Here is a 72,089-nt window from a genome sequence, read left to right as displayed (position 1 = left end):
ACCATTTGTTTTCATGCACTCTTTTGCGAATATCACATAAATTATAGTTTTGTTGTATATCTAGTGATATCTTGTTTCTTTAGAGTAGCACGTCACTTTTTAATGCATATGTTGGGGTGCTGCAATGCCTAAAACATAGTATTAAAAAGGTGGATCTTTTTCGGACTCTCGTATATGTGAACTACCACTTGTTTTTCTTCTTTTCTTTTCCATGCATGTGCCTTGCATCATTCATATCGGAGCCTTGATTCACCCCTTTTTAGGTAAAATGATGGGAACAAATCAAACCGGAAAAAGATTCTATCAAGTCAAGATTAAGGGCCTAGATGTCACCAACCTTAAGGAGTTGGGGCGGTTGATGGGACCCCTCCAAATGCAAGCCTTCCGCAAGGCGTACGGAAAGATTTTAGATTTGACCATAGTGGAGGTATTCACGGAAGCCGTTGTATCCCTCACCCAATACTATGACCAGCCATTGAGATGTTTCACGTTTGGGGACTTCCAATTAGTACCGACTATTGAAGAATTTTAGGAGATTCTAGGATGTCCTCTTGGGGGAAGAAAACCGTATCTTTTCTCCGGGTTTCTTCCCTCCTTGAGCAAGATTGCAGTTGTGGTCAGGGATTCGGCAAGAGAGTTGGATCGTGTAAAGCAAACTCGAAATGGCATAGTGGGCCTACCACGGAAGTACTTGGAAAGCAAGGAAAGAGATATGGCGAATCAAGAGGAGTGGGTCCCATTTGTGGACGTATTAGCATTACTAATCTTTGGTGTTGTCCTCTTTCCAAACGTGGACGGTTTGGTGGACCTAGTCGCGATTGATGCTTTCCTTGCATATCACCATAGCAAAGAGAGCCCGGTGGTAGCTATCTTGGCAGACTTATTTGATACATTTGACCGAAGGTGCGAGAAGAGTAGCGCGCGAATCATCTGCTGCTAACCCACTCTTTGTGTATGGTTGGTTTCACACCTATTCCAACAACACATAAGACACCCATGTCCGCTCCAAAGCCATCGCTTGTGTGTCAAAAAGAGAAGAGTAGATTGGGACCAACACTTGGCTGGGATAGGAGGCAAAACAATCAACTGGTTTCCTCGATGGAAGGAAGGAAAGGAGGGAGTTCTCTTCTCATGTGGGGACTACCCAAACATCCCGTTGATAGGGACGGTTGTATTAACTAAATCCCGCACTTTCTATAAGACAGTTAGGGTAACCTATGAGGGGGGCACCAGCGGAAGAGAGCCTCTCTCCTTTCCTTGTGAGAGATTTCGGCGCACAAAGTTTCAAGATTGTACAAAGAGTCCACAAGGCGTTGGAAAGCCCGTTAAGAAAAGATAAAGAACTTAGGGGCATCCGTAATGGCATCATCGGTGGTTATCATGAATGGCTAAAAGTTCGTACACAAGGGTTAGATTGGCTCTCCAAGTTGAAAATTATCAACGAGGAGAACTTCGACGCTCCGGAAGAGGATGAAGAAGTCTGAGCTCTAAAAACAGAACTAGGAAAGGCAAGACTTGCCAAAGAAAAATTCAAGTTAGTCACTACAAACATTCGGAAAGAGTGTGCCGAGTTACGAGAAGAAAATGCAGCTACCGCAAGAGCCCTTGAACGAGAAACAAAGAGGGCTCGCAAGGAAGAGCATGGCCGGAACAAATTCTGTGGAGCTTTGTAGGGCAACAACAATGAGCTCAAGCTTCGAAGGGAAGAGAGAGACCAATCACAAGTACATAGCATGGTCTTAAAAGAGGAGTTAGCTGCTTGCTCAAGATCCAAGAGGAGTTTGGCCCAGCACTTAGAAGCCACGGAGCAAAGCATGCTAGCTATAATAAGGCAGTACAAAGAAGAGCTAAACCAATCTTTGGCTCATGAGCAAAAGCTTGTAGAGGACTTCGCTCAAGCATACACCGAGAAGGAGGCAAGAGGGAGGGTGATTGATGCATTGCATCAAGAAGCGACCATGTGGATGGATTGGTTCGCCTTGACCTTAAATGGAAGTCAAGACCTCCCATGACTACTAGCCAAAGCAAGGGCCATGGCCGAAGTGTGTTCAGCCCTAGAGGAAATTCATGGGCTAATCAATTATTGTCAACACATGATAGATTTAATGGCCCATATAATTAAAAACCGCTAGGGTCTGTTGTAACACTTTTGTGAAATCTTGGCTAGATGAAAGCTTTTGTTCCATTTTTATAAAAAGAGAAGTTCTGAAACTCATCACGTTGTCTAAAAAGGGTCTTGAGGTGGATCTAAGTGCTCTGGTCATTCATTAGCATACACATTCATGATCTGGTGGCATGCTCACCACTGTTTGTTTCTATAGGAAACTCACCATACTAAAAAAGCACAAAGGCACCCCTATAACACCCGATCCAAAAGTAAGATGGGTAACGAAGAGGGAGTGCAAGAACAGATGAAGGCCGACATGTCGGCTTTAAAAGATCATATGGCTTCTATAATGGAAGCCATGCTAAAAATTCAAAAATCAATAGAAGACAATGCTACTACAGCTGCTACCAACACAACTAAGGAAGCAGAGCCGGTACTACAGCCCGAGATGAACTCGGGCCGGGACAGAAGCGCGACGGGCTTCAATCGGAGGTATAGTCCTCAAGCTTACCCTTATGGCTTGCCTCCAGACTTCACTCCCCGTACCGCTCCAGACAACTTGAGCCAAGCCCCTACCTTCGAGGGGCAACTCCCTCCTCATGTCGACTACCCTGTGGAGGAAGATGACGAAGGGTATGCCTTTTTAGGCCCTCTGCTTCCTCCAAGGGAACCGGCCCCCCATGAGTTTCCCCAGCCAAACATAATCCTCCATGCCCCGTCTCAATCTGCACCCATTAGGGAACCCGATCCCCTTTCAAAAGGCAAGGGAAAGATCGATCTTCTTGAAGAAAGGTTGAGAGCGGTGGAAGGCCTCGGCAACTATCCTTTCTCGGATACAGCCGATCTATGTTTGGTACCCGACATCATCATTCCTCCCAAGTTTAAGGTACCAGATTTCGAAAAATACAAAGGGACGACGTGTCCAAAGAATCATCTTCAGATGTATTGCCGAAGGATGGGGGCATACTCCATGGATGAAAAGTTGTTAATGCACTTCTTTCAAGACAGCTTAGCCAGAGCAACAGTGGCATGGTACACAAATTTGGAAGCCTCTCAAGTCCGGTCGTGGAAAGACTTGGCAACTGCCTTCATTAGACAGTACCAATACAACACAGATATGGCTCCCGATCGGAACCAACTTCAGAGCATCAGCAAACGAGAACATGAATCCATCAAGGAATATGCTCAAAGGTGGAGAGACCTAGCAGCCCAAATCATCCCACCCATGACTGAAAGGGAAATGATCACGATCATGGTAGATACGCTGCCTACGTTTTACTACAAGAAGCTGATAGGATATATGTCGGCCAACTTTGCAGACCTTGTCTTCACCGGAGAAAGAATCGAGTCGGGGCTAAGGAAAGGCAAGTTTGAATATGCCTCCAACGCTAGCCCCAACAACGATAGAAAAGCCCCAGTGGTGGGCACACAGAAAAAGGAAGGGGATACCCACGCGGTCACCACCGCCCCAACGTGGATGAAAACGCCCCAAAATGCTCAAAGCTCATACCAACACAACCACCCGAACTTCTCAATCCAAGCCGGAAGTTCCCTTCCAGCTCAAGTAAAAGGGTCTGCCACGATGAAAAAGGTGCCTGCACAACATGCGACTCCAGCCACACCCCGGTCGGCCAATAATGCGGCTCCTGGCACGAGCTATGACAATCTGCGACGCCCCCCGGCCCAGAGAGAGCAGTTCTCTCCTCTTCCCATGGCGTATTCTGAGATATGGCCCTCATTGTTGGAAAACCATTTGGTTGTGGCCATACCCGGAAAGGTCTTCCAGCCACCATACCCCAAGTGCTACAACTCAAATGCCTTGTGCGCATACCATAGTGGAGCCCCTGGGCACAACATTGATTCTTGCTTGCCATTCAAGTATAAGGTGCAACACCTAATAAATGCCAGCTGGCTATCGTTTCAAGAAGAGGGCCCCAACGTTAAGACCAATCCGCTAGCCAGTCATGGAGGAGCTAGCGTGAACGCCATCGAAGAGGATAGGCCATCAAGGTCAAAGGGATTAGAAGGTGTGGCCGCATCCAAAAGATTCATCTACCAGTCGCTGCAAGCAGCATGCATGGTCTCTCATGGCGGAGGCAAAAGCGACAAATGTCTGTTTTATCTCGGGGAATTACACGACATGGAAACATGCCCCACGGTGGAAGAGCTACTTCAACAGCTCATGGACTGGGGGCAGCTCGAAGTGTCCAAGAGAGGTAGAGAAGAGCCACAGATTTGCACGCAATCGGCAGAAAGGAAAGCTCCCCCAACCCCCAAACCCCTAGTGATACGTTTCACTAGGAATACGACCAGCCCCAGGTCCGAATATCCCCCGGCAGTGTCCAAGCTGACACCCTTTTCCTATCAAAGCAATAAGGTCGTCCCATGGAGGTATACCCCTCCCATTATTGGAAAAGGGGCTGCAACCGAGGTTGACTCCTTGTCAACCAAGGTGACCAACATTACCGGCCTTAATGGCATAACCCGCAGTGGCCGGGTGTTTCTTCCCCCTCACCCAACAGAACTGCCCTCCAAGGGGAAAGCACCCATGACCCAAGAGTCTGTAGGTGCGGCCACCCCCTCAAAAGAAGTAGATCCCCCGATAGTAAAGGGGGCTGAAAAGAAGGAAGATCTCCAAGGAAGGGCGGTGACCTTGGAGGAGGCTCACGAGTTCCTTTGTCTCATCCAACAAAGTGAGTTTAAAGTGGTTGAGCAATTGAATAAAACTCCAGCAAGGATCTCCTTGCTCGAACTGCTCATGAGCTCCGAGCCTCATCGTGCACTATTAGTCAAGGTCCTCAACGAAGCCCATGTAGCACATGACATCTCCGTCGAGGGCTTTGAAGGCATTATTAATCACATAACTTCCAATAACTACCTCGCGTTCGTGGAGGAGGAGATTCCAGTTGAGGGGAGAGGGCACAACAAAGCTCTACATGTGTTTGTCAGATGCATGGACCATGTCGCCGCTAAGGTACTCATCGATAATGGTTCAAGTTTAAATGTGATGCCAAATACCACCTTGGAAAAGCTTCCTTTTAATGCATCACATCTAAAACCGAGTTCGATGGTAGTACGAGCTTTCGACGGTAGTAGGTGGAAGGTGATGGGGGAAATTGACATCCCCATTCAAATAGGCCCCCACACTTGCAATGTGGCTTTCTAAGTGATGGACATAAATCCCACCTATAGTTGCCTTTTGGGGAGGCCATGGATCCACGTGCTAGGGGTGGTCCCCTCGACGCTTCACCAAAAACTGAAATTCGCAGTTGGTGGACTCTTGGTGATAGTGTCAGGCGAAGAAGATATGTTGGTAAGCTGCCCCTCCTCGACACCATATGTAGAGGCAGCAGAGGAATCATTGGAAACAGCTTTCCAATCTTTCGAGGTGGTAAGTTGTGCCTCCATAGAAACAAGCCCATTGCTACCTCGTTTCTCTAATGCAGCCTTGATGGTGGCGCGGGTAATGCTCAGACACGGTTATGAGCCCGAAATGGGATTGGGCAAGAACGGCCATGGGAATGCCGATGTGGTTGACATTAGGGGCAACCCGCACAAATATGGGTTGGGGTATAAGCCCGAGAAATCTGGAAGAAGGAATGCACCGTCAAGACTCCGGGCAGATAGAGCATGGCACGGTCGTGTTGACCAGTGCTTCATAAGTGCCGGGATAATGTTCGAGGAGGAGGTGGCGACAATAGGAGGTGAAGCTCCACAAAATCCGTCGAGTTTCGTGCGACCGTGCCATCCCAATTTCCAACTGGGGAATTGGAACGTGATGAGCCAGTCGGAAGTCTATACCGCTGATTCAATGTAATTTTAGGCTATAGATTCTTTCCTCTTTTGTTTTGTTGAAACCTATCTTATTAATACAAAGAGATCTTGTTTCATCTGTTCTTGCGATTCCACCTTTTCTCATATCATTTTGCATGTTTTTTTTTTGTCTTGAATGGTATAGATGTGAGGATCGATCCTTTGAGGATTCTAACAACGAGGGCTTGATAATCGATTTTGACCGAGAAGTAAGTCAAGCAATAAACTAAGAGGAAGAGGATATCCTTTCACCGGAGTTGGAGAAGTTGATCGCTCAGGAAGAACGCGAAATGAAGCCTCACCAAGAGGAAACCGAACTGATAGACTTAGAGGCCGGAGAGGGAAAAAAAGAAGTGAAGGTAGGAACCGGTATGACCGCACCTATCCGCCAAGATTTGATAACTCTTCTTGAAGAATATCAAGACATCTTCGCGTGATCGTACCAAGACATGCCAGGTCTAGACCTCGACATTGTGCAGCATAGGTTGCCATTGAACCCTGGGTGTTCCCCAGTTAAGCAAAAATTACGAAGGATGAGACCCGAAATGTCTTTGAAAATTAAAGAAGAAGTGAGAAAGCAGTTCGATGCGGGTTTCTTGGCTGTGGCTTGATACCCTGAGTGGGTAGCCAACATTGTCCCCGTCCCAAAAAAGGATGGCAAGGTGCGAATGTGTGTAGACTATCGGGATTTAAACTGAGTCAGTCCTAAAGACATTTTCCCCTTACCGCACATTGATATACTAGTAGATAATATATCTAAGTTCACCCTCTTCTCATTCATGGATGGTTTCTCAGGTTATAACCAGATAAAAATGGCACCCGAAGACGTGGAGAAGACCACTTTCGTCACCCTATGGGGAACATTCTACTACAAAGTGATGTCCTTCGGGCTAAAAAATGTTGGGGCAACCTATCAACGTGCCATGGTAGCCTTATTCCATGACATGATGCATAAAGAGATAGAAGTCTACGTAGATGACATGATTGCCAAATCTCGGACCGAGGACGAACACCTCATCAATCTGCATAAGCTATTTGGAAGATTACGGAAGTACCAACTGAAACTAAACCCCGCTAAGTGCACCTTCGGGGTAAAGTCACGCAAGCTGTTGGGTTTTATCGTGAGCCAAAAAGGGATAGAAATAGATCCCGAGAAAGTGAAGGCCATTCTTGAAATTCCAGAGCCACGCACGGAGAAGCAGGTTCAAGGTTTCCTAGGCAGGTTGAATTACATCGCGAGATTTATCTCGCAACTCACCCCTACCTGTGAGCCCATCTTCAAACTCTTGCGTAAAAACCAGGCGGTCCTGTGGAATAACGACTGCCAAGAGGCCTTCGAAAAAATCAAACAGAGCCTCGTGAATCCCTCGCTGCTCATGCCGCCTGTAACAGGAAGACCTCTTTTCCTGTACATGACTGTGTTAGACGAGTCTATGGGGTGCGTGTTGGGTCAGCACGATGACTCTGGGAAGAAGGAACAAGCCATTTACTATTTAAGCAAGAAGTTTACCGCTGTGAGATGAATTACTCAATGTTGGAAAGGACGTGTTGCGCCTTGGTATGGGTGTCACATCGTCTTAGGCAGTACATGCTCAGTCATACCACTTGGCTTATTTCCAAGATGGATCCCGTGAAATACATCTTTGAGAAACCAGCCCTCATGGGACGAATCGCTAGGTGGCAGGTACTACTATCCGAATTCGATATTGTGTATGTCACCCAAAAGGCGATAAAAGGAAGTGTCTTGGCTGATTATTTGGCCCAACAACCCTTCCAAGATTATCGGCCAATGCACCCTGAGTTCTCGGATGAAGACATCATGGCCCTATTCGAAGAGAAGCGGACACACGAGGACATAGACAAATGGATTGTTTGTTTCGATGGGGCATCTAATGCTTTAGGCCATGGAGTAGGGGCAGTCCTTGTATCCCTAGATGATCAATGTATCCCTTTCACGGCCAGGTTGGGTTTCGATTGTACCAACAATATGGTAGAATATGAAGCGTGCGCCCTTGGGATTCAAGCTGCCATTGATTTTGACGTGAAGCTACTCAAAGTGTAGGGAGACTCGGCGTTGGTAATACGTCAGTTGAAAGGGGAATGGGATACTAGGGATCAAAAATTGATACTCTATCAAACTTATATCTTGAAGTTAGCCGAATTCTTTGACGACATTTCTTTCCACCACATACCTCGGGAAGAGAATCAAATGGTCGATGCATTGGCCACCTTGGCATCCATGTTTCAACTTGCCCCACATAGGGATCTACCATACATTGAATTCAGATGTCGGGGCAAGCCGGCACATTGTTGTGCGATAGAGGAAGAGCAAGATGGGAAACTGATGAGAATCCTGAAACTGGCCAAATACAGGCTAAAGGCCCAAGTGGAGAAGGACGAAGGCCCAAGTGGACAAGGATAAAGCCCCCGAGTGGAGAAGGATGAAGGCCTAGAGGCAGAGACACTATCAAGACTATTAATTATTGCTGAAGGCCCAAACTAATTTAAAGGTCCAAGTTAAATATGTTTTTAGTTATAATTTTTATTTATTTTAATTTTGGCCCAAACTGTTTAGAAGGCCCATGTCTATTTTTATCTTTTTGTTCAGAAAAACTATAAGTATTGGTTTTTGTTTTCAATAAAAGAAAAATTTTGGCATTTGATAAAATTTGGTGAGAGTTTCTCTCTGAGTTCCTTGTTGAACCAATCTCAGACTTATCAAGGTAATCCTTGTGGCGTCTACCCTGACTTATCTTCCTTCTAGAAGTGGCGTCATCCAAATCTTCGTAGCCTGTATCAAATGATCTGCTCCTACTCAGGTTCACATCAGAACCGTGGTATTTCGACATCAAACAGTATGTCGAGAACAAAGAATATCCACCAGGGATTTCCGACAATGACAAGAGAATGTTAAGGAGATTGGCTACTGGTTTCTTTGTGAGTGACATCTGTAACACCCTGGAAATTTCTACCCGGAATTTTTGGAAACGATGTATTTTGAATGATTATATATATAAGTATTATTCAGTGTCTATGCCTATATGTTCTTGGTAGAAGTAGGAATAGTGGGGGGGGGGGGGGGGCAAGATACGCGGGTTGGACTAATTAAGGAAGAGAAATCAATAACTGGGAGGTTATGGGTTAATTCCTAATTAATTAGTTAAAAATCATCGTTTTGCGTGCGACTTAAAATTTAACGAAACCAACCTCTAAACCACGCTCGGGGTTTTATTCTGAGCGTTTTGATATATATATTGAGTACTTTCAAAAACTGGCCCCGACGGACGCAGAGAAACGCGAGAAACTGGAACCAGAGAAATGGCACGCAACCCGAGGCAGGATTTTAGCGTTTCTAAGGTCAGATTTTCCTCACTTTTGTGACTGAGTATGGGTCACAGTCAAAAAGAGAAAGTGGGCCCTTTTGCTCCAATCAAATAGGGACATGTGGCAGAGCTTGAGTAAAATAATAAGAAAAAAAAAAAAAGGGGAAAAAGCCTTTTAAACACCAAAAAGCAACTCTCTCTCTCTTCACTCAGCAGAAAACATTGCAGAAGCCTTCTCTCTCCCTCTCCCTCACGTTGCCTTTCTTCTCCCTCATTCTCCATTGAAGCTCCACACAAAGCTTCAACCTTTGGCCATCATTTCTGCTCCAAATCGCGAAAGGAGGGCATTTTCTGGGTCGTGAAGTGCGTGGCTACGAGTGGGACTTCGAAAATTCAGGTTTGGGTGGACTTCTTTCCCTCTTGATTTTCGTGGGTATGGGGTTTTGGGAGATATGAGGGGTAGTTTTGTTAGTTTTCTGCTGTGTGATGATTAATTGTGAAGACATTTGCTGAAAACTTGTTGAAATTACCATGTTTGGATGAGTTAGACATACTCATTCTATTTTAGGGTTTTTGTGATGATGTTTGTGATGTTTATATGCTGAAATTGCTGATGGAAAACTGTTAGAGATGAAGGGTAGAACTAACCTAGGGTTAGAAAGTGAGAATGTGATGTTATGAGTGGAAAAAGAGTGAGACTTTGAGAGTTGGAAGGCTAAGTCTGAATTCTGTGGTAAATGGAGGTTAGAGTGAGTTAATACTAGCTTGAAATGTCATTTAGAACATGTGAGAAAGGTTAGGCTGAGCTAGAGAGAAAAACAAATGACCAAAGTGAACAAAGAGCCATTGCTAGGGCAAATTTGGGTGTTGAAGAGTCAAATTTTGATTTGGTGGAATTTTAGGCGTAAATTCAGTTTGAGCAAGTTTAGATTGATGTTATGGACTTGTGTGAGGTGAGAGTTTGCTTCAAATTTACCTCATTCTAAATTTCACTTTTCAAACCTAGAAAACCCATTGAATTGAGGGGTTTTGGACACCTAGATTTTGTGTTGCTGTGGTTTGAAGCTTGACCTTGGTTTAGACATGATTGATACATGATTTGGGACTTGTAGGATTTGATTTGGGCAAGATTGGATGAGGGGAAGTGTGGTTTTCGAAATCTGCATTTTGTGCAGATTTTTGCTGTGAAATTGTGCAGCAGGATTTTACACAAGTGCAGAAAAATACTAGGCATTTGCTGGTTGTGGAAAGAGCAGTGCAGAATGAGTTCTGGATGTTTGCTAGTAGATCCCAACGGTCAAAATGTAGGCTTATGTACTATAGACTTCCAGTAAAATTTTGGAGTCGATCCAACGGTTAACGAATTGGATCGAAGGAATTGTTACTGGGGTCTTTAAATGAGAAAAGCTGTGATTTTGGTTGATGTGTTGAGCAGAGTTTTCTGCCTTTGTTCTGTTTTGCTTGGCTGTGATAGCTTGTGCTGTTGAATGTTGTTTTGCTTGGATGTTGTGGAAGCTTGAGAGGATTGATGGGGACCCGGTGTTGAGAGAAACGAGGATATGGGCTACGTGGGAGTACGTGAGCTCAGTTGGAGGTGGGCAACAGGGGATGGTGGGTTTATGCGCGCATTGTGGATGAGGAAAGCTTGTTGTGCACCATCGCCCGACCGCCACCTAGTACCACATGTGATGGGTACCCCATAATCCTACAAGCTTGAGATGAGGAAGTGTTGAAGGGTGAAACTTCCTGCTTTTATTGTTGACCACAGAGTGGTACCTGGAGATATGTCGCGGGGGTCAGGAGACCTTGGGGACGTCAGGTGGGGTGCTATTACCCAAAACCAAGCTTGACCAATCCCGACCCAACCCGGGCATAGTCGGTCAGTGAGAACCTGTGATGTACCTAAGCAGGCGAGCTCCTGGCAGTCAACAGATAAAAGGAAAACAAGACCACAAAGCAAGGAGGCTTGTGGTGGCTGGCCAGCTGTGAATTTTGTGTAATATGTGGATTGTGGCCTCTGGTAATCGATTACCAAGGGTGGGTAATCGATTACAAGGCTTAAAATTGAGGACAGGAGGCTAAGATGGTCTCTGGTAATCGATTACCAAGGGGTGTAATCGATTACCAGGCTTGAAAACGAAGTCAGGAAACTTAGGGAGTCTCTGGTAATCGATTACCAGCCTGTGTAATCGATTACACAGAGGAATGGGTCACTGGTAATCGATTACCAGGCATGTGTAATCGATTACACAGTGTATTATTGCATATTTCATGTTCTGAGGTTGTGTAATTCAAGTTTAGCCTCTGGTAATCGATTACCAAGGTTGTGTAATCGATTACCAGGGATGGAAAGCCTCAAGATACTTCTTTTAACGTCATGTAGTGGTTATGAGATGCATTGTGTGCAGCGTAGTTAGATTCTTGTGAAAGAGTCTACCCCTTTCTCTTCTTTCTTGTAGATCGTGATGGCGGCGCAGCTAATCTGTGATCGAGTAGAGATGGAGTGCCTAGAGGGAGCTTGGGAGACCCTCGAAGGCAACACGAGGTGCCGATTTCGGGGCACCATTCGATTCACGGCTACTTCTTTGGTGCATCCAGATGAACCTGCACGGACGCTTCAGCGCACTGTGGAGTGGATACTACCCACGCCTACACCATATCGTCTAGTGGAGCCCGTTCAAGTGATCGAGGTAACGTCATCCGAGGAAGACCCTGAGGAGGACCTGGAGGAACTACCTCCTAAGCCTGCTGTGGATGCCCTTGACTTTCTAGAGGGTGATGAGGATCCACTTCTTGAGGTGGATTCTCCCGAGGAAGTCATGTCGGCATCTGAGGCAGACTCTACGGAGGATAGTGGCCCGAGGGAGATGGCGATCAGCGGAGGCTCTTCATCCTAGTGGACAGCTTTTTGGATTAGTTTTGTATACTTTTTGAGGGTGGGTGTATCTAGGACTGACTGTTAGGTTTACTCTTTTGTTTTTGTATGGGTAGACCTGATGTATAGGAATTTGATGATTGTATACATGTGGCTGAAGCCACCACTATGGACACCTTTGCTCTGGATGACACTATATATTTTGTAAAACTCCCATATTTTGGACAGCTTTAAATGATGATTGCATTTATGATCGATTTTGTTATTTGAAAAGAAAGCATTAGCAACTTTATTTGTAAAAGAATTTACCGACTGTACTTTATCCTTTTATTTTCACGTGACGACCTAAAGTAATGGCTGGTATATTCTTCTTTTTGAAACAGCAAAATAATTTAGAGAATTATGAGCGGTAAGAAAGAAATGACTCCGAGTAGAGTTGTGAACTGGCCATTCAGGACTTTATAGTGAGGATTTTCCTTCTAAACCTAGTTATGGTGAAAAGAGAAAGAAATGAAAAAGAAAACGAAGAAAAAAAAATTATCATGGTTTTTGTTATTTAAATTATTACTATTAAACCAATCATTAATTTAGGGACGCCACAACATCATCCTGTACAAATGAAACCATGACATGACCCTCCTGCGATGCGTGGATGCCAAAGAGGCGAACCACATGATCGAGGAAGTCCATGAGTCGTTTGGGACGCACACCAATGGGCATGCTATGGCCAGGAAAATCCTTAGAGCAGGTTATTACTGGCTCACCATGGAAAGCGATTGCTGCACCCATGTAAGGAAATGCCATAAATGTCAAGCGCTCGCGGACAATGTCAATGTTCCGCCACATCCTCTGAATGTCATGTCCGCCCCTAGGCCTTTTTCCATGTAGGGGATAGATGTCATAGGGGCCATCGAACCCAAGGCTTCGAACGGTCATCGCTTCATCCTCGTGGCGATAGATTATTTCACCAAATGGGTCAAAGCGTCCTCCTACACCAATGTCACGAGGAGCGTGGTGGTCAGATTCGTAAAGAGAGAGCTGATTTGTCGGTACGGACTCCCTAAGAAGATCGTTACTGACAATGGCACCAATCTGAATAACAAGATGATGCAGGAAATGTGCGAGGATTTCAAAATCCAACATCATAACTCCACCCCTTATCGACCGAAGATGAACGGGGCTGTGGAGGCTGCAAACAAAAATATTAAGGAAATTATTCATAAGATGACAGTGTCGTACAAAGATTGGCATGAAATGTTGCCTTTTGCCCTGCATGGGTACCGAACCTCGGTACGAACTTCTACTGGGGCAACACCGTACTCTTTGGTTTATAGGATGGAAGCAGTACTCCCGTTTGAGGTAGAGGTCCCTGATGTGCCATCATTTTCTTCTATTTTCTAAACCCTTTTTGCACCATTTTAATTATTGATTGGTCTTAATTGTCAATTAATTAGGCAGTTTTATTATTTGGGCCCATTCAGCTAATTTGATGTTTTTAATCTAATTTCAGGAATTAATGAAGCATTGGGCTTGAATCTAGAATTGGGCTTGGACTTGAAGAGGGCAGACTAATTTATTCTATAAAATTAGATCTTATCTTATCTAGATATTATTTAGATTTGATCTCATCTAGATATTATTTCATCTAGATCTTATCTTATCTTATCTTATCTAGATTTGATTTGATTTTACTTATGGGCTTGGATTTAAAACATATTTGTAAGCTTTGGGGCTGAAAAAAACTATATAACAGCACCAAGGTTCTAGTTTAGGAGACTCCCTCTCTCCCTCGCGGGAGACTCTTTCTCTCTCCTCTCTCTCTTCTATTTTTCGTTTTTAGTTTTAGTCTCTCTTCTCTTTCTCTTTTATTTTCGTTTTTTTTACAATTCCAGTTCAGACTTTTAGTTTTATCATTAAAATTTCATTCTCTATTTGATTAATGGAAGGCTAAGTCCGCAGCGTTGTTTTCCCTTGAGGATCAAGCATAGTTCTCTTTGAGGTTCTATTATTACTGTTAAATTCTGTTTAGTCGGCGCCAAATTTGATCGAGGTCGTACCCGAATCAAATAAACATGAAAATGCAGTAACTAGGAAGTGATCCTAGGTCGTTTCCCAACGAGCAGTGACAAGCCAAATGTTCATAATATACTTGCAGTAACAGTAACAGTAACGATGGGGGGGGGTTGTTTGCTTTTGTAAATTAAACAGCGAATATATGTGAATTAGAAAATATCAGAATTAAAACACGTTGCTTCCCCTTGATTCACAAGCAAGTCTCTTATCCTAGGTTACGAGAGTTTATCCTTTATCAGTTTAACCACTTAATCCAACCCTAAATTAAATTACTAAGCGAAATTCAACATAAGGCATTCATTATGTGATTAAGCATCACATACACCAATTACTCATAAATGATCATTAAGCATGAACGTAAATTAAGCGCAGAGACAATTAATCAAGCACTAAGCATGCATGAATTAAAAGCAACAAATTCAAAGTAATTAGTGAAGAGGAAAAACTAAACAGAATTTAACAGTAATAATAGAACCTCAAAGAGAACTGTGCTTGATCCTCAAGGGAAAACAACGCTGCGGACTTAGCCTTCCATTAATCAAATAGAGAATGAAATTTTATTGATAAAACTAAAAGTCTGAACTGGAATTGTAAAAAAAACGAAAATAAAAGAGAAAGAGAAGAGAGACTAAAACTAAAAACGAAAAATAGAAGAGAGAGAGGAGAGAGAGAGAGTCTCCCGCGAGGGAGAGAGGGAGTCTCCTAAACTAGAACCTTGGTGCTGTTCTATAGTTTTTTTCAGCCCCAAAGCTTACAAATATGTTTTAAATCCAAGCCCATAAGTAAAATCAAATCAAATCTAGATAAGATAAGATAAGATAAGATCTAGATGAAATAATATCTAGATGAGATCAAATCTAAATAATATCTAGATAAGATAAGATCTAATTTTATAGAATAAATTAGTCTGCCCTCTTCAAGTCCAAGCCCAATTCTAGATTCAAGCCCAATGCTTCATTAATTCCTGAAATTAGATTAAAAACATCAAATTAGCTTAATGGGCCCAAATAATAAAACTGCCTAATTAATTGACAATTAAGACCAATCAATAATTAAAATGGTGCAAAAAGGGTTTAGAAAATAGAAGAAAATGATGGCACATCAGTCCCTTCCCAGAGGATACTAGCGGAATCGGGCCTAGAAGAATCATAGTGGGCTCAAATACACTACGACCAACTCAACATTATTGAAGGTAAGCGTTTGACGGCCATCAGCCATGGGCGCCTGTATCAACAAAGGAACAGGGCCGATGGGTTCGATGAGAAAGCCATTGCCCAGCTGTTGTGCACACCAGGGCAGGATTTCGCCCGGACCACTGCAGGGAGGCGGGTGTGGATCATGCGCACCAGCATTTCCACTTTGACCCAGGCATGGATGACACTGCTACTCAGCAATGTCTTACCTAGCGACCACAACTCCGACCTCCCTTTGCCTAAGTGCCAATTGGTGTACGCCATCCTGACACGGATGAGCGTCCACGTGGCCCAGGTGATTGCTGATGCCATTTATTTATTTGCTGGAATGGCGCCTACTAGGAACCTGTTGGACCCAGAGAAGTCCAATAGGGCCTTGGGGTTTCCGGCTCTGGTCACAGGCCTCTGCCAATCCTTCGGATTTCAGGTCACCCCCAGCAAAGTAATCTGACCACCGATCACCCGAGCCTTCATTGAGAAGTACTGAACGCCTAGGCAGGCACAGGGTGGCGCACCTCAAGGCGTGGGCACACCACCACCACCTCGGCAGGCTGATCCGACTGAGCCACTGGGCGTGGAGCGGTATCTATAGCATTTGGTTCGCCAACAGGTGGCCAACCATCACAGACAGGCGTAGATACACGAGTGTCTCTACCAGTTCATCCACAGTCAGCAGGGGCAGGGTTCCACCCCTTTTGTATGCCCTACCCCGGAGCAGTTTGTGGCTGAGGTCACATGGCCTAGAGACTGGCCCGATGCCCAGGTCGGGGAGGAGCATGTCCCGCATGGACGAGGATATGATTGACCTGTTCGATTTCTTGGGAGGGAGCGAAACCACATGATAGTGGGATCCCCAGATTCGTATTCTTTTCATGTTTCATCATTTATCATTTGTATGTTATCTTGTTTCTATGACTTGAGGGACTAACGTTTGTTTTTTTTTGTTTTTTTCGATTGTCATTTGTTTTGTGCATACATTTTGTTTGGATTGTTGCGTTAGTGCTTATTTCGTTATTGTCGATGATATTTGTTGAAATTCAGGAACCGTGTAGAGTTTTTGTTTAGGAACGTCATCCTAAAATAAACCGAACAAACGTCATAATAACTCCAAGAATAGAGAAAGAGAGAGACGTTGTGAACAAAATGTCATATCTATATATAAAGAAAAGAAAAGAAATTTTTGTATATAAACAATGTGTGAAAAGAAATTCTTGTATATGAGCAACGAGTGTGTATAAAGGAAATTTTTATATAAACAACGAGTGTATATTGAAAAGGGGAAAAAAATCTTTGAAAAGGAATAGAGATTTTATATAGACCATGTCGGTATAGAGAGAAAGAGTTTTTCAATGCGTGTGTATATAGAGAAAAAAGTTTTTTTTCGTGTATAGGAATGTAGGTGTACAGAGAAAAAAAACAGTTTTTCTCATAGATAGCGATGGATGTATAGTTTTTTGCAAACATGCATAAGAAAAAAATGAAACAAAAAAAAAGAGAAAGAAAGACCTCGAAGGTTGACATGTTATGGTCATAGGAAGCACAAATAATTCGTAGAGAGCAAACATATCTTTTGGAAACAAGAAATTGACGCTAAGAGTTTATTTTCCAAAATAACCGAGATAAGAATGGATGGATTCTTTGAACCAATGAAAGAACATAATTTGGAAACGTTGGGTCTACTTGCGTAAATCCCAAGCCTATCACAATGCCATAAGCTGGATGCTTGAGTACCCACCTAGTTGTATACATGACTAATTTTGTGCATTGTTTCCAAATCATCATTGTCATGCACACCTCGTGGAAATAATATGGGAGTTTAACCCGAAACCGACACCCTGACACATGAATTTGTTTTGCCCCCAAATATCAAAATCTGGCACGCACGATGAAAAGACCATGTTGAGACACAACCTTAAGCTACCTTGAACCTTGGCCCATGAAGAGAATCCTCATCCTTTCCCCCGAAGAAGAGGACAGCAGAATCTCCCCAAGGGAGAGCGAATAACGAATGCTAAAACCCGAATTCCCAATCAAAGATCGGAAAAAAAAAGAGAAAGAAATGAAAAGAAAGAAAAGGAAGAAATGAAAAGAAAGAAAAGAAAAGGAAAAGAAAGGTTCCCGATCAAAGATCGGAAGAAAGTAAAAAGGAAAAGATCGGAGGAAAACAGAATAATTCCCGATCAATAAAGGAAACCAAGAAAGAGAACAGAAGGTCTTCGGACCAGATAAATTTTTGGCGAGGTAAATGACCGCCGACAAAGGGAAAACCCATTTCGAAGTGTTTCTTCCTTTGTGATTGCCATTCACGGTCGCTCCCAACTGGCGATGTCCTGCCCCACATAAACAAAGAGGAAAAGACCGAAACACCCAGTTTCCTCCCCAAAAACACTACCCTCGAGAAAATCCTATTGATCCGTGATCGCGCATGTAATCTTTTGGCTCGATAGGAAATCATGTGCAAAATAAAGTCATGGTGCAGCTATGGTTTGGAATTAGGGTAAAACACTTACCTGTGTGAGTTTTTATACACGATAAGTGATTTTATTCCCAGTTTCAGTTTGACCCGACGTTTCCCTTGAATGTTCATTTAAAAGCTAAACGTTGACATCCTACCCTTCATTTCGGTTACAAGGAAAACTATTTTGGCATAAGTATATTGTTTCTCTAAAATATGGTGCTCTCGTGAATGATTTATTTTTTTCCTTGCTAAAGCATGTTCGCCTTTTAGGTGAAAGAACCCGGTGGACCATTCGGTCCTAAATTCGGATCTTATTCAGAGCCCCATGAATTGATTACCTAGCGCTGTTCATGCATCCTCCACCATCAAGTCCGGAGCCCCATGAATTGATTGCCTAGCGCTGTTCATGCATCCTCCACCATCTTATTTAGAGCCCCATGAATTGATTACCTAGCGCTGTTCATGCATCCTCCACCATCAAGTCTGGAGCCCCATGAATTGATTGCCTAGCGTTGTTCATGCATCCTCCACCATCAAGTCCGGAGCCCCACAAATTGATTGCCTAGCGTTGTCCGTGCATCCTCCGTTATCAAGTACAGAGCCCACGGTGAGGGGAAAATACAGTTTTTGTTGTTTTCCCAATCGGTTCCTCCACCAAAAAATGTATATATGTGTATATTATGTTATCTTTTGTTTGTTTTGTGTTGTGCAGAGAAAAAAGGAGAGACAGGAGTCAATTATTTCAAATCGTTTTGGTTGGAACTATTATAACTAAGATCAATTAAATCCCCATGATGGGCAAAGGAAGGCCTTCAGGAATCATCATAGATAATTACGGAAGAGACTAAGACGAACGAAATCATTGTCTTATATTTACTTTCCTCCTATCTCCGATAAAAGGTAAGTAAAGAGGGGCAACTGTCATACCCTAATTTCATCCGGGGACCATCTGTTTGGTGGGATGCGACCTTCGCATGACCGCTTTGAGGAACTTGGCATCCATCGTTAGGCAATCCGCGAAGTTCCGCGACATGTCGGTAGTCGAAAGGAAGCATTATTGTGCAATCCGTAAAGTTCCATAACATTCCAGAAGTCAAAGAGGGGATGGTTGCGTAATCCGTAAAGTTTTGTGACATTACGGAAAGAAAACACCAAGAGCCAACGACAGTGACAACATCACAACCACCACGACAATATCATTGAAGGAAGTCAAACTACGACAACGATGACACCACCAAAAACAACTCTTCCTTCCAAAGCCAAAATGACGACAACACATCCACAATCGACAACAATTACCACGAAAACAACACACCCTTCCAAACCAACAACGACTACATCAACCTCCCCTTCTCACATCGAAAAAAAAATAAAACACAACCCACCTTTCTAAGATATGAAAAATAAAACCGTTACCACCCCAAGCCAAATCATACAAAAAATCAAAATTCATGATACCCAATCAATTTTGATTCTAAAGAAAAAAATTTCGCTAGTCGAAAGGAAGCATTATTGTGCAATCCGTAAAGTTCCATAACATTCCAGAAGTCAAAGAGAAGATGGTTGCGTAATCCGTAAAGTTTTGTGACATTACGGAAAGAAAACAAGTATCGTTACGTAATTCGTAAAGTTTCGTAACATTACGGAAAAAGAATCAACAAAAAGGGCAAAGGGGGTGTATTTAGTAAAATTGGGGGTGCAAATAGCAATTTTCAAATCTGGGCCCATCTAGAGAATTTTGGGCATTTTCTTGCTTAAGGTGGAAGCAACCTAGCTCGCCCGGGCGAGCTGGGCGGCAACCACCTCCCTCGTTTTGTTAAAAAATGGCTTTCGGGGCTTCCGGGGCTTCCGTAATGCTTCCGTAAAATTCTCATAACCCTAAATAAGCTTATTTCACTTAATATGGGTGAGAAGAAAGAGAAAAAAAAGAAGAAAATCAAGTCCTATATGTTTCCGTAACTTTTCTGTAAATTACGAAAGAAAGGGGTGAACTTTTCAAAATGGGGGGTGCAAATAGCAATTTTCGAAATTTTGAATTTGGGCCTTCCTGAGTATTTTCGAAGCAGGGTTGCTTCTGGAGGAAGCAACCCAGCTCACCTGGGCAAGCTGGGCGGCAACCTCCTCCCTCTTTTTCCTATAAAAAGGCAAAAGGGGGTTGTTCCAAAGATCCCTTATTCCCCTCCCCTGGCTATGCATTTCAACTGTTTTCGGTGAAAAAAATTGTTTCCGTGAAGAAAATCTAAGTCGAGGTGCTTCCGTAACGCTTCCGAGACGTTTCCGTGAGCAAATCCGTGAAGGTTTTCCGTCGTTCTTCGCCGTTCTTCATCTGTTTTTCGTTCGTTCTTCGTTCTTCAACGGGTAAGCTTTCGAATCCGAGACTTTCAATTCATTTCTTGTTTTTTAGCTTTCATCTTCATTTTGTTCATTTCCGGTTTTCTTTTCTTCTGTTTTTAACGAGCTTTAACCGATCGTTTAAGTCGTTTTCTCACCTAATAAATGATAAAATGAATTTCAACCGATCATTTGTGTTGTAATCTCGTTTAATCACTGTTAAAACAAAATCTAACCGATCGTTCACGTTGTAACCTTGGTTAAACCAAAAAAAGCATAATAATAATAAAAATATCTTTAAATAAAATAATTAAAAAAATCGATCGGACGTTTTTCTTTGGAAGTTTCCTTTAAGGAATTGACTAATAACCAAAGTGAAACTAAGGTTAAAATCAACTCACAAATCAAGCTTGTCCGCAAAAAAATCACTAAAAACCGTTTTAAGGTCCAACGCCTTAAACGGTCCTCTTTGCTTTTATCGGTTAAACATGGACCGTTCAAAAGCATAAAATCAACACATCACTTTACTGCCTTTTGCGAGAACTACGTAGGTCTGATTTCCTCTTCGATGGAGGATACGTAGGAGCGAAAGCCCCGCTTTTGTCGACCTCGTGAGATGGTTAGAGGTCCAACGCCTCAGCTTTTCTCACCAAGTAAAATGGATCATTTTAAGGTCCAACGCCTTAAATGACCACCTTCCAAGTAAAAAGAATCACTTGATTCGCCTCTTTCAAAAAAACTACGTAGGTCTGATTTCCTCTTCGGTGGAGGATACGTAGGAGCAAAAGCCCCGCTTTTGTCGACCTCAAAAATAAAAAGAGACAAAAAGTTTAGGATACATGATTCACACAACTCTAAATCTAAGGCTGTTGTCCTTTGTGACAAACGTAAGAGGTGCTAATACCTTCCTCAAGCGTTAACATAACTCCCGAATCTGGAATATTCTTTATGACCAGTTTCCTTTGGTTTTTCTAACGTTTTCCTTTCAATAAACGTTGGTGGCGACTCCGCGCATTTTCCTCCCATGGAAGACGCACCCATGAGCCTCGCCTCGTTCGCCCGCAAAGGGTAGGTTGCGACAGTACCCAACTTCCCCCATAAGGTCCTCAAAAAATGGCTTAGGAACTTGGAGTCCCTATCACTAACAATGTTTCTTGGTAATCCATGGAATTTCACCACTTCTTTGAAGAACAAATCTGCCACATGATTAGCATCACCAAATTTCCTACAAGGAATAAAATGAGCCATTTTAGAAAACCTATCAACAACAACAAATATGGAATCCTTACCATTACTTCTTCTAGGCAGCCCTAAAACAAAGTCCATTGATAAATCAATCCATAGAGAATCCGGAATTGGTAAAGGGGTATACAAACCATGAAGCATTACCTTTGACTTGGCTTTTTTTCAAACAATACAACGCTCACAAAATTTTTGCACATCTTTCTTCATGTTAGGCCAATAAAAATGCTCTTTCAATGTATCTAAGGTCTTTTGGACCCCAAAATGCCCCATCAACCCACCTTTATGGGCTTCACACACAAGCAAGTTTCTAGTAGAACACTGGGGCACACATAATTTATTTTCTTTGAAAAGGTAGCCCTCATATCTATAAAAACCATCTTTAGAAAACTTTTCACAATTTTTGAAGATTTCACCAAAGGTGTCATCTCCTTCATACATTTCTTTCAAGCAATCAAATCCAATCATTTTTGTTTCAAGCATAGAAAGCAAAAAGTGCCTCCTTGACAAGGCATTCGCAACAATATTTCCTTTTCCCTTTTTATGTTTAATAACATAAGGAAATTGCTCAAGAAATTCCACCCATTTGGCATTAGCTTACCTTGTCCCTTTAAGTATTTTAGGGACTCATGGTCACTATGGATCACAAACTCCTTGGGATAAAGATAATGTTGTCATGTTTTCAATGCTCTCACTAAGGCATATAACTCCTTATCATAAGTATAATAGTTAAGGGTAGGACCACTTAATTTTTCACTAAAATAAACAATTGGATGGCCTTCTTGTAACTATACAGCCTCAATCCCAACATTTGAAGCATCACATTCAATTTCAAAAGATTTTGAAAAATTTGGCAAAGCAAGTATGGGGGCATTGATTAACTTTTTCTTAAGAGCATTGAAAGCTTATTTCTAAGTTGGAGGCAGCCCACTGGTAATCGATTACATGAATACTGTAATCGATTACATGCCATCTGTTCTAGTGTAATCGATTACAGTATTCATGTAATCGATTACCAGAACAACACAATAGCCTTTTCCTAAAAGAAAACTTATTTCTAAGTCTAAAAACTTATACTATCTTAAGAGTTAATTATATCGACAAGAAAAGTAAAATAAATTAAACATAAATAAGCGTCATACTTAATCAAAACACAATCAATCAATCATAAACTTTACCTATCCAAATCACTAAGGTCTAAAAGGCCTAATTCTCTTCTTATTGAAAAGAATATATCCTTTGGGAGAGGTTTTGTAAAGATATCAGCAAGCTGGTTCTTTGTATCAACAAACTCTAGCAAACAATCTCCCTTTAGAACATGGTCTCTTAGAAAATGGTGCCTAATTTCTATATGTTTCGTTCTAGAATGTTGTACAGGGTTTTTGGATAGATTTATGGCACTAGTATTATCAAACCTAATAGGTATGCGATTAAGAAGGATACCATAGTCAGATAATTGTTGCTTCATCCATAAAATCTGTGCACAACAACTGCCGGCAGAAATATATTCCGCTTCAGCAGTGGATAAAGCAACACTGTTTTGTTTCTTACTATGCCATGAGACAAGAGCAGATCCAATGAATTGACAAGTTCCAATTGTGCTTTTTCTATCAGTTTTAGATCCGGCAAAGTCAGAATCAGAATATCCTATTAAGTTACATGTTGAGTTCTTAGGATACCATAATCCTAAATTGATTGTACCTAATAGATATCTCATGATTCTCTTTACTGCACTCAAATGTGATTGTTTGGGGTTGGATTGAAACCTATCACACATGCATACACTAAACATAATATCAGGTCTACTAGCAGATAAATAGAGAAGAGATCCGATCATACCTCGATATTGTTTCATGTCTATAGACTGACCAGATTCATCTTTATCTAAGTAACAGCTAGTGCTCATCGATGTAGCCATGTGTTTTGCACTTTCCATCCAAAATCTTTTGATCAATTCCTTGCAGTACTTGGCTTGATTGATGAATATACCTCCTTGAGTTTGCTTGATTGGTAATCCCAGGAAGTACTTTAGTTCTCCCATCATTGACATTTCAAATTCACTTTGCATATCAAGGGAAAACTCCTTGCACAATGAATCATTAGTAGATCCAAAAATTATATCATCAACATATATTTGAACCAACAAAATATCATTATGCTTTCTCTTTATGAACAATGTGGTATCCACTTTTCCTCTAGAAAATTCTTTTTCTAGGAGAAAATTGCTTAAACGTTCATACCACACCCTAGGGGCTTGTTTCAAACCATAAAGAGCCTTTTGCAATTTATAAACATGATTTGGTTTATCTGGGATTTCAAAACCTGGGGGTTGTTCAACATATACTTCTTCTTGAATTAAGCCATCTAGAAAAGCACTTTTAACATCCATTTGATAGAACTTAAAATTCATTATGGATGCATATGCTAAGAGCATTCTAATGGCTTCTAATCTTGCAATTGGAGCATATGTTTCTTCATAGTCTATTCCCTCTTCTTGATTATACCCTTTTGCTACTAACCTAGCCTTATTTCTAATAATTATGCCATGTTCATCTAATTTATTTCTAAAAACCCATTTTGTTCCTATGACAGGATAATTTTCAGGTTTTTCTACTAGTTTCCACACATTGTTTCTTTCAAATTGATTCAGTTCTTCTTGCATGGCAATGATCCAGTTATCATCTACTATGGCTTCTTTTATATTTTTAGGTTCAATCATAGATACAAAAGCCATATTATTGAATAAATCTTTAAGAGAATGTCTAGTTGTTACCCCTTTTGAGATATCACCAATAATGTTGTCAAGGGGATGATCTCTTGAAGCTTTCCATTCTTTTGGAAGTTCATCATTGGATTTGACTTCTTCTGGAGGATCTTCATTGTTTCCTTTATCATTTCCTTTAGAATCTTGTCCATGAATATGCATTTGTTCTAAAGAATCTGCAATATCATCTAGCATATTCTTTCTTGACAAGATAGCATTAGATTCATCAAAGGTAACATGAATGGATTCCTCAATATTCATAGTTCTTTTATTATATATCCTATATGCTTTGCTTTGTAATGAATATCCAAGAAAGATACCTTCATCAGATTTTGCATCAAATTTTCCTAGATTATCTTTACCATTATTGAGCACAAAGCATTTGCAACCAAAAACATGTAGATGTGAAATGTTGGGTTTTCTACCATTATATAATTCATATGGGGTTTTCTTTAAAATGGGTCTTATTAAGGCCTTATTCATGATATAACATGCAATATTGACCGCATCAGCCCAAAAATATTTTGGAAGAAAAATATCATTTAATAAAGTTCTAGCAATTTCTTCCAATGACCTATTTTTCCTCTCAACAACTCCATTTTGTTGAGAGGTTCTAGGTGCAGAAAAATTGTGTTCAATACCATGTTCTTCACAAAATGATTCAAAATCTTTGTTTTCAAACTCACCCCCATGATCACTTCTAATAGATGCAATCTTAAGATTTTTCTTGTTTTGTATAACTTTAGCAAGTTTTCTAAATGCTTGGAATGCATCACTTTTATGAGTAATAAATAATGTCCAAGTATATCTAGAGAAATCATCAACTATAACAAGGGCATAGTAATTTCCTCCAAAACTCATGGTTCTAGATGGACCAAATAAATCCATGTGCAATAATTGTAAGGGTTGAGTAGTTGAAACAATATTTTTAGGTTTGAATGAGACTCTAGTTTGTTTGCCCTTTTGACATGCATCACATAGTTTATCTTTTTCAAATTTCAATTTAGGCAAACCAACTACTAAATCTTTTGAAATTGATTTATTTAAGTGATCCATGTTTATGTGAGCAATTCTTTTATGACATAACCATGGATCATCATCTTTGCTAAGAAAGCAATGATTGTTTTCTATTTTTAGGCTTAAGTCTATCATGTAAATATTATTGACTCTATATCCTACATGCTTTATATTAATGTCATGCTTATGTTCTATAAGACATTTTTGAGAATCAAATGATACTAGATAGCCTTTGTCACATAATTGACTAACACTAAGCAGGTTGTGCTTAAGACCTTCAACAAGTAGAACATTTTCAATGGAGTTTGAAGAATTTGTACCTATTTTACCAACTCCAAGGATTCTACCTTTGTTGTTGTCACCATATGTTACAAGCCCGCTTTTCTTTGGAGAGATATGTGTAAACTTTGATGCATCTCTAGTCATATGTTTTGAGCATCCGCTATCTATGTACCACTTCTTCCTCAAAGACACCTACATAATCAAGTTTTTGACTTAGGTACCCAAACTTTATTGGGTCCTTGTATGTTAGTATAAACTGAGGATCCTTTTGGGACCCATATCATTTTAATGTTGCTGTAATTTTTCTTAAAGTAGCAAGTAGATATGCCATGTCCTTTTCTTCCACAGTAAAAACAAGTGATAGAACTAGTATTATATTTTTGTGTGGAAGTAGAGAAGTTTTTATGAAACTTTTGTTGTTTTTCCGATTTATACCCTAGTCCAGCCTTATTGGAAACATATCTTTGTTTACCTAATATGACATCTAAATTATTTTTACTATAAGAAAATTTTGCAAGTGAGTTTTTCAACTCTTTAATTTCTTTTTCATATTTTTCACAACAACTACAAGAATCTGATATTTTCTTGTCAGAAATAGTAGAGATATGAACTTTCTCATTTGTTTTAGAAATTGAGACTTCATTTCTAAGATGATCTAATTCTTTGTTTAATTTTGAAATTTCATTTTCTAAATTTGAAATTGTTTTCTTAGAAGATGAAACTAACTTTGCAAGTTTAATTGACTCTTTATGCAGATCAGCAAATGCATCTTGCAATTCATCAAAAGAAATAGATAAGTTATTTGAAGATGTTACCTCTTCATCACTTTCATAACTTTTAGCCATAAGGCAGAGATTTATCTCTTCATTTTCTGAATCTTCAGAGGATTCCATATCGTTTTCATCCCATGTGATGTATGCTTTCTTCAATTTCTTTTCACTAAGATTTTTCTTTTCAGATTTCTCCATCTTTTTCTTGAAGATGGGACAATCAACCCTCAGATGTCCAGGTTGATTGCACTCAAAGCATTTTAGAGTAGAGGATGAAGTTTTTGTCCTTCTCTTAGATTTAAAATTGGGTCGCCTTTGATTTCCTCTTACTTTAAGAAACTTGTTGAATCTTTTTACAAAAAGGCTTAGATCATCATCATCATCTAGATCATTTTCCTTATCACTTTCTTCTTGGTTTGAAGATGATGCTTTAAGAGCAATTCCTTTCTTTTTCTTATCATTTTCTTCATGTTGGCGTAATCTCAATAATTCCATCTCGTGTTCCTGTAACTTTCCAAATAAAGTGGCAAGAGACATGTTAGATAAATCTCTTGATTTAGTAATGGTCGTTACTTTAGGTTGCCATTCTCTACTTAAACATCTTAACACTTTGTTTATGAGATCCTCATTTTGAAATTCTTTACCTAAGGCTGCCAGATGATTTACTATATGTGTAAATCTCTTTTGCATGTCTTGAATGCTTTCATTTGCATTCATTCTAAACAGTTCATCATCATGGGTTAGTGTGTTTATCCTGGATCTTTTAACATTTGTAGTTCCTTCATGTGTTAATTGTAGAGTGTCCCACATTTCCTTAGCACTCTTACAATTTGAAACCCTAAAATATTCATCCATTCCCAGGGCAGATGTTATTATGTTTTTGGCTTTTAGATTGTATTGTACTCGTCTTCTATCCTCTTCAGACCATCTATCTCTAGGTTTTTCTATTGTTATGCTTTCACTTGATGTGCTACCATCTATTGTAATTCTTTCTACTGTAGTGGGTATATATGGCCCTATTTCTATGGCTTCCCAAATACTTAAGTCTATTGCCTCAATAAAAATTTGCATTCGGGTTTTCCAGTAGTGGTAACCCTCTCCATTAAAAATTGGAGGTCTATTGATAGAATTTCCTTCTGGAAATAAGGAGTTTGCTGAGGCCATTTTTCTTGAAGCTTCTGAACTTTATACAAGAATGAAGCTCTAATACCACTTGTTAGACAAGTGGCCTCAAATATCTTAAGAAGGGGGGGTTGAATTAAGATATTACAAACTATTTCCCCAATTAAAATTCTATCAAATTATAAATTCCCTTAATAATGAACTTCTTAAATATTGATTCAAATAGAACAATTTGAATATGAATATAAAACAATAATAAATAAAGGAGTTTAAGGGAAGAGAAAGTCCAAACTCATATTTATACTGGTTCGGCCACACCCTTGTGTCTACGTCCAGTCCCCAAGCAACCCGCTTGAGAGTTTCACTATCTTGTAAATTCCTTTTACAAGTTCTAAACACACAAGGACAATCCTTCCTTTGTGTTTAGAATTCTTTTACAACAAGAGACCCTCGGTCTCTTAATCCCTTTTCAGAATAAAGAAGAAGAGAAGAAGAAATCTCTCTTGAAAGAGATAGATTGAACAATTTGAGCACTCAAATAATTCCTTATTGAATCACAAGTGTTTTGGCCAAGGAATTTGTAAGAGGATAAAACAATTTTGCTTGTTAAGAGGATAAGACCTTTTTGTTCCGAAAACTCTTAGCAAATTCGTGTCTCATATCACATATATGTAAGCCTTTGATGGCCATCAAGAACAAAATGAAAAGATGTGACTGTTGAGAATATTTTTTGAAAATCTTCTCTGGTAATCGATTACAGTATGTGTGTAATCGATTACAAGCTTTAAAATTTGAATTAAAACGTTCAATAACTGCTGGTAATCGATTATCATATATGTGTAATCGATTACACAATGCAAATTTTGAATTCAAATTTTAATAGCTGTTGTAAATCATTTTTGGTCACTGGTAATCGATTACATCCTCTGGTAATCGATTACCAGAGAGTAAATCTCTTGAAAAACACTTTTTAACTTAAATTACTTGGCCAAACCTTTTGCTACTTCAGTTAGGAATTCTCTTCCTATTTAATATACCCTTCCTAAGACTCTAGAGACTGTCTTGATCATCCATCTTGAATATCTTTAATTTCTTTGTCTTGATTAAAGCTTTGAGAAGCATGTGATCCTTTGGCATCATCAAAACATTCAGCTTGATCCTTTGTCTACAATCATCAAAGTACACCATCACAAATTTACCAATGAATTCTCTCAAAACATGGTTCATTAATCTCATAAAATTGCTTGGTGCATAAGTCAAACCGAAAGGCATAACCAACCATTCATATAATCCATGTTTAGTTTTGAAAGCGGTTTTCCATTCATCTCCTTCTTTAATCCTTATTTGATAGTAACCACTTTTCAAATCAATTTTGGAAAAGAACAAGCACCATGCAATTCATCAAGCAAATCATTAAGTCTAGGTATTGGATACCTATATTTAATGGTAATATTGTGTGAAGCTCTACAATCGGAGCACATTCTCCAAGAACCATCTTTTTTTGGAACCAAAATTACCAGGACAGCACATGGACTCATGATATCTCTTACCCATCCCTTACCAATGAGTTCTTCCACTTGTCTTTGGATTTCCTTGGTCTCTTGAGGGTTGCTCCTATAAGCTGGCCTATTAGGCAAAGAAGCTCCCGGCACGAGATTAATTTGATGCTCAATTCCCCTCAATGGTGGCAACCTACTTGGAACACTTGATGGAAACACCTCCTCAAATCCCTACAAAAGAGTTTTCACACTAGAAGGCAATTCAAAGCTTCAATTTTTGGGCCTCTTCATAGGTGTTACATGAGAAGATATGCTCTATCTTGAGCTCCCACTCCAAATATGCCTCCGGATCACTTTTGCCTTTAAAGGGAGGAATGTTGAGCTTGACTCCTTCAATTCGGTTTGGCCTTGGACCACCACCATTTCCTCCTCTCCTTTCTTCCTCATGACGTTCACGATTCTCTAATCGCTCAATTCTTTCATACAACTCCTCGTTGTTCTCTCTCAATAGTCTTTGCATTTAAGCATTGAGAGCATCCAACAAGAATCTTTGTGTCCCATCCAATTGATATTCACCACCACCTGACATGTTCAAAATAAAAATAATAATAGTTATAAAGAAAATAGAACCTCACCACACTCAACTGTATCTCTTAAATATGGCTTTTTCTTAAAAAAATTGTACACTCTTGTCTTTTTCCACTCTAGAATTCTCCTTGAGTTCTAAAGCAATTCAAGATAAAGTTTACACAAAGTTCAACCACCAATTTGTGACAAGGAAAAGGCTTAAGGTTAGGCTAACAAAGACTTAGAACAAGGACAAAAAATTCCAGCAACTACACAATGGAATTTTTTTTTTTTTGAAGGAATTAAACTTCATAATTTGGTAATTCAAACCTTCTAACAATCAATTATATTACATTCAAGAATTTTTGAAAGTTATTATAGCATGAACCATTCAACCCAAATATATATTTTTTTAAAATAAGTTTCTTTTTTTTCAATAAGAAATTAAAGGCCTAATTTTTGCAATGGTTCAGCCTCAATAAAAAAAAAAAATAGCATGAACAAGGTGATATAAAATGGCAATTAAGAAATTAGAAGGATGTTAACAAGAAATTTCAACCCAAGCAGTCTTGAAAAACCCTTGAACTGGAGCTCTGATAACCAAAATGATGTAAACCCATTTGCACAAGGGTTTAGGATGGATCTTCAAAGGTTTTTCTTTCTATTTTTTTTTTACTTGTATGAAATTTAGAAAATAGAATGGATAAGGAGAATGAAGGTGGTTGGAAGAATCACTCCTCCAGAATTAGTGTCACACACAAGGTGATGTTCCTTGATAAACCAATTTCTTGAATCACTCAAATAACTAAGGAGATTCACTCTCACACTTTAGAAGGTGATTAAAACTCAATTCAATGTCTGTTTTTTTATTAGAAAATGTGCAGCCTATAAATAGGAATGATATCAAATTGGTTACACAAGTGAGAAGATGAAATGATCACCAATAACAACAATTGATGATGTCATTAAACCTAATTAAAACTAGAATTTATAACAACAATTGATGGTGTCATTATACCTAATTAAAACTAGAATTAAGACACAAAAACATATGGAAAATTGTGCAACTCCTTGTTCAGTCAAAAGGCAGCCACAATCCTAGAGTTTTCACCTTATTAAACCTTAATTTCTTTAAATTAAAATAAGCCCATAGGTGGTACAAATCCAAAGAGAATTGACAGTCACTTTAACACAAGTTTAAGCCTTTATTTCAACTAACAAAATGCTAATAAAATCACTCAACAAAAGTGGCACCCTCTACTCTTCTTGGAACATGGTGCAATTGACAATTCGAAACTTCTCCACTTGTAACGTGGACCTAAATTTAAATAGCATAGTTAACACTTGTTGAAAAGCTTCCTTGACCTTCTTTATTTTAGCCCTTGCCATAAGTCCTCCAAGTCCTTCTAAAGGTTCCTTACTCTTATTCATTACCTTGTCCTCATCAACATGGCAACATAGATATGATCCTTTGCATCACTAGCTGAATATTTCTTGTCTAGCTGGGCCAACATCTTTAGCTGGCATAGTGAGCCATACAAAATCAATTATAAGCCACGAAAACCAAAAGGGAAATTGTTACAAATTTTTTTTAAAGGGTACATTTGATCTTGGATCTTTTCAATCAACTATTCGACAAATTCTACCATGTAAAGCTGAACATTTTTCACAATTTATGAGTTTTTTTCAACCATTAGATTTTTATATTGAAAGGTTAATATTTTTTCTTTTTTCTGTTTTTTCTTTCTTTTCCACTTTATCCTTTTGTCTTCGTCTCCTCCATCCACCATCAGGAACCAAACTCCATCGTCACCACCAAGAGCCAACGACAGTGACAACATCACAACCACCACGACAATATCATTTAAGGAAGTCAAACTACGACAACGATGACACCACCAAAAACAACTCTTCCTTCCAAAGCCAAAATGACGACAACACATCCACAATCGACAACAATTACCACGAAAACAACACACCCTTCCAAACCAACAACGACTACATCAACCTCCCCTTCTCACATTGGAAAAAAAATAAAACACAACCCACCTTTCTCAGATATGAAAAATAAAACCGTTACTACCCCAAGCCAGATCATACAACAAATCAAAATTCATGATACCAGATCAATTTTGTTTCTAAAGAAAAAAACCAAACGCGAGCCTCTGTGCCTTCCACTTTGTGCTTCCGTTCCTTCCTCTTCGTACTTTGCCTCTCCGACGCAACGAAGATAATCAACCGATGAAGGCCTTTGGTGGTTGCAAAGGATGGACGAAAGTGTAGTGGTGGCACGGGTTTGACAGAGGTGTGATGGTTGCAAAGGATTGAGGGAGGTGCAGTGATGACGCGAGATTGACGGAGGTGTGGTGGTTGCAAAGGATTGACGAAGGTGTGGTGGTGGTGCAGGTTTAATAGAGGTGGGTTAGGGTCAGAAAAGGGGTGCAAATTTGCATCAGAGATGGAGGATTAAGTCCAGAAAGAAGAAACAAAAAGAGTAAAAGAAAAAAAAATATCTGAACCGTAAATTTAAAACTGAAATGATCTGACGACCCAAATTTACTTTCGTACCGTGCAAAAAATGTTTAACTTTCGCCCGGTAGAATTCGTCCAACTATTTACACTCTTAATGATAACTTGTATCCACTCCAGATGTGAAGCCAGCCTTTGCCTAGCTCACCCACCTTTTATAGCTCACTTTCAGAACTTGTTTATACTAGTAATACAAGTACTAAAAACATTAAAGATGTCCATTTGACAGTCCCAGCACAACCTGCAGAAGCTGCAAAAACAAAATGTCAGTAAAACGGAATCAATATTTTATCATGGTCATATACAATGTTTATGGTTCAATGATTCAACTAGATCAAACCATATTTCATCGTTGAATGGAAAATAATTAATTATGTATATATAATATTATATAATATAAACTAACACAATAATAATAAAAATAGTCAAATAAAATTTTAAACGTGTGAAAAGGCCATATTATATATCCTGTAACGTAAAGTCAATAGTAAAAGATTAAAAGTCTTGCATAACCTTTGTAACAAAGATTCAGCCTTTATTAGGTTAAAGGAATATTTTTTATTGTAACGTAAAGTCAATAGTAAAAGATTAAAAGTCTTGCATAACCTTTGTAACAAAGATTCAGCCTTTATTAGGTTAAAGGAATATTTTTTATTGAACAAAAAATTTTAAGAGTGCAAAAATTTAAAAGATAAGAAAACAATTAGTTCTCTATGGTTGTCTACTAGTTTTCATAGGATTTCAAACGGTTCCTGCAGGTGACGAAATCAACCAGTTCTGACTTAAATGAACTAAACACCAGACCAGTGACGAAATCAACCAGTTCTGACTTAAATGAACTAAACACCAGACCAGTTCACCGATTTTTTTAATTCAACCGGCTAATCTAGTACCATTTTCTTAACCATGGTAATATATAATGAGTTAACATATATACTCTTAAGAACTTAAACAATCATTCTGTTCATTGCAAGTATAGTTAATACCCAGATACAGTGAAACCCTGAAGTCTCAAAAAGTGAGGCAATCACGAAGGGAATAATCAAAACATAAGGAAGAACAAGTGAGCTAGAGGTTAGTAGCATACTTTTTCCTACACCTTTTTTTAGTAGCTTCCAACTCACTCTTTTTTAGATGAATTTCATGTAAGAAAACTTGAGCTACCGTCATAAAATTCACTCAATAGTAAAGAATGTATCAAAGAATATAATGCATTTCTCAAGAGTCAAAGATTATGTTGGAATGGTCAATTTAATACTGAAGAACTAGAAACCTCCATTTTGAGTCTGTGCCAGTCTTCAGGAAGAAGACATTTTGATCGGAGAAAAAACATAGGGCAAATATAAACAAAAACAAAGTAGTAGACTATATAGTCCATACACTGCATGACCCTAGCATGAAAGTGTGCTTAAATGCAAAACAGTGAAAGAACTTTTTCAAAACATATGCCGAGGTGTTAGTTTGAGCCTATACACAATGAGAAGTTTCCTCCTTTTCCTACATCCCTTGAAAGCTCAACTTCATCAAGCTAACCATTTTTAACTCCTTTATAAACTAAGAGTAAATTGTAAGGTCAACACATTTAATACCAGGATAATTGGTAAATAGTATTAAAACATGGGCATGCAACATATTTTGTAAAACAAGTTGCCTCTAATTTAGAGTTAATGTTAGCTCATGCAAATAATTATCATTAAAAATACTTACATGAAGATGGTGATGGTCCATGAAAATGAGAGTTCAGATGCTCAGCAGCTGCTTCATTCTTAGGAGGGGGTTCAGCATGTGCAAATGCTACATTTGGTAAAGGACTCAAAGCAGGAACCGAAGAATCAAAGCCATGTGCTGGGGGTCCAACCCATGGTGAGGCAACAGGATAGTGTGGAGCAGTAGTAGGGGGAGCTGCAGGTGTTACATGCGCAAATCGACAATTAGGAGGCTGAGCATAAGAACTTCTCCCTGGGGCAGGCACACTTCTTGCAGGGGCTGGAGCACCAAAATTGTGTAAAGTAGCACCTTCCCCAGTTGTAGGTGTAGGTGCAGGTGAAGTTTCAGGAAATACATGGGTGTTGTGGTGGTGACTTTGGTGGTGATGATGATGGTGGTAGTGATGATGGGGATAAGGCAGAGGGGAAGGGGAAGGCGAGCCACTACCACCACTGCCATGAAGGGAGTGTTGCAAGATCGATGAAAGTCGAACCTGCTTAGCCCTACCAAATTGAGTGTTATTCAACCCGAGGTTCCATGAATGATGTCCCATTATGGTTTGTGCCAGTTGCTTTAGCCTTTCCTTTGATGGTGGAATCCCAACTGCAAGTAGGACAGATGATTGGACAACAGTAGGAGCAACTACTGTAGAACCTTCAGAATTTGATAATATGACATACAAGTTCTGCATACCAACAAGGAAAACCACATCAGCTTGGTGTGACCAGTTTGGAAATCTTCCAACTATTAAGAACAAGTAAATGTATATTATGAAGGGATAGGATACTCTTCTCATCATGAAATAAAGATTATACACATGGTCTTCTCATCATGAAATAAAGATTATACACATGGAAGTTTGCTTACTTTTCATGCTACTCCTAAATCAACAATTAGGAGAAGTATTAAGAATCATGTTTGATGTTAGACTGTAAGTTGTGGGATCTTTATTATTCTTTCTGCTTAGAGTCTAACTTCAAACATGATTCACTAGTAATTGACAAAGATCCCACGACAGAATCCACATAGAGTAATTCACCCAAGAACATAGCAGTATTGACAGATTAGACTTCAGAACTGAATTTGAACTTTAGAATAGACAGGACATAAAATAATTACAATCAAAGGCCATACAACAAAAAACAGTAAGAGAAATAATAATGACAAACCTCATAAGGTGCCAAATGTAGTCCAGACTTTAGCTGACTTGTCAGCTCATCAAAATTTGATTGTATTTCATAAATGGAGAAATTCAAAGTAAAGTTGAATAATGTTTGCACTGTTTGCAGAGGGAACACACTCTGTTGTGGAATGATAGTAATCCCTCCCTTAAATTTCAGCACCTCAAAAACGGAGGGAACACCAAACAAGAATGTAGTGAGCTGGAGATATGATTGGCGTATAACCAGGTATTTAAATGATGCTCTTATCAAACTAATGGCAGCTGCAGACATTTCTGAATATTTACCATCAGGATCAACTGCAAACACCACTTTTGTCGTGTTTGACCGTGGTAAGGGATCTAGAGACAAGATGATCACCTGATTTAAAATATAAGAATGATATCAATATCAAATATTGATAAAGTTCATAAAAGGAAACTATTGAGGGAGGTACTTTGGTAGAGGGAGCTCCTATCTCTTCAAAAATGTCATTAGAAAGCTGCAAGATGTTGTCTTCTAGCAAAGAAACTGGCTTCTGCACATAAAAGCTTGCAACAATATCATGATCTGGAAAAGTAAAACATTGTCATTAAGTAAAAAGATTAGATAATCATGATTATTTCAGTAATTACATTGCCCCCTGTATCATATAAATCATATGGTATAATATATAACATAATATGTGATATATGGTAACATTTGAGAGTTAGAAGCTTACAAATAAATATTTAAAAGTCATTTTCATATATCACAAAATTGAAGATAACATTCAATGGTTCATAATAAAATGTTGCATCACATGCACATTTTGAATGGCAACACATGCCTCTCAGTTAAAATGTATCAGACTGAGTACCACATTCAACAATGTCAAAAGACACGGGAAAATAATAATGCACCATAGTGCCAATACCAAACTGGAAGAGATAACCTGTCAATTTTAAGAGTGAATGTTATTATAATTGGATTTTGCTAGCAAAATAAAAACTGAATACCATGTATGGCTGCTCAATCTTGAGTTTATCTTAACTTACAATATGTAGTAAGCATATTAATGTGATCAAAGGATATTTTTTAATACTATTATCAATTACTCCTTCCATCCCCCTATTTATAAGAAGACCTCTTTCTAATTTCTAGATGCATTAAGTATTAATTATCAGTCACCAAAGACAGGTAACATGTGCAGGAAGCCAGAAACTAATGTGTTAGATTTCATCTTAAAATTAAATCAATTGATTGCTCAACAAACATTTAAACTGCACCATAGTAATTGAGGCAATTGATGTGAGACTTTCCAACACAATATAATAAATAGCTCTTAAAACAAAAGTAAAGTAGGAAACTGACATAAAAACTGTAGGCAACCATAAAAAGAAAGCTTAAAACAAAACAAGAGGAGACCTTTCAGTTGAGTGCTAATAATTCCATATAGCTTAAACTAAAAGAAATTTATATCCATAGCTTTAAACCTCATAATCAAATTTTAAACTCCATTGTCTGAGCCATTAAAGTACCATATCCAGAACAAAAACAAAATATCTAATTTCTCAACTCAAACAGCACAAGTGCCAACACATTTCAAGCGGCTGACTTGTTCCTTTACTCTTATATTGGGAACAGAATTTGCAAAACAATAAAATAAAGCAAATTACAGGCACTGCACAAAAAAAATCATATTGGTAGGAGTTACTAATCAAAATTATATATACTTTTTAAGTAACATTACTACCAAGTGATTGGACACAAGTGATTAATGTGTTGAAGTTAAGGTTGAATCATTTGAGTAGTACTCGAGTTTGATCCTTAGCGGAAACAATTATTGGTCAGGATTTACCTACCTCCCAACCGAACTCCGGATTAGTCTGAATCCCTTTCCCTAATCAACAAGAAAATAAATTTGTTGTAGCATATATGAAAATATTGTGTCGGATATTGTAGACATTCCAGGCAAAAGCATTAGGCAAAAAGATAGAGTAGATTGTTAAAAGAAATACATTTAGAATTACATATATTCCAATGTTTTTTTTACAGAACATATATTACAATGCAACTGCCCCGATATTGCATCAGCCAACAAAATTGTCATGTTCCTCTTGTTAATTTTATTTTCTATGTCCCTGCCTCCACCGTTACTTTTTCTCTGCTCAAGTATTTAACCACCTAGGGTGTGTTTAATTGTGTTTTTTTTTTTATTTTAGTTTTTTAAACATTTTATAAAACAATTTTCAAAAACTAATTTTTAGATAGTAAGAATGGTGGAAGAATATGGAATACTAGAAGGAAGAATATGAATAACAGAACTGAAAATAAAAAAATCAAAATAACTTAAAGATAATCAGATTTTTTAATTTCAAAAATTGAAGAAGATATACTACTTTTGAAAATAACTTTTAAAAACTACTCTTATCAAATAGAAAACAATTTTCAAGAACAGAAAACAAACAAGCCTCATTGTTGAATTTTCATTTCCACTGTTACCTCCTCTTGTAGTTATTCAAGTAATCACTTACAACACCTCCATTCATTCTTGCACAAATAGGAAGCGTTTTATGCAAATCAAGCATATCCGTATGGGGAAAGATTAAGTGCTCGTATCAATATGAATGGAGTAGCAATTACACCTAGCAACTAGTGGCTATGGTGGACATAGCCAACTTTTAAAGAAATTTCTCCTCAAAAGCAAAAAAAACTTCAAAATTCTAAGACCTAAATTCCCATAAGAAAACCACAATTCACAACAACGCATACGATTGTGTTAATGTGTCAGATCCTAAAACTGGGAAACTACTGTATTCAGGTGCACCCTTAATATAATTTCTCTTTGAGTCATTAAAATTAAAATTGCGATTAGTTCTAATTATATTTCGAAAATAGCAAAAGCATTTCCTTATTGTCCACAACATCAAATACAGGAAAGTAATAATAATAATAATAATAATAATAATAATAATAACAATAATAATAATGTCCTAAACCAAGAAAACATCAAAACACGATCCAACAAACAAATCTCCTCGTTTCCCCACAAATATCAATCATTTTTATCGGTCAATTAAAAAAATACGAAAACTAAAAACCGCAATGGACCGTTCTATTTTGCCGACACGCGGAAATGTTAACAAATTTTATAACAAACCTAAAATTAAAAATTAAATACCTATATACTCCACATTTTCCCTCACAATATTATTTTCTAAAACAATTACAGAAAATTAGAAACAGATCCACCAATTAATTCCACGGTCATTTTTTTTCTCAATTAAAAGCTTTCCTAAAATAAAAACTATTGAATAAATAAAGTTAACCGCGAATTAGTGGAAACTACAACATCAAAAATTTGTTCCAAAAACGATTAACAACCCACCTTTGTACTTTGAATTTAAATACAGATCCTTGGGATCTGCGAAGTGAGCGAACGGGGGTAGCCAGAAGAGTGCGGAGAGGAAAACCGCGACCGAGAAAAGCAAGACGACGAGGCATCGGAGTCCCACGGCGCATCCAGACGCCGCCGCCGCATTCCGCCGCGGATCCTCGGCGGAGGGCAGAGAGAGGTGGTCTTCTCCGGGCTTTCCCATTGCCGGCGGAGTGGGTCAGGGCCCATCGTTTGGTTGAGTTGGGTTTGGTGTGCCCATTTTTAAGAGCCAGAGAAAGAAAGAGAGAAGTTGAGAAAAAAAAATGAAAGAGACAATGAGTTTGAGTATGCTTGTGTGTAATGTTTTTATTAATATTTGAATATAATAATGATGATAAGAAGAGGGGTTGATGGGGGAATTAATAGTTTTGTTTAGGGTTTGAACTTTGAACTTTTAAGTTTCAAGGAAGGTTGGAGAATAAGAAGAGAAGGAAGGAAAGAGAAAGAGGTGAAGTGAGGTGTAAAAGTGACAGGACTTTTCCAGAGTGGTGTGGTGGTGGTTTATCGTTTTTTTTTTTTTAAAGAAAAAATGATAGTAGTAGTGTAGAACTAATTTTAATTTGTTTTCAAATTTTAATAGACGAGTTGGACTATTGTAAAAAAAACACGACTTGGACTTGAACACCATATTGTCAATCAATAAATTGCGTGCTACCCGATCATTAAATATAGGGTGCTGTAAGGACTAAGGAGTGATCATGTTTTTAGCATGGCAGAAATTGTTACTAATTTGGTTTTTAGTTTAGCTTTTATGATACAAGGTTGAAAGATAAGATGGATTTGTTGTGATAAGGTGTGAAACAAGTGAATAGTAATTTAGATTTTTTTTTAAGTAAATGATAGAATTTGATTTTGACTATGTGAATAGAGTAACATTTATGAGAAAAGGAGTTGAACACTTTTTTAGGATTACCCTCGTGTCTTCTCAATTGTTAGGATATCTTATTTTTTAGAAAGAAAAAAAATGAATATATTTTAAGGGTATTTTTTTTTATAAAGTTGCTTTATTCAATAACTATCTATATATTATCTATAAAAGAGAAGTGTTTGAAAATTTTTAAAATATCCCTACCTAAGATTGTGACACCTGTCCATTTCCTTGATTTTCTGGTCTTTTAGCCCTTTCATTTCTCATTCTCTTGCTTCTTACACGTGTCTGATTTTCCAAATTGTGTCTTTTACACGTGTTTGATTTTCCAGATTGTGCATGTGCTGTCGTTTGCTTCTTTACGTGGTTTTTTAAAAATCTCTTCCATTTCATTTCATCTGTCATGCTTCAGTTTGGGTTTTTTGTTTTTCATCTTTCCACATACAGACCAGGTTTGGGTTCTCTTTCGTGCTGTTTTGATGTATGTTTTCTTACATTGAATGTTAGCTTATCGTTTTTTGGCTTCTCTTTTCTTACATGCATGTTACCTTTTCACTTTTTTGGCTTTTGTTTCGGTGTTGTTTTCATGTTTGATTTGTTACATGCATGTTATTTTTTTATTTTCCTCTGTTGGAGGATGTTTGGTTTGCATGTTTGCTTATCGTGTTTGTCTGTTCGTGCTACTTCTGTTGTTCTGTTCTGGTGCTGTTTTCATGTGTGTTTTCTTACATGCATGTTAGCTTTTCATTTTTTTGTGTCGAACGAGGTTTTGATTTGCATGTTAGCTTATCAAGATCAATCGGCCAAAATAACCATGAGCAGCTACAATATTATAGGTTTCTTCCTCTTGACCAAATCTGTAATGTTTAGCTTTTCATTTTTCTGTGTCGAACGAGGTTTTGGATTTTTTCTTACCTTATCGTGTTTCTCTTTTCATGGTTGTTTTGTTGTTAACTTCTTCCTTGCAAGATTATCGGCATTGTTGCATTTTTTTCCAGTATTATGGCACGTTCTCCAGACAAGATAAAAAACATCGATGACTCAAAAGAAACTCTTAAACTTAGTGTGAGGATCACTGATCTATGGTTTATTGGCACGCCTAACAAATCTGAGCAAGCTGAGATGGTTTTTGTGGACTCCGATGTATGCTTCAATTTTGTGTTTTTTTTTTTTTGTAGATTTATTACTTATTGTTCAGGCCATTGTGTTGTAACTTTAACGCAATCCAGGGTGATGAGATCCATGCTGTTTGTAAACAAGACCAACAAGTCAAAAAAGATGGACTTGAAGGAAAATTGTACTTATGTCATGCACAATTTTAAAGTGCTAAAAAACAACGGTCAGTACAGAGTCTGTGATCACCAATTTAAATTGGTGTTTATTGGGGTTACTGTTGTAAGGCAGTGTGTTCTAGACGACGTCCCTTTTAGAAAATACAGGTTTGCTAGATTTGCGGATGTTGTGGCTGGCCAGTTTGAACCTGGGCCATTGGTTGGTATGTTAACTTATATTTTTGCAATTGAGTTTATTTTCAAAGTTCTGCTCTTTTTGGAATAAAATAACATTCCTTGATTTTCCTACTTGCTTTAGATGTTATTGGTGTTGTGGAGGAGGTTGTCTTTCGCCAAGTTTCAGGAAAAGGTAGAAGGGTAGTCTTTAAACTAAAGGACTTGAGGTAAAGTTCGATACTTGGTAACAATTTGTGTCATATGCTTTGTCAAGTTGTGGGTATGATTACATTATTATTAACTGATTGTCTCATAACTATTTGTTTCTGATAGCCAGCAATTGCTATCTTGCACTTTGTGGGATGATTATTGCTTGCAGTTTTTAAAGTTCTTAGATGATTATGAAGGTGATGGCCCAATTACAGTTCTATTGACCCATGGTAGAATAAAGGAAGCTCGGGGTATATCCTTATCTTCAATTTATTGGTTCTTCTGTTTATGCTATTCCATGTTATCGTTCTGTTTTTTAAATGATTTAGGATCTTATCCGCCATCGGTCAGCAATTATTTCAAGGCTTCAAAGTTAATTATTAACCAACCGGTGATGGAGATTCAAGAATTCAATGAACGGTATTTTTTGTATGTACTATGTAATATGTGTTAATCATTTTTTGTCTTACTTTTGTTGTTGATTCTATATTTGTAGGCTTGCAGAGTTGGGCATTGAGGCCCGGTGAGTTTTTAAATCCCATGGTGAAGGCAGTACACAGCTTTCAGGTTCTATCTGTAGATGCAATTGGCTTTGATGTTTTGATGATGATCATGATGATGTGTTGCAATTGATGCAAATGGGCTTTTCAAGATTAAAATTCAAGACAATACTTCAAGATTACAAGTCACAACATCAAGATGATCACTAGAATATTAGGAAGGGAATTCCTAATTGAATTAGCAAAGGTTTGGCCAAGTGATTTAAATTAAAAAACAAGTGTTTTTCAAAGGTTTTACTCTCTGGTAATCGATTACCAGATGATGTAATCGATTACCAGTGGCCAAATACGTTTTATAACAGCTACAAAAATTTGAATTCAAAATTTTAGACTGTGTAATCGATTACACAATTTTGGTAATCGATTACCAGCAGTTAGTAAACGTTTTAATTCAAATTTTAAAAGCTGTAATCGATTACACAATTACTGTAATCGATTACCAGAAAGGATTTTCAGAAAAATAATTTCAAGAGTCACAACTTTTCAAAGGCTTTATTAATGACCATCAATGGTCTATATATATATGTGACTTAAACACGAAATTGCTAAGAGATTTTAAGAACAACAAAGTGTTTATCCTCTCAAAGAGAAAATTCATTTTATCCTCTTAAGAATTCCTTGGCCAATTCAATTGCAATTCATTAAGGAATTATTTGAGTGCTCAATCTGTAAAATCCATCTCTTTCTAGAGAGATTTGTTCTTCTTCTTCTTCTCATTCTCTAAGGGATTAAGAGACTGTAAGTCTCTTGTTGTAAAGGAATTCTAAACACAAAGGAAGGATTGTCCTTGTGTGTTTAGAACTTGTAAAAGGAATTTACAAGATAGTGGAACTCTCAAGCGGGTTGCTTGGGGACTGGACGTAGGCACAAGGGTGTGGCCGAACCAGTATAAAAACTGAGTTTGCATTTTCTCTTCCCTTAATCTCCTTTATTTATTATTGCTTTATATTCATATTCAAATTGTTTCATTTGAATTAATATTTAAGAAGATTGTCATTAAGGGAATTCATAACTTGGTTAAAAAGTGAAATAGGTTTTTAATTAAGGGAAATAGTTTGGAATATCTTAATTCAACCTCCCCCCCTTCTTAAGATATCTGAGGCCACTTGTCTAACAAGTGGTATCAGAGCTTCATTCTTGTATAAAGTTTAGAAGCTTCAAGAAAAAGATGGCCTCAGCAAATTCCTTATTTCCGGAAGGGAATTCTATCAATAGACCTCCAATCTTTAATGGAGAGGGTTACCACTACTGGAAAACCCGAATGCAAATTTTTATCGAGGCAATAGATCTAAATATCTGGGAAGCCATAGAAATAGGGCCTTATATACCCACCACAGTAGAAAGAGTTTCAATAGATGGTAGTTCATCAAGTGAAAGCATAACCATAGAAAAACCTAGAGATAGATGGTCTGAAGAGGATAGAAAACGAGTACAATACAACTTAAAAGCCAAAAACATAATAACATCTGCCTTAGGAATGGATGAATATTTCAGGGTTTTAAATTGTAAGAGTGCTAAGGAAATGTGGGACACTCTTCGATTAACACATGAAGGGACTACAGATGTTAAAAGATCTAGGATAAATGCACTAACTCATGAGTATGAATTATTTAGAATGAATGCAAATGAAAATATTCAGAGTATGCAAAAGAGATTTACACATATAGTAAATCATCTAGCAGCCTTAGGCAAAGAATTTCAAAATGAGGATCTTATAAACAAGGTGTTAAGATGTTTAAGTAGAGAATGGCAACCCAAAGTAACGACTATTTCTGAATCAAGAGATTTCTCTAACATGTCTCTTGCCACTTTATTTGGTAAGTTGCAGGAACACGAGATGGAACTATTGAGATTGCACCAAAATGAAGAAAATGACAAGAAAAAGAAAGGAATTGCTCTTAAAGCATCATCCTCAATTCAAGAAGAAAGTGATCAGGATAATGATCCAGATGATGATGATGATCTAAGTCTCTTTGTAAAAAGATTCAACAAGTTTCTTAAAGTAAGAGGAAATCAGAGGCGACCAAATTTTAAATCAAAGAGAAGGACAGAAAATTCATCCTCTACTCTAAAATGCTTTGAATGCAATCAACCTGGACATCTGAGGGTTGATTGTCCCATCTTCAAGAAAAAGATGGAAAAATCTGAAAAGAAAAATCATAGTGAAAAGAAACTGAAGAAAGCATACATCACATGGGATGAAAATGATTTGGAATCCTCTGAAGATTCTGAAAATGAAGAGATAAATCTCTGCCTTATGGCCAAAAGTTACGAAAGTGATGAAGAGGTAACATCTTCAAACAACTTATCTATTTCTTTTGATGAATTGCAAGATGCATTTGCTGAGTTGCATAAAGAATCAATTAAACTTGCAAAATTAGTTTCATCATCAAAGAAAACAATTTCAAATTTAGAAAATGAAGTTTCGAAATTAAACAAAGAATTAGATCTTCTTAGAAATGAAGTCTCAATCTCTAAAACAAATGAAAAAGTTAATATCTCCACTATTAATGACAAGAAAATAACAGATTCTTGTAGTTGTTGTGATAAATATGTAAAAGAAATTAAAGAGTTGAAAAATTCACTTGCAAAATTTTCATATAGTAGAAATAATTTAAATGTTATATTAAGTAAACAAAGATATGTGTCTAATAAAAATGGACTATGGTATAAATCAGAAAAACAACAAAAGGTTCATAAAAAATTTTCCACTTCCACACAAAAATGTAATTCTAATTCTATCACTTGTTTTTACTGTGGAAGAAGAGGACATGGCATATCAACTTGCTACCTCAAGAAAAATTACAATAACATTAAAATGATATGGGTCCCAAAAGGATCCTCAATTTATACTAACATGCAAGGACCCAATAAAATTTGGGTACCTAAGTCAAAAACTTGATTATGCAGGTATCTTTGAGAAAGAAGTGGTACATAGATAGCGGATGCTCAAAACATATGACTGGAGATGCATCAAATTTTACATATATATCTCCAAAGAAAAGCGGGCATGTAACATATGGTGACAACAACAAAGGTAGAATTCTTGGAGTGGGTAAAATAGGTACAAATTCTTCAAACTCCATTGAAAATGTTCTACTTGTTGAAGGCCTTAAGCACAGCCTGCTTAGCGTTAGTCAACTATGTGACAAAGGCTATCTAGTATCATTTGATTCTCAGAAATGTCTTATAGAACATAAGCATGACATTAATATAAAGCATGTAGGACATAGAGTCAATAATGTTTACATGATAGACTTAAGCATAAAACAAGAAAACAATCATTGCTTTCTTAGTAAAGATGATGATCCATGGTTATGGCATAAAAGAATTGCTCACATAAACATGGATCACTTAAATAAGTTAATTTCAAAAGATTTAGTAGTTGGTTTGCCTAAATTGAAATTTGAAAAAGATAAACTATGCGATGCATGTCAAAAGGGCAAACAAACAAGAGTCTCATTCAAACCTAAAAATGTTGTTTCAACCACTTGACCATTACAGTTATTGCATATGGATCTATTTGGTCCATCTAGAACCATGAGTTTTGGAGGAAATTACTATGCTCTAGTTATAGTTGATGATTTCTCTAGATATACTTGGACACTATTTATTACACATAAAAGTGATTCATTCCAAGCATTTAGAAAACTTGCTAAAGTCATACAAAACAAGAAAAATCTCAAGATTGCATCCATTAGAAGTGATCATGGGGGTGAATTTGAAAATAAAGATTTTGAATTATTTTGTGATGAACATGGTATTGAACATAATTTTTCTGCACCAAGAACCCCTCAACAAAATGGAGTTGTTGAGAGGAAAAATAGGTCATTGGAAGAAATTGCAAGAACTTTATTAAATGATACTTCTCTTCCAAAGTATTTTTGGGCTGAAGCTGTCAATACTGCATGTTACATCATGAATAGGGCCTTGATAAGACCTATTTTAAAGAAAACCCCATATGAGTTATTTAATGGTAGAAAACCTAATATCTCTCATCTACATGTTTTTGGTTGCAAGTGCTTTGTACTTAATAATGGTAAAGATAATCTAGGAAAATTCGATGCAAAATCTGATGAAGACATTTTTCTTGGATATTCATTACAAAGCAAAGCATATAGGATATATAATAAAAGAACTATGAATATAGAGGAATCCATTCATGTTACCTTTGATGAATCTAATGCTATATTGTCAAGAAAGAATATGCTAGATGACATTGCAGATTCTTTAGAACATATGAACATTCATGAACAATTTAGAACATATGAACATTCATGAACAAGATTCCAAAGGAAATGACAAAGGAAACAATGAAGATCCTCCAGAAGAAGTCAAATCCAATGATGCACTTCCAAGAGAATGGAAAACTTCAAGAGATCATCCCCTCGACAACATTATTGGTGATATCTCAAAAGGGGTAACAACTAGACACTCTCTTAAAGATTTATGCAATAATATGGCTTTTGTATCCATGATTGAACCTAAAAATATAAAAGAAGCCATAATAGATGATAATTGGATCATTGCCATGCAAGAAGAATTAAACCAATTTGAAAGAAATAATGTGTGGAAATTAGTAGAAAAACCTGAAAATTATCCTATCATAGGAACAAAATGGGTTTTTAGAAATAAATTAGATGAACATGATATAATTATTAGAAATAAAGCCAGGTTAGTAGCAAAAGGGTATAATCAAGAAGAAGGAATATACTATGAAGAAACATATGCTCCTGTTGCAAGATTAGAAGCCATTAGAATTCTATTGGCATATGCATCCATAATGAATTTTAAACTTTATCAAATGGATGTTAAGAGTGCCTTTCTAAATGGCTTAATTCAAGAAGAGGTATATGTTGAACAACCCCCTGGTTTTGAAATTCCTGATAAACCAAACCATGTTTATAAATTACAAAAGGCTCTTTATGGTTTGAAACAAGCCCCTAGGGCATGGTATGAACGATTAAGCAATTTTCTTCTAGAAAAAGATTTCTCCAGAGGTAAAGTGGATACCACATTGTTCATAAAGAGAAAGCATAATGATATTTTGTTGGTTCAAATATATGTTGATGATATAATTTTTGGATCTACTAATGATTCATTGTGCAAGGAGTTTTCCCTTGATATGCAAAGTGAATTTGAAATGTCAATGATGGGAGAACTAAAGTACTTTCTGGGATTACAAATCAAGCAAACTCAAGAAGGTATATTCATCAATCAATCCAAATACTGCAAGGAATTGATCAAAAGATTTGGGATGGATAGTGCAAAACACATGTCTACACCGATGAGCACTAATTGTTACTTAGATAAAGATGAATCTAGTCAGTCTATAGACATAAAACAATATCGAGGTATGATCAGATCTCTTCTTTATTTATCTGCTAGTAGACCTGATATTATGTTTAGTGTATGCATGTGTGCTAGGTTTCAATCCAACCCCAAACAATCACATTTAAGTGCAGTAAAGAGAATCATGAGATATCTATTAGGAACAATCAATTTAGGATTATGGTATCCTAAGAATTCAACATGTAACTTAATAGGATATTCTGATTCTGATTTTGCCGGATCTAAAACTGATAGAAAAAGTACAAGTGGAACTTGTCAATTTATTGGATCGGCTCTTGTCTCATGGCATAGTAAGAAACAAAACAGTGTTGCTTTATCTACTGCTGAAGCGGAGTATATCTCTGCCGGTAGTTGTTGTGCACAGATTTTATGGATGAAGCAACAATTATCTGACTATGGCATCATTCTTGATCGCATACCTATTAAGTGTGATAATACTAGTGCCATAAATCTATCCAAAAACCCAGTTCAACACTCTAGAACTAAACATATAGAGATTAGACACCACCTTCTTAGAGATCATGTCCTAAAGGTGTTGGACCTTGTGGCCTCAATAATCTTAAGAGGGATAGGCTTAGAATACAGAAGAAACAACAACAATCAATTTAACAATGTTCTTTAAACATGCAAGACACAATTGATTGCAACAAAATAAATAAGATAAGGGAAGAGAGAATGCAAACACAGTTTTATACTGGTTCGGCCACAACCCGTGCCTACGTCCAGTACTCAAGCAACCCACTTGAGATTTTCACTATCTTTGTAAAATCCTTTACAAAGTCTGAACCACACAGGGACAACCCATCCCTTGTGTTCAGATTCTTTACAACAAGAGACTCACAGTCTCTTAACCAATCTCATTGAATAAGAAGAATGGAAGAAGAATTCTCTCTTCAAGAGAAGAATATTACAATGAAGATCATGTAAGAATCCTTATAGATTTTGCAAGTGTTTGATCAAGGATTTCTTTTGAGAGAGCATTTGACAATGAAGTTCTTTTGGAATCTCTCTCATTGTCTTTTGAGAGGATAAGACACTTTTGCCAAGCAAAACTCTCTTCATAAAATTTGTGCCCAAGTCACCTATTTATAGGCCTTTGATGGCCATTCACAAATCTAATGAAAAGATGTGACTGTTGGCAGATTTTCTAAAAACTTTCCACTGGTAATCGATTACAATGTTTTTGTAATCGATTACACAGTTATAATTTGAAGGGTTATGACTTTTGAATTTGAATTTCCAAAGTTTCGTTGCTGGTAATCGATTACAGACATATGGTAATCGATTACATGTTGAAAATTCAAATTCAAAACATTTTTCAACAGCTATTTCTCAACCCTGTCTTCTGGTAATCGATTACACTTCCTGGTAATCGATTACCAGAGCCTTGAATGTCTTGAAAGCACTTTGTTTTAAGACAAGGCTTGGTCTTTAATGAATCTTGAAACATGGCTTTGCTTGTTGAAGCACTCTTGAATTATTCTTGAAGCAAATGCTTATCATTTGAAGCAGCCTTGTTTGATTCTTCTTTGACATCATCAAAATCATGTATACATACATTCACAAAAGGGAGATTGTGTATTAGAATTTGTTGATACTAAGAATCAACTTGCTGATATTTTCACTAAACCTCTCCCCAAGGCAGTGTTCTTCTCTATTAGAAGAGAATTAGGTCTCTTAGATGTAAGAGATTTAGAAAAATAGGGATTGATTGGTTGATTGAATGGTTGATTGATTGGTTGATTTACTCTTACCTTTTGATTGTAGATGATTTTGTTTGATCTTGTTTAAATTCTTGTTTTTATGATAGAATTTATGATTTCTTGTGTATATAATAATTGAATGATTGAATTTAGTGTATTAGTAGTGAAAATTAGTCATATAGGATGTATTTGAGCACAAATATAGATATTCTCTTAAGAAACTAGCCTAGGATAGGCTCTAGTAATCGATTACCATCCAATGTAATCGATTACACATGAACAGGCAGCCTGTAATCGATTACAACATCCTGTAATCGATTACCAGAAGGCTTATTGGGCCTGTAATCGATTACCAATACCTGTAATCGATTACAATGCGTCATCTTCTATAAATACTCACGAAATCAGAGCTGCTGCGTAGCCAAAGCATCCTCCACGTTTTCCTCCATACCTAGAACTTCAAACCTTCGATTCTCACTCAATTCTTCACCAAATCACGTCCCGTAAAGCCCAATCTTCCTCTTTTTCACTCCTCTTTCACTTCCACCGATCAAAATCCAGAAAAACTTCATAAAATGGCAGAGCCATCAAAGAAGAGAAAGGGATCATCCTCTACCGCTACCGCTGCTGCCCATCGCCGTCACGGCCCATCCGGAGCACCCACAGCACCTATTCCTCCTTTTTTGTCATCTCCAAGATCATCAACACTGTTTTCATCCGATGATCAACGTCTACGGTACCTTTCTCAGTTTTCTTCTAGAATAATCTTAGACCCTAAGTACCTAGACATAGAGTTCTTTAATGATGAAACGTTTGATTGCTATCAAGTGTTTCAAAATTTTGGTCTTGTTGATTTCATGTCATTAAAATTGCCATATTATCCTGAACTTGTAAAGGTCTTCTACTGCAGTTTAAAAATTCAGGATGGTATTATTATGTCTGAGGTGCATGGTACTTCTATGGTCATTGATCAGTCACTTTTCTTTTCTTTGACTCATTTACCCAGTCAAGGTGCACCTTTTGAGGGCACCATTGTTGATGACTGGAAATTTGATTATTCGAGTCATGATGCTCGTCGCATGGTCTGCAATGATCAAGCTGAAATGACCGTAGATTGTTGGCCGGGTCATTAACTTTTGATAATCGCATCATGCATTATATCATTGTTAGAATTTTGCTTCCTCGGTCTTCAAATTTAGCACAAGCCTCTGAGGAGGATTTGATTCTTATGTGGGCTTTTCTTACCGGTCGTCAGATCGACTGGGCCCATTTGGTTCGGTACCGAATGCATAAGGCATTACGGGCCAATGCACCTCTTCCTTATCAACATTTGATTACTCTGTTTTTGCATCATTTTCAAATTCCGCTTGATGATGAACCCTTTGTTCAAGTCAAGCGTTCCTTTGCAATTGGTGCTGGTGCAGTGACCTCCTTTGGGTATCGTAAAGATCGGAATGGACAATGGCTGAAGAAGGATGCACTCCCTCCTCAAGATGAACGTACTCCCTCACCTCCTCCTCAAGATTCTGCACTCATGAATGAAGTCCTCTCCGAATTATGGGGTCTTCGTTCTTATGTTGGTGACCGCTTCGACTCGTTGGATTCACGTTTTGCCAGTATGGACATTCGTCTTACACAGCTTGAAGAGGATGTCGGATACATTCGTCAGAGTTTCGATCTTCCACCACCACCTCCGTCTTCTTAGATATTAGTTTCTGATTATTTATCTTTTATAAGCCGTGTATTTTGGCTTTTAGTTTCTTAGAATTTACATTATTATGCTAAGTACTTTACTTATTTATCTTGTGGTTTTTAAATTTCAGTCTTGGATGTTTTGTGGTTGTTGACATTTTCAGTTATTTGAATTCTGGTTTGATTATTTCTTCTTTGTGAGTTTGGCTTCTTGTGTTTTATACTCTGATGTTTATATATTTTTCTACTCTTTTGTCATATCTGTGTTGATTTCCGAGTTCTTTGGCTTTTTGATGTTGCCAAAGGGGGAGAAAAGGTTGTAGAAAAAGCTTAACAAACTTAGAAATCAAGTGATCATGAATTCCGAAATATAGGGGGAGTAAACGCATGCACATTTTGTCTATATACAATTGTTTGTTGCTTGCTTGAATCTTGATTTCAGGTATTGTATTGTCATCATCAAAAAGGGGGAGATTGTAGATGCAATTGGCTTTGATGTTTTGATGATGATCATGATGATGTGTTGCAATTGATGCAAATGGGCTTTTCAAGATTAAAATTCAAGACAATACTTCAAGATTACAAGTCACAACATCAAGATGATCACTAGAATATTAGGAAGGGAATTCCTAATTGAATTAGCAAAGGTTTGGCCAAGTGATTTAAATTAAAAAACAAGTGTTTCTCAAAGGTTTTACTCTCTGGTAATCGATTACCAGATGATGTAATCGATTACCAGTGGCCAAATACGTTTTATAACAGCTACAAAAATTTGAATTCAAAATTTTAGACTGTGTAATCGATTACACAATTTGGGTAATCGATTACCAGCAGTTAGTAAACGTTTTAATTCAAATTTTAAAAGCTGTAATCGATTACACAATTACTGTAATCGATTACCAGAAAGGATTTTCAGAAAAATAATTTCAAGAGTCACAACTTTTCAAAGGCTTTATTAATGACCATCAATGGTCTATATATATATGTGACTTAAACACGAAATTGCTAAGAGATTTTAAGAACAACAAAGTGTTTATCCTCTCAAAGAGCAAATTCATTTTATCCTCTTAAGAATTCCTTGGCCAATTCAATTGCAATTCATTAAGGAATTATTTGAGTGCTCAATCTGTAAAATCCATCTCTTTCTAGAGAGATTTGTTGTTCTTCTTCTTCTCATTCTCTAAGGGATTAAGAGACTGTAAGTCTCTTGTTGTAAAGGAATTCTAAACACAAAGGAAGGATTGTCCTTGTGTGTTTAGAACTTGTAAAAGGAATTTACAAGATAGTGGAACTCTCAAGCGGGTTGCTTGGGGACTGGACGTAGGCACAAGGGTGTGGCCGAACCAGTATAAAAACTGAGTTTGCATTTTCTCTTCCCTTAATCTCCTTTATTTATTATTGCTTTATATTCATATTCAAATTGTTTCATTTGAATTAATATTTAAGAAGATTGTCATTAAGGGAATTCATAACTTGGTTAAAAAGTGAAATAGATTTTTAATTAAGGGAAATAGTTTGGAATATCTTAATTCAACCCCCCCTTCTTAAGATATCTGAGGCCACTTGTCTAACACTATCCAATTATCATCTAAGGAATCATTCTTTGGAAAGGCTGAGGCAAAGACTATTGTTGAGATTAACACCATCTCTGAAATAATCATCTTACAGATTTTAATTCTTTACCCCCAACCATCTGATGTTTTTTTAGCATTTGATGTGTATGTTGTGTTCACACAGGAAATTGTTTGTGTAACTTTTGGCACAATTACACTGTTGGTACATATGGTAGCATGTATAGGCTTGAGATGATGATCAACCACGAAGATGAAAGCACAAAATTCCTGCTTTGGGACCGTGAATGCAGTGAATTAATTGGTCAATCAGCTGATGCAGTTAATAAGCTTAAAATTGAAGTACGTTTTTGGATTCAAAAGTAACTCTTTATCTTTGATATGTTATTTTTTGTTTGTGTGATACAATTATTCTCTTTGCACAAGGATGGTGATGTTGATTTAAATGCTTCACCCCAAGCACTTGATAAGCTGTTGGGTTATGAACTTGCTTTTAAGATAAAGGTGCAACCCAAGTTCAGGAATTCTGCTGTTTTGAAGTGTTCAACTGACTCAAGCTTAATAAATGTTGTGATGGATATGCTAGCTGATGCTGAGGTACTGTTCAATGCAAGTTATTTGACATTAACTATTGTCATAACTATGTATTCTATTCATACTTATTTCTTTTGCATGGGTTGTGTTACCATCAATGTATGTCTTATTCAGACATCTTGAAAAATCAATATCCCAGTCTCTGATTCCAATCATTCTACCCAACATGAATCTATGAGTATTGATCATCACTCTCATTTTTTAATATGATCTTTCTTGCAACTCTTCCATTTTGACACTTCATGACTTTCAACTTAGTATTCAACTTATTCATTGTTATTTGTTTTATCCAACAATCCGTGTCTGTGACAGCAAACCATGATCCACTGCTTGGGCTCCCGTTGACACCTACAAAGCGGCAGGCATTTCAAGATTGTGATGATGAAGCAGGGACCTCTCAAATTTCACATGCACAGCTTTCATCCAACAAATTAAAAAAATATGGCACAATTTAGTGCATTTGGTTGCTTGCAAGTTGTGCTGAACAATTTTTTTTGCCCTGCTATTTGTATATTGTAAATTGGCTCCTACCTTTAATTCTGTTGTCGTGGTGTTTCTTTAAAACTTTGATCACAACTTTTGTTAAAATTTGAATCTTATTTTGTATCCAAGTATTTTGGGATTTTAGTTCTGTAGTTTATGCGATGTCACCTTAACTATTGCACTATATTTCAAAATCCTTATTTGTTCAATTGTTAAAATAAATATCGACAAAGCATGGTTATATTAATGGTTATAAAGGCATGTTTTAAGAAACTCCACAAATTCTCAAAGTTCATACAATACCTATGCAAATGTTATGAATTCAAATATATCGTGAGAGATAGAACAAGTAAGATTTGGAAATACAAATCACAGATTGCTAGACAGAAAATTCAGAAAACATGTTCTTCACAATGATGATAACTTAAATTTCAATCAAAGTTTTAGAGGGCCATTAAAGCATCTGATTTTAAGGTGTACATCCTTAATTGTCTCAGCACAAAGTATTCACAGGAAACAAACTAAAATGTTAGAAATAATTATAACGAAATATCGATCACCATGACAACTAAACTAGCATTCATATCTGATTAATTTTCTAACAACAGAATATACACGCCAAGACAAAAGTATCAGCTTTCAAGTTTTGAGAAACATGATCTTGGATCATCAATGATATCTAATAAATTGTTTATTTATTATCAATCATCGTTTAGCATCATTTATTATTTTAGATGGCATTTTTGCCTTGATCTAACTTTGACAAATGCAGAATCGGATATTTTATAAATTTACTCCATCTTTCATCATATCTCTCAATATGATGTACGATTAATAACACAAGTAAAAAAACAATTTCTCCTTAGGTTGACATCCTACTTCTTCCATCCATAACATTTTCCATATCATATTTCTTATCGATGCCGCCAAAGCATAGGTATAACAATGGCTATAAATGCATGTCTAATCATTTTTGTGCATTTAATTAGCGATCAACATTCATAATTTTAGTATTTTTCCTTATGCTTACTGTTTATTACTTACTTTTCAAGTTTTAATGCAGCCGCCAAAACCATGGCTATACATGCATGTCTAATCATTTTTATGAAAGTATGGTCCATTTAACCAGCTGTCAACATTGATCATTTTAGTTAACAACTCAAGTTATGTCTTGGTCTGAGTGGGAATAGCATTTCTTTTGTGCATGTCCATGGACTTCTGGAATTTTAATTTACCATATATTGTAACATTCCAACAAGAAATCACTAAAAATTTTATAACTCAGTCAAGATTAACAACAAGCATCAAGAACATGGATAACCATCAACATGGAAATCATAGTGATACAGCACAAACCAGGATAAAGAAAAAAGGTACCAGGCAGCACAAAGTTAATGATCAGGCTCAGAATATTGATTGTAAGCAATTCAAAATATTATCTTCCAAATTACAGTTAATAATTGTAATTTGTTTATTGATTTAATAATACAATATCCACATTTTTTTTCACACAAAGACAACCAAGCTGTAAGCTGCATTCAATATTATGGGAATCCATTCCACATTAAATAGATTCCACTAAACTTCGATTTAATTCACTTTTTTAGCTAATATTCGTGATTCATCAGAGGATGAGAGTTCTGAATCAACACAAGGTACCAATCAAAATCTACTTTATCAAATTAATTCTCAAGATTATAATGCTATAATCTGATCTAAATGCAATTTTCATAGGCTCTGCTTCAGTTTCTTCACCTGAAAATCAAAACTATATGTCCTCAGCTAATGAGCCTGCAATTAATAGAGAAGGTAACAATTAATATTCATAAACACTATGTTATTAGCTTAGCCTCGAATACCTTGCATTGTACATAACTGCTTTTGTTTATCGTGTTCCAATTTACATGTTTTCCTAAAACATTTTCAATAGCCAACATCATTTTGCCATATGTCATTAAACAATTTCAGGGTATTCTGATCTTGGTGGCCAACTCATACATGGAGCCACTGTAATGCAAATATGTGGTATGATGAAAGAATCTCAAAACGTGAAAGAACTATAAATCCAAGATTCAGTTTATGTTGTGGAGGTAGCAAAGTTGAACTTCCATTGTTACAAAATCCACCTAAATATCTCTACCAACTTTTGTATGATCATGATACATCTGATAGTAAAAATTACCAACAGAACATAAGGACATATAACATGATGTTTGCCTTTACTTCTACTGGTATTAAGTTCGACAAATCAATTAATCATTCAAGAGGACCTCCTACAATAAAAATTCAAGGTCAACCATGTCATAGAATAGGTAGCATGTTACCAATGCCTGGGAAAGAACCTAAATTTGCACAATTGTATATCTTTGACACAGAAAATGAAGTGCAGAATAGGATTAATGCAATAAGGTAATTACTCTTTCATTGTTATTATTATAAATGCACAACATCCATGAAGAATGTTACATTTAAACAGATTTCAATTGTTTATTCTGCATTGCTAATCTTGCAATCATCATATATATAATTGTCTACTTTGCTCAGCAGTCCACATAATCAAATTCAAGGGCACATTGTTTCACAACTTAGTGAGATGCTGGATGAATACAACGTGCATGCAAAAACTTTCAGGATGGCGAGAGATAGATTGCAAGATGGTCAAGTGGATAATATCAAGTTGAAATTGATTGCTAATCGTGAAAAAGATGGTCGTACATATAATGTACCTACTGTTCCAGAAGTTGCAGCGCTAATAGTAGGCGATTTTGGTGCATATTCAAAAAGAGATATTATTATTGAAACTCTGCATGGACAATTACAAAGGATCCATGAATTACATTCTAGCTATCTAGCTCTACAATACCCTCTCCTATTTCCTTACGGGGAAGATGGATATAGACCTGATATCCTACATAGCAATGCACTAGATGGTAAGAAAAGGAAAAGAAATCATCTTACAATGAGGGAGTGGTTTTCTTACAGGCTACAATGCAGATCAAATGAGTCAAAAACTTTGTTGAATTCTAGGAGACTATTTCAACAATTTGTTGTTGAGGGGTATATTATGGTTGAATCAGAAAGGCTTTCTTACATCAAAAACAACCTAAAAAAACTTCGAGTTGACAAGTTTTGCAGCTTACAACAGTCATTGGATGATGGAAGCACGAAAGGCCTAAATAAAGGTAAAAGAGTTATTTTGCCTTCAACCTTTGTTGGCAGTCCCCGCTATATGGATCAACTTTATTTTGATGGTATGACCATATGTAGCCATGTGGGCTTCCCAAATCTATTTATTACTTTAACCTGCAATCCAAACTGGCCTGAAATCCATAGATTGCTGAATTCGTTGAATCTGAAAGCAATAGATAGACCAGACATAATCTCCAGGGTCTTCAAACTAAAGTATGAACAAATGCTTATGGACCTGACAAAGAATCAGATGCTAGGGAAAGTTATTGCATGTAAGTTGATTCTAAGTTTGGTGAATTTATATTATGTGTGAGATTGTTATTTTGCACTGTCAATATTAAGCACACAACCATATCTAATAACTTTAATTGTTGTCTATTAACCGTCTTACTAATAAATTGTAGATATGTATACAATAGAATTTAAAAAACGAGGGCTGCCTCATGTCCATTTGTTGCTTTTTTTACATCCTGATAACAAATACCCATCCTCGGATGAAATTGATCAAATTATATCAGCAGAGATACCTTCACAGCAAGATGATCCAGAACTGCATTCATTAGTAAAAAAACCATATGGTTCATGGCCCATGTGGAACTTCAAACCTTGGATCTCCATGCATGAAAGAAGGCAAGTGCAGTCGTTTCTATCCCAAAATGTTCCAGCCGCATACTATTTTAGATGCTGATGGTTTTCCGGTCTACCATAAAAGAAACAATGGTCACACAATTGAGAAAAATGGTGTTATAATTGATAACAGGTATATTGTACCTTACAATCGAAGATTGCTCAGAAAATACCAAGCACATATCAATATTGAATGGTGTAACCAAAGCACTTATATCAAATATTTATTTAAGTACATCAACAAGGGATATGATAGAGTAACTGTTGTTTTGATTCATGAAGATAATGATTAAACTCACAATGGTAGCACTCATTATGATGAGATCAAAGAATATCTAGATTGCAGGTATTATTAAAAATTAATCTCTAATTTATCTGACCATCATTGTTTTAACAGCTACATCTATCTTCCTAACAGATACATATGTCCCTGTGAATCTACTTGGAGAATCTTTGGGTTTCCAATACATGGCAGAAAACCTGCTGTTGAAAGATTGCACTTCCATCTTCCAGGCCAACATAGTGTTCTCTACGAAGACCATGATGATATTGATGATGTATTGTCTAAGCCAAGTATCTCTGATTCAAAGTTTATTTCATGGATGAACACCAACCAAAATTCTGTTGAAGGAAGAAATCTTACTTATGCAGAATTTGTTTCTAAGTTTCTATACAATAAGAAGAAAAGATGTTGGCACCTTAGGAAGAAAGGCTACACCATTGGTAGATTACTATGGGTCCCACCAATTACAGGCTAATTATTTTACTTGAGAATGATGCTTACTGTTTGTAAAGGACCTACCTCATTTGAGGATTTAAGAACAGTTGATAATGTTCAGTATCCCACATTTAAAGAAGCATGTTTTGCTATGAGATTTTTGCAAGATGATAAAGAATTCATTAGGCAATCAAAGAAGCAAAAGACTGGGGTTCAGCACATTATATAAGAAAGCTATTTGTGTTGTTACTTTTAACTGCAACAATGAACAAACCTGAACAAGTTTGGGACCAAACTTGGCATTGGATGGCTGATGACATTGTCTATAATTATAAAAAATCATCAGCAAGTCTAGGTTAGTGCTAATTTCCCATGACACAAATGAATATTGATGCGACACATAATTTGACTTTTTTCCCTTTTGTGTATTAGCATTACAACTTGATGATAGGACTCTTCAAAATCTGGTCTTGCTTGAAATTGAAGAACTGTTGCAAGCAAATCAAAGATCGCTTAGAGACTATCCTTCAATGCCATATCCAGAAGATGTGAATTGTCCAACCTATCTAGACAATAGCCTTATATTAGCTGAACTCAATTACAACAATCAAGAACTTAGATCAGAGTTTGAACATCTATTTTCTCAGATGACAGGTACATTAACTACAAAGCAATTTACCCCTCTAAAAATTATTATGTCCATTTCCTTCTTAGCTTTTCTCATCTAGAAATTAGTACTTCAACTCGATTCATTTTTCTTTAAATCTAACACCACATATCGATAATTCCAGATGAACAAACATCAATTTACAACTAGATTGTTGAAGCTGTTAATAAAGATGAAGGTGGTATATTTTTTCTCTATGGATATGGAGGTACAGGAAAAACATACATTTGGAAAACACTTGCAAGTTCACTAAGAGCTGACAATAAAATTGTAATTATGGTTGCCTCTAGCGGCATAGCTTCTCTGTTATTGCCTAGAGGTAGAACTGCACATTCAAAATTCAAAATTCCAGTTCCAGTTTTTGAAGACTCAACTTGCAATATCCATCAAGGAACTCAATTAGCTATCTAAGCTGTGATTCAGTTGACAAATCCGAAACCATTGAAAGTTGTCATTTCCGCTCACTCACAACTGAATTTCTTAATTCATTGACAACATCTGGCTTACCCAATCATTGTCTCAAACTCAAAATTGGAACACCTATAATGCTATTAAGGAACTTAGACCAAACTCAAGGGTTGTGTAACGGTACTAGGTTAATTGTCACAAGACTAGCAAAACATGTTATTGTAGCTGACATAATTTCTAGGACAAATATCGGAGATCATGTTTGTCATACCCTAATTTCGTCCGGGGACCTTTGCTTGATGACATGCGACCTTTCTTTGGTCCTTGTGAGGTGCTTGGTACCCATCATTAGGCAATTTGTGAAATTCCAGGACATGCCGAAAAACCAAAAAAATATTGATGCACAATTCGTAAGTTTCCGTGACACACCGGAAATCAAATGGAAGCATCGTTGCATAATTAAGTGAGGTTCCGTAACATTCCGTAAGTCAAAAAGGGGATGATTATGTAATCCGCAAGGTTCCGTAACATTACGGAAAGAAAACGAGTATCGTTACAAAATTCGTAAGTTTCCGTAAATTTACGAAAAAAGAATCACCAAAAAAAGCAGAGGGGGTGTACTTAGTAAAAATGGGGGTGCAAATAGCACCCAGGCCCACTTGGGCCCTCCAGAATATTCCTCCAGAAGGCTGTTGCTTCTGGAGGAAGCAACCTGGCTCGCCTGGGCGAGCTAGGCGGCAACCACCTCCCCTATTTTGCTATAAATAGGGGAGGAAGTGAAGAAGAAAAGGGTTCAGCCCCTTTGGCACTTCTCTCTCTTTCGAATTTGCTTGGAAAAATCGTTTCCGTGAAGAAAATCTAAGCCGAGGCGCTTCCGAAACGTTTCCGTAACGTTTTCCGTGAAGAATTTCGCAAAGGTTTCAACCGTTCTTCGACGTTCTTCATTCGTTCTTCATCGCTCTTCGATCTTCAACGGGTAAGTACCTCGAACCAAGCTTTTCGATTCATTCTATGTACCCGTAGTGGTCCACATTGTGTTTCGTGCATTTTTATTCTCGTTTTGTTTACTTTTTATACCCCCTGTTGACGTGCTTAAGCCATTTTACTTAAGTCATTTCTCGCTTAACTTAAAAATAAAATAAATTTCCACCGAACGTTTGAATTGTATTATCCATTAACTTCGGTTAAAATAAATTCCGACCGTTCGGTCGTGCCGTAACCACGTTGGAAATCAAAAAAGGGTAAAAACTAATATAATAATCAAAAAGACATCTTTTAGTAAAATAAAGCGGAAAATCAATCGGACGTTTTCTCTTTGGGATTTCTCATTCTTAATCGAATTGATTAATAACTAAAGTGAAACTAAAGGCTAAAATCAATTCGCCTAGTCAAGCTCGTCCATAAAAATAGGCTTTTGAAGTTTGTCATTTCATTTTCTCACTAAGTAAAATGGATCATTTTTAAGGTCCAACGCCTTAAAATGATCACCTCTTAAAGTAAAAAAGAATCACTTGATAAAAAAGAACTACGTAGGTCTGATTTTCTCATCCCAAATTGAGGAATACGTAGGAGCAAAGGGAAACACCCTTGTCGACCACAAAAAGAGAAAATATAAAAAGGGTATAAAGGATATAGAGACATAAAAAGGGAACATAAAAAATCAAAGTCATGTTTGCACATTCGATTAAAGGCTGCCGTCCCTTGGGGCGGACGTGTGGGGTGCTAATACCTTCCCCGTGCGTAAATACAACTCCCGAACCTTTCACTTAAAAGTTCGTAGATCGCGTCTTTTCCGGTTTTTCCGACGTTTTCCTCAAATAAACGTTGGTGGCGACTCCGCGCGTATTCCTTTCGTGGAACACGCATCCCGCGAGTCACGCGTCGCCCTCCCGCCGAAGGGTAGGTTGCGACAATGTTTATATCCCACGAATGTCTATGTCGCCTTCACAGTTACCATGGCCTTTTAAGCTATTGAGGAGACAATTTCCAATAATGCTTTCTTATGCAATGACAATTAATAAATCCCAAGGACAATCCATATCTTCAGTTGGACTTTACTTGCCAAAACCAGTTTTTTCACATGGCCAATTATATGTTGCATTATCAAGGGTCAAGTCAAAGAAAGGACTTCGAATTTTAATACATGATCAGAACAAAAAAAAATGACTTCAACCACGAATGTGGTTTTCAAAGAGGTCTTTACAAATATTAAAAGATAAATCCAATTTATTTGCAATTCCAAATTTAATTCTATGCACAACTGTATTTGCTTCTTACTCATATGATCTCTGATATACAGTTAAAACATCATCAAATGAGCCAATCTATAATTCATCAACTTCAAATAACCACTCTTCTGTTATGAAGTGCATTTTCTTATTTGCTGCATTTTAAATTTCCATCCCTTTTCATGAACTCCAAATTAACCATTTCTTTCATGAATTGCACGAAAGAAAACTAAAATGCTTATCTCAATTTAAATACTACCATTCAGCAAATGAACTCTATATGTTATTCTGGCTCTTTTCCTAGGATAATACACTTATTATTATTCTTTTAGTAGAACCATTTCTCTTTTGTTAGATAATCAATTGCCCTTGGAAAATATTATCTCTGCCAAATCATTATCGATTTCAGCATTAGACATGTCATTCATTTGATAATGGAAATTATATTTATAACAATAAAAAAATTGTGTCAAAATCTTTGTTATATTCAACAATAAAAATACCTCTTCACCTGCCTCCACCACCACAGACCTTCATACTCATTATTCTGCTCATTCACGTCCAATCTTTGCATGTAACATTCAATGCTCCACAGTTCCTAAACCACTTAACTTGCCGCCAGTTACAACCACCAAAAAGCAATGACCCTTCCATCACCCACTACCTCACATCATTAAACCATTGTTCCTTTTTCTACCACCTCCACTTCAATTCTAAGCAAATCATTCTCTCAAAGCAACTAGCACCATGAGTTCCGCTTCATCAACTGCCTCAAGCAAGGTAAGTCTAAACCCAATACCTCACTGCATGTCTATTCATTTCGTGATTTTTTCCTTGCCTTTGCTTAGATTTTTCATTGATATCCTGAACCAAAATTCAACATCTTGCCATCTGTATTTGTGACTTTTGCAATTGCAATCTAGGACAGACATATTGAACAATTCTAGCTTTGAATCCATGATTGTCTCACTCTACCTTCTTTCATGTGCCAAACCCTTAATTCATTTTTCCCAGCTTCTACTTCATTTATTTGCACCCATTGTCTTAGGTTTCTTACATACTACATTATCATCTACCTTACTATTTAGATATCAGCAATGTTTAAATCCACATTTTTGCCCCTCACACTTTTTGCATTCATGTTGTCTTTTTATGGCAATGCATGTTCTATTTTGACATTTTGTTGATACTAATTCAAAAACCTGTTCCAGTGGTTCTGATATTCTATTGTTAAATAGATAGTAAGAAATAAGTGTTCTTTAACACCACCAACACTATTAAATTCTTTAAATATTAATTTAGTTTTCTTCATTGCTAACGAGTGGTGAAAATTATCCAATAATTTAAACTGATGCTACTATATTGCCACTGTCAATGGACCCTAGGTAGCATGTCATCTAGAATAACATTTGAATCATGCATGTACGCAAAAACAGCCTATCAGTATCCTGTTCGATTATGCTCTAGCCTAAACAAAACAGAAAGAACATTAAGTTAAAACTTTTTAAGTGCCTATTAAATTTTGTAGCGTCCTATTACCATTATTTCCAAGTATTATATTAAGCTTCTGAGTTGTTCAGTTATATACATCATCTGTTATGTTCTTTTTATGATGCTGATTCTACCTTTTCAAACTTTCTTCCATTTAATCCATGCTTCAATCCATTGACCCATGGTTTGATCTTTTACTTTCGTTAGTCTGCATGAATTACACATGTTCTGTATTGCTTATTTCATGTCTTGGATTCAATTTCTTAGGTGTTATATTATATGCATCTTCTCTTATGTTATTTTGATTATCCTAATTTAGAACTCTTAAATCCAATTACTATTACATTGCAGCAACACCCCAATTTAGAGCTGCAGACAATTAAATTGGTCAATATACATGTTCTTTAAATGCTAACTCCACTTTTTTTTCATTGCACTGCAGTTGAGATTCCCTGCTATCAGGCAGCCATTAATATTGCAATTTAAAGCTGCGTTCCATTGTGACAAAGTAAAATCAAATTCTTCCTTTCCATACTTTTTCTTTTGCTTCTTTTCATATTGTTTTTCCTTTTTAAAACACTTTTTCCCCTTCAGGATGCCATAGAAATACCAGGTTTTTATTAACGGCAATGGCAACCAAATTATCCAGAAATTGTTGAGTTTAAATATGATGGGGCCACCTACGAAATTCAAGTCAGGCAACACAAGGGAAAACTTTTCTTTGCTGATGGCCTAACAAGACTGAGGACAGAATTGCAGATTTATGAATCAGTGATCATAAATTTCCTAGCCTGTGACCGCCACTCAAAATTTGACCTCCACTTCACTCCACCATTACACTAGCAAACATGCAAAAGACGCCGCGCGCCAAGGAAACATATCTGGACCTATGAAATCACCCAATCAATGCTAAGGGCACTGTAGATGCAAATGCCTTTGGTGTTTTGATGATGATCATGATGAAGAAAAGCAAATGATGCAAATGATTCAAGAATACAAGCCACAACATCAAGATGATCACTAGTACATTAGGAAGGAAATTCCTAATTGATATAGCAAAAGGTTTGGCCAAGTAATGCATGTTAAAAAGTGTTTTTCAAGAGATTTACTCTCTGGTAATCGATTACCAGAGGATGTAATCGATTACCAGTGGCCAAAAATGCTTTACAACAGCTACTAAATATTTGAATTCAAATTTTAGACTGTGTAATCGATTACACCATATTGGTAATCGATTACCAGCAGTTAATAAACGTTTTAATTCAAATATTAAAGCCTGTAATCGATTACACAACTATTGTAATCGATTACCAGAGGAGATTTTCAGAAAATAACTTTCAAGAGTCACATCTATTCAAATGGTTTATGAATGGCCATCAAAGGTCTATTTATATGTGACTTGGAAACACGAATAAGAAGTGAGAGTTTTTGATTGCCCAAAATGTCTTATCCTCTCAAAGGTTCCTTGGTCAAACACTTGCATATTCAAATAAGGAATTGTGATTGATCTTCATTGTACAATCTGTCTCTTTCAAGAGAGATTTCTTCTTCTTTTCTTTTACTTCTGAAAAGGGGTTAAGAGACCGAGGGTCTCTTGTTGTAAAGGATTCCTGAACACAAGGGAAGGGTTGTCCCTGTGTGATTCAGACTTTGTAAAAGGATTTTACAAAGAGAGTGGAAAATCTCAAGTGGGTTGCTTGAGTACTGGACGTAGGCACAGGAAGTGACCGAACCAGTATAAATCAAGTTTGCATTTCTCTCTTCCCTTAAACTTCTTTTATTTATTGCTATTTATCTTTTTCCTTTAAAGAAGTTTATTCTGAATTATCTTTTGAGTAATTCATGTTAAAGATGCATTGTTAATCTAAAGAGAGAGAGCAAGATTTAAATTGGGGAATAGTTCTTGTTATCTTAATTCAACCCCCCCTTCTTAAGATATCTGAGGCCACAAGGTCCAACAAGTGGTATCAGAGCGGGATTCTTGTATAAAGTTTAAAAAACTTCAAGAATAGATATGGCCTCATCCAACTTTCCATTTCTTGAGGGAAATTCTATTAATAGGCCTTTTATGTTCAATGGCGAGGGTTATCACTATTGGAAAACCCGAATGCAGATTCTTATTGAAGCCATAGATTTAAATATATGGGATGCCATTGAAGTTGGTCCTTTTATTCCTACAAAGGTAGTGGGAAATGTAATTATAGAAAAACCAAGAGAAGAATGGAATGATGATGAAAGAAGAAAGGTTCAATACAATTTAAAGGCCAAAAATATAATCACTTCTGCATTAGGCATGGATGAATTTTTTAGAGTCTCAAATTGTAAAAATGCAAAAGAAATGTGGGATACTTTGCAAGTAACCTATGAAGGCACAACCGATGTCAAGAGATCTAGAATAAACACTCTTATACATGAATATGAAATGTTCAGAATGTTTCAATATGAGACCATAGAAGATATGCAGAAGAGATTTACTTGTATAGTTAATCATCTTGCATCTTTGGGAAAAATATTTCCTAATGAAGATCTGATTAACAAAGTGTTGAGATGTTTAAGCAGGCAATGGCAACCAAAAGTAACAGCAATTGCAGAATCAAGAAATCTCACTAATATGTCTCTTGCCACTCTCTTTGGAAAACTTCAACAACATGAAATGGAACTTATGAGACTTCATCACCATGAAGAGAATGATATAAAGAGAAAAGGAATAACACTCAGAACCTCATCATCTTTTATTCAAGAAGAAAGTGACAAAGAGGACTTGACTGAAACAGAAGAAGATGATGATAATTTCAGACTCTTTGTGAAAAGGTTCAATAAATTTCTGAGAAACAAAAGAAATAAAAGAAAATCAAACATCAATACAAAGAAGAAAGAAGAAGACTCTTCCTTAGCCCCATCATGCTATGAAAGTAATCAACCTTGGCACATGAGATCCGATTATCTTGTCTTTGAAAGAAGAATTGAAAAATCCGACAAGAGGAATCTCAAAGAAAAGAAAGAAAAGAAAGCATAGATCACTTGGGAATGGCATACATCAAAGTTTATTCAACAAACAAAGGCCACTTGATCAACAAGCCCAACAAGTGATGATACCAACAGGTCACTTGTCATTGATTGATTACTTTGATGATTTTTGTCTATGATTGTTAAACTTTTGATTGAGTTTTTGATGCTTGTTTACTCCTTAAGTATTTGATTGTCATTAATGTTTTTGTTTGATAGTTATGTTGATTGTTGTCTTTGATTATGTTTTGATGATTGCTTTTGTTTGATTGTGTTTAATTGTAAGTATTTAATTATATTTGATTGGTGTGTGTTAATTGTTTGATTAATACTTGTTTGAATGAATTAAATACATATTAGTGATGATGATTGATAGTGTTAGATGTATTTAGCATAAACATAGGTTATTTTAGAGGAACTAGTCTAGTTTATGGTCTGGTAATCGATTACCATATAGTGTAATCGATTACACAAGAACAGGCAGCCTGTAATCGATTACAACATCCTGTAATCGATTACCAGAAGGCTTATTACTCTTGTAATCGATTACCAAGCCTTGTAATCGATTACAACGCGTCCTCACCTATAAATATCACATTTTCCAGAAATCCCTGCGCAGCCCCTTTTCTCTCACGACGTTCTTCCATTCCCAAACCTCCAAATCTTCATATCTCACTCATTTCTCCATCAAATCAACTCCCGTAAATTGCGATCTTCTTCTTTTTCGTTTCTCTTTTGCTTTCACCGATTAAAATCTGCAAACACTCCTTCAAATGGCAGAATCGTCAAAGAAACGAAAGGGTTCTTCCGTCTCTGCTTCGGCTTCAAGAGCTCATCGTTCCGGAGCCACTAGCGCATCCACAGCACCAATTCCACCATCATTGTCCTCTTCCCCAGTGTTTTCTTCCGATGAACAGCAGAAACGGTACTCCAATCTTTTCTCATCTCGTTCCATTATCGACCCTAAGTTTATTGATATGGAATTCTTTTCTGCTGAAACCTTTGATTGCATTCAAGCCTTTCAGAATTTAGGTCTTCTACCTTTTATGTCATTACAATTGCCTATTTATCCTGAATTGGTTAAAGCTTTTTATTGTAATCTTGAAATTCAGGACAGCACTCTAATTTCTGAAATTTTTGGGATAAAAATGGTCATTGACCAGTCCCTTTTCTATGACTTAACCAAATTACCCAGTGACGGTGTACCATTTGAAGGAACACTGAATGACGACTGGAAATTTGATTTCTCTGCCCATGATGCCCGCCAGTTGGTTTGCACCAACAATGCGGACATGACCGGACGTCTTCTTGCCGGGTCATTGGCTTTTGAAAGCCGCATCCTTCACTATTTAATTGTGCGTATTTTGCTTCCACGGTCTTCCAACCTTGCCCAGGTTTCTGAGGAAGATCTAATTATCATGTGGGCCTTTCATACAGGGCGTCAACTTGACTGGGCACACTTAGTCAGATATCGCATGCATAAGGCATTGCGATTAAATGCTCCACTACCATATCCACAGCTTGTCACTCTCTTTTTCCACCATTTTCAAATTCCTCTTGATTCTGAACCTTACGTTCCAATCAAGAGATCCTTTTTAATTGGTGCTGCTGTGATTGCTTCTTTTGGTTACCGCAAAGAGCTTGATGGCTCTTGGGTCAAAAAGGGTGCTCCACCCGCTGATGATGAAGGCAACCAACCAGTTGAAGATAATTCCTCTCTTCTTCGAAAGCTTTTAGAAAAGTTCGATGGTCTTCAAACTTTTGTTGGTGACAAGTTTGATAATATGGAATTGCAAGTCGACATGCGGTTTGATGCCATGGAATCAAGGATCGCCAAAGTTGAAGAAGATGTCTCCTTCATCCGTACTTGCTTTGATCCACCACCACCGCCTCCATCATCCTCTTAGCTTATAAGTTATTATTAAGACTAAGTCTTATTAGTCATTAAGTATTATTAGTACTCTATTTTAACGCCGTGTATTTGGCTTTTTATTGATCTAGTTATCATAGTCTTCCACTATAATTATATTTCTAGACATTGCTTTAGTTGATTATGCAAATGTATGGTTTTATTTTGGCTTCATGAATGGCGTTGTTTGGATATTTATTGTGTTTGGTTTTTGATTGTGTTGTATAGTTCTTTTTGATGTTGCCAAAGGGGGAGAGAACTTGAGAGAACTTGGGTAAGAAATCAATTAACTACTCATTAAGGCTAGGCATAGGCATACATGCCAAAAGATAGGGGGAGTAATGGCTGTTTGAACATGCTATCATCTTGTATATGGTTTGTCTTGATTTCAGGGATTGTCATCATCAAAAAGGGGGAGATTGTAGAAGATCTTTGGTGTTTTGATGATGATCAAAGAGCTTAGAAATCAAGTGATAAAAGTGATCATAAATTCCGAAATATAGGGGGAGTAAACGCACATTTTATCTATACACAATTGGTTGTTGCTTGCTTGAATCTTGATCTCAGGTATTGTATTGTCATCATCAAAAAGGGGGAGATTGTAGATGCAAATGCCTTTGGTGTTTTGATGATGATCATGATGAAGAAAAGCAAATGATGCAAATGATTCAAGAATACAAGCCACAACATCAAGATGATCACTAGTACATTAGGAAGGAAATTCCTAATTGATATAGCAAAAGGTTTGGCCAAGTAATGCATGTTAAAAAGTGTTTTTCAAGAGATTTACTCTCTGGTAATCGATTACCAGAGGATGTAATCGATTACCAGTGGCCAAAAATGCTTTACAACAGCTACTAAATATTTGAATTCAAATTTTAGACTGTGTAATCGATTACACCATATTGGTAATCGATTACCAGCAGTTAATAAACGTTTTAATTCAAATATTAAAGCCTGTAATCGATTACACAACTATTGTAATCGATTACCAGAGGAGATTTTCAGAAAATAACTTTCAAGAGTCACATCTATTCAAATGGTTTATGAATGGCCATCAAAGGTCTATTTATATGTGACTTGGAAACACGAATAAGAAGTGAGAGTTTTTGATTGCCCAAAATGTCTTATCCTCTCAAAGGTTCCTTGGTCAAACACTTGCATATTCAAATAAGGAATTGTGATTGATCTTCATTGTACAATCTGTCTCTTTCAAGAGAGATTTCTTCTTCTTTTCTTTTACTTCTGAAAAGGGGTTAAGAGACCGAGGGTCTCTTGTTGTAAAGGATTCCTGAACACAAGGGAAGGGTTGTCCCTGTGTGATTCAGACTTTGTAAAAGGATTTTACAAAGAGAGTGGAAAATCTCAAGTGGGTTGCTTGAGTACTGGACGTAGGCACAGGAAGTGACCGAACCAGTATAAATCAAGTTTGCATTTCTCTCTTCCCTTAAACTTCTTTTATTTATTGCTATTTATCTTTTTCCTTTAAAGAAGTTTATTCTGAATTATCTTTTGAGTAATTCATGTTAAAGATGCATTGTTAATCTAAAGAGAGAGAGCAAGATTTAAATTGGGGAATAGTTCTTGTTATCTTAATTCAACCCCCCCTTCTTAAGATATCTGAGGCCACAAGGTCCAACAGGCACCATATCCACTGGTAAAATATTCATATCTGTTTATATCTTCTATACAAATATTAATTTCAATGCCTAACTCTTTTTTTTCCCTATAGCAACTTCCACCCTCTGTCACAGAATGCCTAATCCACTGTGGTGACCACATGACAATCCTGAGAAGATTCGGACCTCCACTACAATGGAATGTAGTTGTGCTTGACAAGGGAATTGGTGATAAGTATATCACTCAGCCTTGGTATAAATTCCTTCAAGAAGGTGATTTTAGCCATGGAGATGAACTGTCATTCTACTATAGGCGTGTTGAAAAAATCTGGGAAGTTGTTATTAGACGTGCAATAGATTGGGACGACAACGACATAGATTAGGTTTTACAATTGTTATTCAACCTATTTTGTTATTTTGGAAAACAATGTTAGTTACCTTTGTTTCCAACATCTTTATGTTTATCTTCTATCAATTTGGCAATCAATCTACTCTACTATATAGAACTCTTTAATATGAATGTTAGTCCCTTTGTCTTTTTACAATATCTTTCTTTTTATTCTTCCATCGAAAATCATTTAGCGAAAGACCCGTGTGTATGCACGGGTTACCGACTAGTAACCATATAAAGTTAGAGTTAGGTTAAATGATACTATTTTTTTTGCAAAAAAGACCCAAGGAAAAAATTACAATAAAACAAGATAGGGAGATTAAACTCCTAAATTGTCCCTACGCAATTGTTGCCTCAAGAAAGAAGGTTGTTGTTGCATCTTCAAAATCACCCTTTCTATGGTGCAGACATAATCTGCCAAAGTATCTGCACATCTATTACCCTCGTGAAAGATGCTCATCACACTAAAATTAGGATTGGCCACCAAAATTCTTTGAATAGCTTGCACCAACCTCCAACCACCAGTACTCCTAATTCTATTACCCTTAATGGCTTTTACTACTACATGAGAATCCATCCTGATAATCAATTCAGTAAAATGGTTCTCCTGAGCCACCTTAAGCCCCTACAAAACGCACCATAATTCTACCACAAAAGCATTGCCCTTACCTAAATGTCTAGCATAACCACAAATCAATCTCCCCCCTGGTCCCTGAACAAACCTCCATATCCTGAAACATCATAATGGAATTTAGTCGCCCCATCAGTGTTCAAACAAATCCAACCAACAGTAGGAGGCTCCCAACCAATATTGATTTCCTCCTTTCTTCTTGAGTATTCCTTCCATCTATCTCTAATAAATTCCCAAGGCCTACAAGCCTTAACAAAATCCTCATCATGAATCCAAGTCCACATAAAATAGGAAATTTCTAGGGACACCCATCGTTTTGCTAGTACACCCAACATAAAATGTGCAATTCCAATTTTACCTTTTCATAGTTCTAATACGAATTGTCAATCTATATGGGCCTATGGATTGTCAATCCATTTTTTTTTCAAAAATATAATTTACGATTTAATTTAAAATTAATGGTTCAAGCAAGAATCAAACTTGTGTCTTTCACATTATTAATAAAATACTCAAACCAACTGAACTAATAGGCTCATTATGTTATAAATAAATAGTGTCGCTATATATAACACTAAAAATTCTAATTTATATTTAATTTACATAATAAATTTTGTGATGATTATTTTTTATCTAATAATTAATTTGTTTACATATATAAATTATAAATAAAAATCATAGGTTTAATAAGTATTTACATATGTAAAAAAATATCAAATTTATTTAATTATCAATTACTATAAAAAATATCTAAATGCATTATTTAATTAAATATCATATTTATTTAATTTTTAATCATTATAATAAACATCTAAATACACCATTTAATTAAATATCAAATTTGTTTAATTATCAAATTTTGTAAATAAATTAAATGAATAAAAAATTTCTAAAAAAATAATTTTAAAAAAATTAAAACATATGGATTGACAATCCGTATGACTATACGGATTGATAATCCGTATGACTCATACGGATCAACAATTCATATGAGTTAAAAAAACTCATACGGATTACCAATTCTTATGAGTTTTTTTTTGTTTTTCTTATTATTATTTTTTTAAAAAAAAACTCACATGGATCAATAATTCATGTGTATGAGTTAAAAAAAACTCATACGAATTGTCAATCCGTATGAATCATGCGGATCGTCAATCCATATGAATCATACAGATCATCGATCCGAAAAAAAAAAAAAGACATTTTAGTCCTTACATTGTGTTACTGGATGTTCCAACAAAAATACTAAATGTCCAAAGCAATTACCCATAAAATAATAAGTGATAGCCTATAACTTCATCTAAGGTTGAACCCAAAAATATCTCAAATACTCATTTTGATCCTTGAAAAATCAACACATAACATTTTAATTTCTAAAAGATAAAAAAAAATTAAATTTAATCATTGAAAGTAAAAAAATACAATAAATTAATCATACCCTTAATTCTCTTCCTTATACTCTAAGGTGTTTGTACCATGACATAAGAGTATAAGACTAACTTACGTCACACTCCATGTGTGCAAATTAGTTGCCACGACATTGACTAGTCTAATGGAGTAATTTGTCAGCTAATTCACGATGGAGTAATTTGTCAATATTGATGGTTTTAAATTTTTTTTTTACAGCAGGCCATTATTATTGATCGTTCCCATATTATCCCTCTTCTTCTCGGTCAAGCATTCCACCACTGTCACTCTTTCCGCCTCACCGCTCCGTCATCTCCACCTTTGCCGCTGGCAAACCCCCCATCTCCAACCACACCTCTTAACACAAGAACCTAACCAAAACAAATTAACCGTTCACACAACACAATTAATTTTAGATCCCCCAACTCAGACCTTATAGATCAAACAATAGGGAAAATAATAGCACAGAACAGATAATATCAACAAGCAAAAACACCTGATTCCAAGTAACCCAATATTTGATAAAAGGTCCGGTTTCCCCAATCACAACGGAAGCCAAGTTAGCCAGAACCTGAAGCGGAATCACAATCATCAATACCTTCTTCTCCCTATCCGGTAAACAGTTTCAGAAAAGACTGTCCCCTGCCTCATGCAATTTGTTGTCCCTCACCGCCAACACCAACCTCTCGTCGGACGCTAAGTGCCCATCTCTGAGTTGATTTCGTTGCAAAAATCTTAGCGCACATAGAATCCAAATATTTCAGGTGATTGAGGATGCAAATCAAATAAATCCGAATCAGGCGAAGCAAAGCCCTCTCAAATAAAAAATCCAAAGAAAAGCCATAGCAACAATTAGAGCAAAATAGCGCAATCGAATTGAGTCAAAGAAGAACAACACAAATTTGTTCCTTCAGTGAATAACTCCACGATAGCACAAATCGCGATTCGAACCACAAGGTTGAAAGTTTGGTTTGGGTAAGAGAAGCGGGTGGAACACGTGCTTGCAGTATGGAATCATCTTCATCTTTCGCCATCTTGCAATTCCTCTGGACATATCGCGCACTCCGCGC

General features: G+C 36.9%; 2 protein-coding genes and 1 long non-coding RNA gene across 4 annotated transcripts in view; 1 reads left to right on the top strand and 2 right to left on the bottom strand.

Moving 5' to 3' along the window:
* Positions 1-30,997: 30,997 nt before the first annotated feature.
* LOC114391384 lies at positions 30,998-38,729 on the bottom strand. 2 transcript variants are annotated; one of them, XM_028352387.1, is made up of 6 exons: positions 38,203-38,729; positions 36,677-36,714; positions 35,290-35,370; positions 34,842-35,213; positions 33,673-34,357; positions 30,998-32,215 (listed from the first exon to the last, which is right to left on the bottom strand). In XM_028352387.1, exons 1-6 carry the CDS (start codon positions 38,411-38,413, stop codon positions 32,145-32,147), a joined length of 1,458 nt encoding a protein of 485 aa, XP_028208188.1. In that variant the 5' UTR covers positions 38,414-38,729; the 3' UTR covers positions 30,998-32,144. The 2 variants fall into 2 exon arrangements, with proteins under 2 accessions (XP_028208188.1, XP_028208196.1); XM_028352395.1 differs by lacking the exon at positions 36,677-36,714 and having other exon boundaries at positions 35,290-35,402; positions 38,203-38,726.
* A 1,391-nt stretch (positions 38,730-40,120) lies between these two features.
* LOC114373610 lies at positions 40,121-53,827 on the top strand. Its single transcript, XM_028331111.1, has 10 exons — positions 40,121-40,261; positions 40,348-40,415; positions 40,519-40,613; positions 40,709-40,793; positions 40,900-41,027; positions 41,106-41,196; positions 41,273-41,299; positions 51,873-51,996; positions 52,081-52,251; positions 53,795-53,827. Exons 1-10 carry the CDS (start codon positions 40,121-40,123, stop codon positions 53,825-53,827), a joined length of 963 nt encoding a protein of 320 aa, XP_028186912.1.
* Positions 53,828-70,982: 17,155 nt separating this feature from the next.
* The window catches only part of LOC114391373, a 1,444-nt gene continuing 337 nt past the window's right edge, over positions 70,983-72,089 (bottom strand). Inside the window, exons 1-2 of the long non-coding RNA XR_003662158.1 lie at positions 71,516-72,089; positions 70,983-71,390 (exon numbers count right to left, since the gene is read on the bottom strand). The exon at positions 71,516-72,089 is cut by the window's right edge and continues 337 nt beyond it. This is a non-coding gene — a long non-coding RNA (uncharacterized LOC114391373). The remainder of the gene's footprint in view (positions 71,391-71,515) is intronic.

The sequence above is a fragment of the Glycine soja genome, chromosome 2 (assembly GCF_004193775.1).
Source record: "Glycine soja cultivar W05 chromosome 2, ASM419377v2, whole genome shotgun sequence".
Lineage (NCBI taxonomy): Eukaryota > Viridiplantae > Streptophyta > Magnoliopsida > Fabales > Fabaceae > Glycine > Glycine soja.
This window is presented reverse-complemented; position numbering and strand designations above follow the sequence as displayed.

Coding starts and splice junctions, on each gene's coding strand:
- LOC114391384 (XM_028352387.1), bottom strand. CDS start 38,413: ATGGGAAAGCCCGGAGAAGACCACCTCTCTCTGCCCTCCGCCGAGGAT. Junction 36,715..38,202: donor TTTAAATTCAAAGTACAAAG/GTGGGTTGTTAA, acceptor CTTGTTGATTAG/GGAAAGGGATTCAGACTAAT. Junction 32,216..33,672: donor TGGACCATCACCATCTTCAT/GTAAGTATTTTT, acceptor TTGTTTTTGCAG/CTTCTGCAGGTTGTGCTGGG.
- LOC114373610 (XM_028331111.1), top strand. CDS start 40,121: ATGGCACGTTCTCCAGACAAGATAAAAAACATCGATGACTCAAAAGAA. Junction 40,614..40,708: donor TGAACCTGGGCCATTGGTTG/GTATGTTAACTT, acceptor TACTTGCTTTAG/ATGTTATTGGTGTTGTGGAG. Junction 40,794..40,899: donor TTTAAACTAAAGGACTTGAG/GTAAAGTTCGAT, acceptor TGTTTCTGATAG/CCAGCAATTGCTATCTTGCA.